Source organism: Salmo salar, chromosome 09, assembly GCF_965601325.2.
Source record: "Salmo salar chromosome 09, fSalSal1, whole genome shotgun sequence".
NCBI classification, from domain to species: Eukaryota; Metazoa; Chordata; class Actinopteri; order Salmoniformes; family Salmonidae; genus Salmo; species Salmo salar.
In genome coordinates, this window is record NC_138299.1 from 3,418,365 (window position 1) to 3,490,453 (window position 72,089).

Genomic DNA, 72,089 nt, shown 5'->3' on the forward strand with positions numbered 1-72,089 from the left:
TTCCAATTCATCCCAAAAGGTGTTCGTTGGGGTTGAGATCAGGGCTCTGTGTAGGCCAGTCAAGTTGTTCCAAACCGATCTCGACAAACCATTTATTTTTTCTTCTTTTTTCTTTTAATAATGTTTTTTACCCCTTTTTCTCCCCAATTTTGTGGTATCCCATTGGTAGTTACAGTCTTGTCTCATCGCTGCAACTCCCATACGAACTCAGGAGAGGCAAATATTGAGAGCCGTGCATCCCCCGAAACACAACCCAACCAAGCCGCACTGCTCTTGACACAATGCCCACTTAACCCGGAAGCCAGCCGCACCTATGTGTCGGAGAAAACACCGTACACCTGATGACCGTGTCAGGTTGCACAGCGCGCGGCCCGCCATGGAGTCGCTAGTGCGAGATGGGACAAGGACATCCCTGGTGGCCAAACGCTCTTTTGCATCAGACATTTGTAGTTCTGACTTGGAAACGGAAGGCAGTTTTCAATGGTTTTAGCAGAGCTGAGGGTCTCCCTACCCCCCAGCAGCCAAATTGAACGCTCAGCATCTTATTGTGAAGTTTTATTGATAACAACCTATAGGTGCAACCAATGGATAGGTGCAGCCAGTGGGTTCTGAATAACAGTAACAAAAATGTATTCAAAAACCTAAATATTTGTGGAAATTATACCATCACCCAAAAGTGCACTTTGTAGACTGGAAGGGCAAATGTGCATGTGCTCTGCACAGGTAGAATCTTATCTGTGCATGTGCCTGACGTCATAGCCATACTTCAACCAATTATATTACACGTTAAGCCTTTTACTTAATCTAATTTAATCCCCTTTATTGGCAATTGAATAGCTTATACTCAACAAATATCTTATCTAAATAAATGGTAAAATGCATTGAATTAGACCTGGTTTTCCTGTCTTAATGACTATAAAATATAATCTGATGACTAATCTATGTAATGAACATGAGGGGAGACAGAGAGCTGGTTTCAAGCACAGGGCACAGCAGGTGTTTATTGTAAAGGAGCACAGGAGGAGGCAGGTAGCAGGGTCCAGGGGCAGGCAGAAGGTCATATACAGGGGTCCAAAAGGACGACAGTAGAGGCAGGGAAAAGGGTAGTAACGTAGTCCGGGAGATCAGGCAATAGGTTGATAACAGGAAATCCGATAGGCTAGAGTATAGGCAGGGAATAGGCAAAAGGCGTCGTTAGTGAGGCAGGCAAAAACTATCATTCACGGGAACACCAGCATTCCAAAAGATATGTGTCACAAATCAAACAATACCTCACAGTGATGGGGTGCAAAGAACTGAACTAAATAGTGTGTGATAGTGACATACAGGTGTGCGAACAGGTGATTAGAATTCAGGTGATTGGGATCTGGAGAGTGAGCTGAGTACAGGGGATCTAGGTGTTTGGGAGTGTGAGCTGGAAAGTGGTCTAGAAAGTGAGCTGCGTTCAGGGGAGCTACGTGTTTGAGGGTGTGAGTTGGAAGCAGATGTTAAAATCTACATTACCATGACATTCATCTCAATCAAGACCGGCTGTCTTGCTCACTGTCTAGTTCTCAGAAGTCCAGAGAGAACATAATAATAAATAAAACAATTCCTCGTTATGTCTAGACCACAGCTTATTTGTGTCATGATCACTACACAACAAAAGTTGATTTGTTGAGCTCACAAGATAATCAAAATACCATGCATCACCTATTAATTTGTTCAGATGCACGATAACCACCTCATCAAGGAGCCCGTGGACTGTGTTGATTGCAATGCACTCGATGGGGGCATTTAAGCCCTGACAGCCTATAAACCAGCATCCTAATTTATCACTCTCTGGGGCTGCTATTGAATCTGATCAGCCTTCCAGGAATAGAGTGCACCCACTCTTGATCATATATATATATAATGCACTGACTGCTGGTCCAATTCAAGGTGTCATGGGAAAAGAAATTCACCACCCTCATAGAATTTATTCAAAATTATGTTTACGACCACAACTGTAATGGCGCCAGAGGGGATGGTCTCCTTTTACGGGCTCGTGACCAATTGTGCAATTTTTATGACGATCTTGTCTCATTGCTGCAACTCCCCAACGGGCTCGGGAGAGGCGAAGGTCGAGTCATGCGTCCTCCGAAACATGAACCGCCAAACCGCGCTCCTTAACACCCGCTCGCTTAAACCGGAAGCCAACCTCACCAGTAAAGCCCCCCCCAATTGTGCGGCGCCCTATGGGTGTCCTGGCAATTGTGCTATTTTGTGTGTGTTTTTTTGTTTGTTTTTGCACTGTTTTCAACATTTTTGGCACAAAATGTTTCCACCATTTTCTATGACTGAAAAGAGCTTCTGGACATCAGAACAGCGATTACTCACCTCAAACTGGACAAGGATTTTTTCTTTAATGAGTCGGACGTGAAGGATATACTGCTCTTCCCAGACCAGGCCCAAATCCCTGTCATTTGTATTAAGAGGAGACTCCATTACATAGGTCGAAGAAACTGCATTGGCGAGTGGATAATCCACCTTTACCCTCCATTCTACTGGCGAACGTGCAATCAACTGGATGAGCTCTGTTCGAGATGGGACATTGAAAACTGTAATATCTTTTATTTCACCAAGTCGTGGTTGAACAAGGACATGGATAATATACATTTTGCTAGGGTTTTCCGTGCATCGGCAAGACAGAACAGCAGCCTCTGGTAAGATCAGGTGGGGTGGTGTATGCCCCTTTGTCAACAGCTGGTGCGCAATATCTAATATGAAGGAAGTCTCGAGTTAGAGTAAATCTTGATAACTAGTGTGGTCTACAGCTTTTCATCTATATTCTTTGTAGCTGTCTATTTACCACCACAAACCAATGCTGGCACTAAATCCGCACTCAATAAGGCCATAAGCAAACAAGAAAATGGTCATCCGGAAGCGGAACTCCTAGTTTCCGGGGACTTAAATGCAGGAAAACTGAAATCAGTTTTACCTCATTTCTACCAGCATGTCACATGTGCAACTAGAGGGGAAAAAAACTCTACATAACCTTTACTCCACACACAGAAATGCGTACAAAGCTCTCCCTCGCCGTCCATTTGGCAAATCTGACCATAATCCTCCTGATTCCTGCTTACAGGCAAAAACTCAAACAGGAAGTACCAGTGATGTGCTCAATACGGAAGTGGTCCGATGATGCGGATGCTAAGCTACAGGACTGTTTCCCTAGCATAGATGGGAGTATGTTACGGGATTCATTCGATGGCAATGAGGAGTATACCACGTCAGTCTCCTGCTTCATTAATAAGTGCATCAACGACTTTGTCCCAACAGTGACCGTACGTACATATCATTCAATCAATCAATCAAATGTATTTATAAAGCCCTTCTTACATCAGCTGATGTCACAAAGTGATGTACAGAAACCCAGCCTAAAACCCCAAACAGCAAGCAATGCAGGTGTAGAAGCACAGTGGCTAGGAAAAACTCCCTAGAAAGGCCAGAACCTAGGAGCACCTTAATGGTGGCGGGTTAGCGCTGCTTATCGTTTGAAAAAACACGTTTCATTCACTGCATGGCAGGAGTCCCAATGGACTCTTGGAGTGGGCAGACGACATGAGACCAAAGATTGTCATGCCGGAATGTGCCTTCACCGTGTGAACCAGTAAGTTGTCTAGGTAGTCCAAAACCTATATTACCTGACGAGTCAACGGTTTTATTTCTGCCTCCAAGCATTAGCTTGGAAGGCGAAACGCAGGAGCTTCCTGTGATGCGGACGCACCGGCACTTGGAAGTATGCATCCTTTAGGTTTATGCTTATACAGCTTTGTTGCAGACACAGTCCAGCAGACACTTTGTCGTAAGCATTCGAAAGGGCCGTTTGGCTATGCTCTCGTTGAGAGTGTGGAAATCCAATATTGGCTTCATTCCCCCCATCTTTTTTGGCACTAGGAAGTAGGGTGAATATAGCCCGGTGTTCCGTTGCTCTTGGGGAACTACTGTGACCGCCTCCTTCGCCAAAAGTTCCGTAATCTTTTTCACAAGAGCGGCTACTTTCTCTGGCGTCTTCATCAACGTCTCCACCACGCCCGAAAACGGGGGAGGAGTTGGATGGCGTAACCCTTCTCCAGCGTCCGGCTTAGCCAGGTGGAGAGGGTGCAGCTTTGCTGCCACTCCCAATAATGCTCTGAGAGCGGGAGAGTGCGAAGCTGTGGTGCAGACAGTAGGAAGGACCTGTATTCCTCTATGGCCAAAGCCGCTGTCCCCCAACATTGAAGTGGTGCGACAGCCCAAGGTGGGCCCCCCTCAAAAGAGGGAGGAAAAATTGGCGCGTTCTGTGAGAAACGGGGGCGACGACACGTTGGTTATACTCATAACCTTGTAGTTCCAGCCCTCCTTGAATGCAGCACGGGTTTGAGCCGCACTAACTGAGGAGCTTGCCTGAGTTAGTGCGCCATCTCCCAACAGCGATTGTGTCATCAAACCAACATGGGGCTGTGTAGGCTGGCTGTTCTCAGAACCCTGAGCCACATTACTCCTAGGAGTTTGTGGTGTAGGGTTCTTATGAAGTGTAGCATAGCGGCTCAAAAGAGTGTCCACTTTGCTGCCCTCTTATTCTTCCCACTCAAACCGCCCTCATGTGTGTGCTCAGCAACGCACCCATAGTGGGCTGTGCTACACTCAGAGTGGTGAGAAGAAGAAAGAGAGTGCATGAATTCGTTCTGAGAAACGAGAGCGATGACACGTTGGTTATACTCGTGACCTCGTGGTTCCAGCCCTCCGTGAATGTAGCACTGGTCTGAGCTGCACTGACTGAGGTGCCAGCCTGAGTCAGAGTGCCGTCTCCAAACAGCGATTGCGTTATCAGCTCCGAAGCGGGCTGTGCATACAGTCTGCTATGTACAACCTGAACCACATTACTCCTAGGATACTGTGGTGTGAGGTTTTTATAAGGTGTAGCTCGGGGGCTCATGTTCACCCTGCCACCTTATTTTTAACCTTACTCAAACCGGTCTATGTGTGTGCTCAGCTACGCACTCAAGGTGGGCTGTGCTACACTCAGAGTGGTGAGAGGGAGAGAGAGAGAAAGGGAACCTGAACGGTCTCTGGTTTGTCATGGAAAAGAGGTTGTCTTGAGACAAAGTCAATTGGAATCCATTCTTTATTAGACAAACAACATGTTGGCTCAACCATGGGGGGGGAACGGGACAGTGGGCACACGTGAACGAAGCACTGTGCTCTCTGCCGATCTGTCCCCCACATTTCGTCAGAGGCAGCCCTTCGGGTGATGCCAGGTGGACGGCTTGACGACCTCTTGCCGGCGGAACGGTTGGTCTCTCCGGCGCTGCAGGAGAGGCGGGGCCCGTTCCCGTGCTGCTGGAGGGTGCCATCTGGCGCCAGGCACAACGCTTAGCGGTTTAGACCAGGTCAATTGTGTAACCCATGGGGTGCTACATACTTACCTTGGCTGAGAATAAGGGCCGCCCTCCATCATATCCAGCTCCGGTTGGAGGGAATGAGGGGCAGCTTGATCTCCAGCCGGCTCGCAGCCTGCTCAATGAGCCCTGGAAATCAGAGCGCAGAGAGGCCGTTGCGTAGGAGGGGGCTGCTGAAAACTCAGAGCTCGTCTCTTCCTCGCCCAAGGATGTGAAATTCCCCTCGCTCTCCCTAGCCACGGTCAGTGGGGTGGGTTTTTCCAGAGAAAAACCCAGACACTTCCCAACGTCCTCGTCTTCTCCGGAGGTGCCGTTGTCATATGACGCCTCAGAACATGAGGATAACACAGACATGGCGTCCTCTAGAGGGAGATCTACCCTAAAAAAAAATGCCCACTGCTGCTTCCTCTCCTTTAAAAAAAGGAGGGCGCAGCTAGGGCATTCCGGGGGATCTGTGAACCTAAGCACACGAAACATACAGTTGAAGTTGGAAGTTTACATACACTTAGGTTGGAGTCATTAAAACTTAAAATACTCCACAAATGTCTTGTTAAGAAACTATAGTTTTGGCAAGTCGGTTAGGACATCTACTTTGTGCATGACACAAGTCATTTTTCCAACAATTGTTTACAGACAGATTATTTCACTTATAATTCACTGTATCACAATTCCAGTGGATCAGAAGTTGACATACACTAAGTTGACTGTGCCTGTAAACAGCTTGGAAAATTCCAGAAAATGATGTCATGGCTTTAGAAGTTTCTGATAGGCTAATTGACATCATGTTCATCTGTACAAACAATACCACGCACGTATAAACACATGGGACCACACAGCCGTCATATTGCTCAGGAAGGAGACGCGTTCTGTCTCCTAGAGATGAATGTACTTTGGTGTGAAAAGTGCAAATCAATCCCTGAACAACAGCAAAGGACCTTTACATACCCTAAGTTGACTGTGCCTTTAAACAGCTTGGAAAATTCCAGAAAATGATGTTATGGCTTTAGAAGCTTCTGATAGGCTAATTAACATCATTTGAGTCAATTGGAGTTGTACCTGTGGATGTATTTTAAGGCATACCTTCAAACTCAGTGCCTCTTTGCTTGACATCATAGGAAATTCAAAAGAAATCAGCCAAGACCTCAGAAATGTTTTTTGTAGACGTCTACAAAGTCTACAAGTCTGGTTCATCCTTGGGAGAAATTTCCAAATGCCTGAAGATACCACGTTCATCTGTACAAACAATAGTACGCAAGTATAAACACCATGGGACCACGCAGCCGTCACTCCGCTCAGGAAGGAGACGCATTCTGTCTCCTAGAGATGAACGTACTTTGGTGCGAAAAGTGCAAATCATTCCGAGAATAACAGCAAAGTACCTTGTGAAGATGCTGGAGGAAACAGGTACAAAAGTATCTATATCCACAGTAAAATGAGTCCTATATCGACATAACCGGAAAGGCCGCTCAGCAAGGAAGAAGCCACTGCTCCAAAACCGCCATAAAAAAGCCAGACTACCGTTTGCAACTGCACATGGGGACAAAGATCATACTTTTTGGAGAAATGTCCTCTGGTCTGATGAAACAAAAATAGAACTGTTTGGCCATGATGACCATCGTTATGTTTGGAGGAAAAAGGGGGAAGCTTGCAAGCCGAAGAACACCATCCCAACCGTGAAGCACGGGGGTGGCAGCATCATGTTGTGAGGGTACTTTGCTGCAGGAGGGACTGGTGCACTTCACAAAATAGATGGCATCATGAGGGAGAAAAATTATGTGGATATATTGAAGCAACATCTCAAGACATTAGTCAGGAAGTTAAAGTCACAAATGGGTCTTCCAAATGGACAATGACCCCAAGCATACTTCCAAAGTTGTGGCAAAATGGCTTAAGGACAACAAAGTCAAGGTATTGGAGTGGCCATCACAAAGCCCTGCCCTCAATCCTATAGAAAATTTGTGGGCAGAACTGAAAAACATGTGCGAGCAAGGAGGCCTACAAACCTGATTCAGTTACACCAGCTCTGTCAGGAGGAATGGGCCAAAATTCACGCAACTTATTGTGGGAAGCTTGTAGAAGGCTACCCACAACGTTTGACCCAAATTAAACAATTTAAAGGCAATGCTAACAAGTACTTATTGAGTGTATGTAAACTTCTGACCCACTGGGAATGTGATGGAAGAAATAAAAGCTGAAATAAATCATTCTCTCTACTATTATTCTGACATTTCACATTCTTAAAATAAAGTTGTGATCCTAACTGACCTGAGACAGGGAATTTTTACTATGATTAAATGTCAGGAATTGTGAAAAACTGAGTTTAAATGTAGTTGGCTAAGGTGTATGTAAACTTCCAACTTCAACTGTAAGTCGTGCAGGTCCGTAGCCGCCATAGTGGAGCATCGACACTGAGCTCTTAAAAGAGCTTTTGGGTGTGGAAAATGCGTGCTCATTGAAGTAGGAAGTCGAGACCAGGAGAGTCCTGAGACTTCTCTCTTCTCTGCTTCTTCAGTCCAGTCCTGTAGCTGAAGATAATGGGAGGCTGATTGAGGGGAAGCATCCCCTTATATAGGGACACCTGTACTACTATTGGCTGCAGATGTGTGCATAATTTTTTCTCTGTCTATTTACTGCCTAGGCAGCTGGGTAAACCACTAGGAGAGCTCCCATATGGGGCGGAGCTCCACGACATAGAAACCTTAGCTCACTATACTTCACTGATGAGTTGTAATTCGTGTAAAGAAAAGGTGGAGAAAAGACGCTTGTGGCGCCATCACAATAGGTGCCCTCCTCTCTCAACCTGTCTCATCACAAGCTCCCAGACACCGCAACCTTTTAAAGTGCTGAAACTAAAGCACTTAAGTTTAATTCTGCGGAACAGCAACTCGTTTTGGAATATCACCCAGATAGAGCAGGACTGAAGTATTTAACGGAGGCAAAGCTCTTCCTATGGCAAATGACACAGAGAATGACCCATGCCACAGCAATCTGCACATTGACAAGGGGAACCCGCGCATCAGCGCGATCATGTTCTCCGCCGGAGTGATAGGGAACTTGGCCGCTTTGATCCTTTTGGAGATCCGCCGCAGGAAGTACCAGAGCCGGCAGCGACTGTCGCTCTTTCACGTTCTGGTCACCACGCTGGTCGTCACGGACTTGATGGGCACCTGTCTGGTCAGCCCTTTCGTCCTGGCTGCCTATTCCTTAAACACCACCATTATTGCTATGATTAAGACTGAACCTCCTGCAATGTGTGAGTATTTTGGATTCTGTATGACTTTTTTCAGCTTGGCCACATTATTTCTCCTCTTCGCCATGGCGCTCGAGCGATGCCTCTCAATTGGCTACCCCTACTTCTACGGGCGGCACATCACTAAACGTTGTGGATATATCACCATTCCGTTCATCTATTTAGTTTGCGCGGTGTTTTGCATCATGCCCTTTTTGGGTTTCGGGGACTACGTGCAGTATTGCCCGGGGACGTGGTGCTTCATTGACATGAATCCGTTAATGTCTGAAGACCGTGTTTACCCAGTCCTGTACGCAACTGTTATGCTCATTTTAGTCCTTTCTGTAGCGGCTTGTAACGCCTTTGTCGTTTATCACCTGGTTTTGATGTACCGGAGGCGCAAACTAAACGGGGGACCCGTGACAACTCGGAGTAAGAAGGACCGGAGAGTCCTCTCCATGTCCGAAGAGGTCGAGCATCTCATCGTACTGGTGTTCATGACGGTGATATTCATGATTTGCTCCCTTCCTCTGGTGGTAAGTTTTTTAACTTTTCTAAATGTTGTACTGTTTGCCTCCCAAGTGTCCCTTTGATAGTCTGACACGTATATTTTGCGCAATCGAGTCAAGCTATATTTGATTTCTCACTTGATAGGTAATAACAATTTACTTGGTCTGCAGACAGCTCTAATGCCATATTACTTGTTATAACAGTGGTAGGATACATTTTAGGTTTATATGGTAGGCTATGTCTCTCTATGAAATCTTTAACGTACTCAAAATGACTGTTATTTAATCATGATCATTATTATGATAATAGTTAGACATAAGCTAATAACCCGTCTCGCAATGCCTTATAACTGCATCACAATGCATTATACCTTGTCATATAGTCTACTGAAAGTAAAAGGCAAAGCCAACATCCAAACAGTTGCACATCCAAAAATATTAGGATGCCTGTCTAATACAGTCAGCATAAAAATGTACATGTATCAACAAAGAGTGTTTCTCAGAAAAGAAAGACAAACATGAGTAACACATGTTCTTATTCAGTACAGTTATGCAATAAAGAGGGCATTGCATTTCAATAAAGACATTCACATATGTCTTTTATATCTCAAAGCATTTTGCAACCTAAGATAAAGCATAAAAGGTTAACCACAACTAGCATGTCAAATTGTGCCCATATGTTGGAGCTATATTTCTCCTGCTCCTAAAAATCTGCTTGTCATTGACTGAGGTATTGCCTCAATACCCTGTTCATGGCATATTCTGAGGATCAATGTACATTAACCTAAGGCTTTAGATGGGATTTTGTGAATCCATGTGGAATGGTATGTCAGGGGTGGACACTTGTCTCTGTCAGCTGTGATTTGTTGTGATTAGCAGATTCAGTCCTGTAAAGACACGGCAATCCCAGTGTCCCATATATCACCATTCATGGAGTTACATGGTCATTAGTCCTAATTGCCTCTGGTTCAATAAAGTGGTGATTGAATCCTCCTGGCTCTTGATTTATGTCAGATTAGACTAGCGTTCCCTGAGGATTGTGTGCCAGTTATGCTATGATATAAACACATTATGTACTTTAACACTTACTACATGGAGTTTGTGTTATTATTAGTATATCTTATGAAAGACACTCAGAAACGGAAGGAAGTAGACAACAATAGGAAACAGAGTGGTACCTACTTATAGATCACTGTATGCGTCATGTAGGCAGGAAACCAAATGCCAACCAACCAGTGACATTTCACACAGAACAATTCCCCCACAAAACCAAAACAGGTTATTAGAAAAGTCAACTTTGGTAATTTAACTCTGACAGGTATAATCATTTAGAGTGCATTGACATTTATGATGTCTCGTTATAAGGCTATAAGGGGGGTCATACATTACGAAAAGTCAATGCATTATACCTGTATCATAAGGCATTACCTGTCAGTCAGCTTTCTCACAATTGGAGCTTCATCAGGGTCGCACAGTGGCGGTCCAGGGCCCCAACAGTGGGGCCAATGCAGTTTCCCTCTCAACCACCCCCGCTCCATATGATGGATGAGATCCATTGATAGATTTAAGGTCACCAATAGGTAGATGGCATGAAAAATGTGCTTGTTACAGAATAATGATCTCCTGCTAAATTGACAAGGTGTCTGCCCCTATGGAGAAAAGCAACATCGGCCATACGCGCAAACGCATGGATGTCCCATGACGCCATCTGTAAACCAATCGTGAAAGCGGAACATCGGCCTTGCTTATCATGCCAAACACAGGACCCCGCATACTGTAAAAGTATGGTTGTTAACCACATAACTTGTATAGGTTATCAATAACAACATCATTCGTTCAATTTCAAACATTCCATTGTGTTCGAAAACTCGGGACTCTTAAAAGGTGATAAATGAGGATCCTATACTTTTAAACGTATTTCCCACGTCTTGGTTAATCGTTCTTATCGCTCAGAGGTAGTGTTATAGGCAGTATAGCGCACTAGACTCTATCTAAGGTAATGCCGACACAGTCAGAGCCCCCTGTGGGATTTAAGCCTATACTCTAGGTCGGTCTGCTGTTAATGAAACCGCATCCTGCTTCTGTACGCTCAGTCACAGATGATATGATGAATAATTAAACATAGTTTCACTGTTGCAATTGAACACCTACTGAGAATACAGCTATCTGCTTGTCTCATCAACATCCACCCAGAGTGCTCTCTAACTAAACAACAAGCAACCGCATGAAACAATCCAGCCAGAGTTTTCTCAAGTTCCAGGGTACGTAGGGTTCAGACAGAGCAGAATTAGTGGAGAATTTGAAGAAGCTCTCTGAAGTATTTTTATTTAGTAGATTAAACCCTGGGGGATAAGGTGCTGTTCCCTAACCCCCTGACTCTTGGGAAACAAAATTGCACCTCGGCTGGAGGGAATACCAAAATTACATGTAGGCTATTTCTTCATTCGTCTTTTGCTCGATTCCTCAAGTCCTATCTCATCGCTTCCTTCTCCAAAAACGCATTGGAGGAGAAAGTCAGAAATACGTTCTGAGGAGCCATAGAGAAAGGACACAAGGAAAGAATAGTAGAGAATCACAATCTGGAGGTACTTATAAAGCCATTACTATATTTGCCTAATGCTTACTGGAATATGAATGTATTGAGAACACTAATCAACCCTCACACTTAGCAGGGTCAATAATTCATATGGATGAGCTTGGCCCCATTGCACTTTGTGAGTACCTAAGGTCCTGTACACCGTGCAGACACAAAAGTAAGGCATGGCTGTGGTGTGTTTTTCACTCTCCTCGAGGTTGTTCACACTGCTAGTTCCACCCACAGGATATTGGAGTAATTATGGTTGTTTCAGGAAATTGGCCCACTTTTACTGGAGTCAGCATTTGTGTGTCACACTGGGAAAGCCAAACAGTGCACATAGCTTAGCTACATAGAGCAGGGGCTGTGTGTGCCCGGTCGAGGAATGTGTCTCACTAATACTGAGAGTAATAACCTGTGAGATGGTCACATTTTCCTATCATTATTGTGGAATTACTTGATAGGGATATTGATGGCATTTGTACTTTATTTGACTTTATTTCAGAAAATAGCATCTGTTCTAAGGTATCTAGCGACAGACAGACTGGTGGAAATTTGTACCAGACCAAATCTTGTTTCGCTCCTGCAAATACATCTTCGACTCTGTGACATTTAGCATGTGGAATAGAAATGTAGATAGTGTCATTGTTGCTCTGGCCTCAGCCTACCCTCTCTTGTTTGATTAGCTTACATACAAACTCTGTATGTTTTAAAGTTGCACTATGCAGAAATTGCTCCACCATTTCCTGGTTGCTAAAACTCTAATAGTTTGCCTAATTTCATTTTATGTGGCAAAATAAGCGAGTATAGTGTGGATAATCTTTGTACCATCTAAACTGCTGTGAAATGTAGTGTATTTTCCATAACCAAAAATATTGTTATTTCAGCTGTTTGAAGCTGGTGTACAAAACCGAAAGTAAAAGACACAAAAACAAAACTTAAGGGAAGCATAGAAATAGTGCACATAGAACATATCTACCGCTTGTTATACTTTACATTTTTATTTGTTATTATTATTTTGTAGATCAGCTTTAATATTGCAGATAGATTGTGGCTTCCATCAATGTAATTGTCTGCATTATTTCCAATCCCCCATATATTTATTTTGTAAATATATATTTTTAAATACATTTTCCTTTATTATTTTCCCCTAACCCTACCACACCTCTGCTAATTGGAGTAAAATAATGGACAATAGCACTTAGGCTTCTACTTCCAGCTTATATATACTGTCATATTTGTGTGTGTAGGTGGCAGGGAAGTCAGGTGCAGGAGAAACCAACTTGGGGTAAATGGAGTAGTTTAATAAATATAAAACAAACTCCAAAAAAAACTACGTACATAAATAAATAAACATGGGTAAAATAACCCGTCGCGCACCAATACAAAACACGAGCACATAACACAAACAATCTCTGACAAGGACATGAGGGGAAACGGAGGGTTAAATACACAACATGTAATGAATTGGATTGGAACCAGGTGTGTAGGAAGACAAAACCAATGCAAAATGAAAAATGGATCAATGATGGCTAGAAGACCGGTGACGTCGACCGCCGAGCACCACCCGAACAAGGAGAGGCATCGACTTAGGCAGAAGTCGTGACATATACATTTTACGGACACAGTATATTTTACAATAGTTACCTTTTGTTTGTTTTTAATCCCATCCTTCAGCTCCACTCAACCCCTTTCACATATCTCTGAAGACCGTCCAGTTTTGATTTCTATTTGCCATATATTTTTCAACTGTGCTGTGATGCTTCACAAAAGTATTGAACCTTTCTATTCTCATAGTTTCTACAGATTGTAAATTAAATAATTATTTTGCGAAAAATATTATTATATTATTGATCGATTGACTATGACTTTTTAAATCACCCAGCAGTGCTATTTAGCTCCAGGTAAATGTTGCAATTCTTCAGCCATTCCTGAACCTGCGACCAAAAACAAGCTACATATGGACAGTACCAAAACAAATGATCTAATGATTCTGTCACTTCGCAGCAAAATCTACAGAGCTGGGATGGTTGTATCCCGCTTATATATAATATTCTATTGGTTGCAAGAATTCTGTATAATCATTTAAATTGAAAAACTCTTAAGTTTTGAATCCAGCATTGTTTTGTGTATCGGTTGATAAACCATCTGCCATGGTATTAGTACATCAAATCTCTGTGGTACAGCTGTTCATTTTTTTGTCCTTAAATTAAATTTGTATACTTAAAAAAAAAAATGTATCACAATTTTCTTTAACCAATACTGGTCTTTAAAGCAAGGCCAACAGACAAGTTCCTTACTTTCTCCCCCTTCCACTTGGCTCTTCCATTTTTGCGGTAGTGCTGCAATTAGTTGGTTGTAATTTTGAGTAGAGCAGACATTTCCATATATTTTTGTGAGCTGCATGTGTGACTACTTCACCAGTCCTATTTATGATAACATTTACAAAGGTTATACTTAAAAAAAAAATTATGACATCGTTTTTTTAATCAATTAGTATATTTGAGTTTAACCATAATATTTATTGTAATAGTTGTTCTGTCTTTTCTGGTGGATTAAACTGAAATTGCAACCAACTTTTAATGGCATGTTTTAATAGCGATATTTTGGATTTTAATTTTCAAATAACAAAGTGAGAGATTGTAATCTGATTAAAGGGAAAAGGGCCATTGTTGAATATGGGGTGAGACATTTTTACTAATCTGCTAGATAACCAGTTTGGGTTTAAGTATAACTTTTGTATGACTGAAGACTTCAGTGAGAGGTCTAATGCTTTAATATTTAATCATTTCTGCCCTCCGAATTCATATTTGTTATATAAATAGGCCTGTTTAATTTTGTCTGAAATGCCGTTCCAAATCAAATGGAATATTTTTTGCTCATATAATTAAAAAAACAAGTCACTAGGTGTAGGCAAGACCATAAGCAAATAGGTATACTGGGAAATTACTAAAGAGTTAATCAGGGTGGTTATTTTCATTTCCATGGTAGCAAGATCTTGATGGAAGCTTGGGAGGTGTGAGCATGGCCACTAAAGTGCTATGGATAGTTAAATCCAAGACTAAGTTATGGGCTAGAAAGTCTAAGCTGCTTGATAAGGACCATGAGAGGGCTAGCTACTGCCCTCATTCAATGCCATTTTTACTACGCTGGTACTTCCTGGTTTGGGGGCTTATTTAAGCTTCTGAAGGGGAAGCTCAAGATAGCCCAGCATAAACTGATCAGGGTAGTATTGAAGGTGAGTCCACATACTCACATAGGCAGGAGCTGCTTTCAGGAATTCAACTGGCTGCCTGTTGAGGCTATGGTGTCCCAGATTAGACTGAGTTTGGTTTACAGTAGTATTAAATAGGTGTACAAGCACCACCTGGACTGGACACAGCTAGACAAACTTATGTTTTTGAGAAGATCAGGGAGTTTTGCGACAAAGAGGCTACGGACATCACATGCCCTGCACCAAAAGCAGGACAGAGGCAGGACAGAAACAGGCTCTCCGAATATAGATTCCCTTTTTCATGCATGGTTCAGATGGACCAGTCATCAGCACTATCTGCAGTGCCACTATTCAAGTGACTCTCCTAACACACACGCCATACGAACTGCTACTAAAAAATGTTTTATCCTGCTGCTCAGCAATTTTACCACTGATTGTATGCCTATAAATACCTCATCTATCACTGATATTGTTATTGATATTGTTCTTGTACATACTGGATATTATTTAATTTATATTTACACTATCTATTTATGATATTGCTACTATGCAAGTAACCATGTGGCTGTACTGTTTACACCTTCTGTAGATACCCATCCACTTGGCAAGATGTGGCTGGGGGTTATAGCATTTCTATCAAATCAAAGTTTATTTGTCACGTGCGCCGAATACAACAGGTGTAGACCTTACAGTGAAATGCTTACTTACAGGCTCTAACCAATAGTGCAAAAAAGGTATTAGGTGAACAATAGGTAAGTATAGAAAACAAACAACAGTAAAAAGACAGTGAAAAATATAAGTAGCGAGGCTACATACAGACACAGGTTAGTCGGGCTGATTGAGGTAGTATGTACATGTACAGTCGTGGCCAAAAGTTTTGAGAATGACACAAATATTCATTTTCACAAAGTCTGCTGCCTCAGTTTGTATGATGGCAATTTGCATATACTCCAGAAGGTTATGAAGTCCCTCTTTGCCATGCAAATTAACTGAATCCCCCAAAAACATTTCCACTGCATTTCAGCCCTGCCACAAATGGACCAGCTGACATCATGTCAGTGATTCTCTCGTTAACACAGGTGTGAGTGTTGACGAGGACGAGGCTGGAAATCGCTCTGTCCTGCTGATTGAGTTCGAATAACAGACTGGAAGCTTCAAAAGGAGGGTGGTGCTTGGAATCATTGTTCTTCCTCTGTCAACCATGGTTACCTGCAAGGAAACACGTGCCGTCATCATTGCTTTGCACAAAAAGGGCTTCACAGGCAAGGATATTGCTGCCAGTAAGATTGCACCTAAATCAACCATTTATCGGATCATCAAGAACTTCAAGGAGAGCGGTTCAATTGTTGTGAAGAAGGCTTCAGGGTGGTCAAGAAAGTCCAGCAAGCGCCAGGACCGTCTCCTAAAGTTGATTCAGCTGCGGGATCAGGGCACCACCAGTACAGAGCTTGCTCAGGAATGGCCTGGTGTCAAGAAGGGCAGCAAAGAAGCCACTTCTCTCCAGGAAAAACATCAGGGACAGGCTGATATTCTGCAAAAGGTACAGGGATTGGACTGGGGTAAAGTCATTTTCTCTGATGAATCCCCTTTCTGATTGTTTGGGGCATAATAAAAAAAGCTTGTTCGGAGAAGACAAGGTGAGCGCTACCATCAGTCCTGTGTCATGCCAACAGTAAAGCATCCTGAGACCATTCATGTGTGGGGTTGCTTCTCAGCCAAGGTAGTGGGCTCACTCACAATTTTGCCTAAGAACACAGCCATGAATAAAGAGTGATACCAACACATCCTCCGAGAGCAACTTCTCCCAAGCATCCAGGAACAGTTTGGTGACGAACAATGCCTTTTCCAGCATGATGGAGAACCTTGCCATAAGGCAAAAGTGATAACTAAGTAGCTCGGAGAACAAAACATCAATATTTTAGGTCCATGGCCAGGAAACTCCCCAGACCTTAATCCTATTGAGAATTTGTGGTCAATCCTCAAGTGGCAGGTGGACAAACAAAAACCCACACATTCTGACAAACTACAAGCATTGATTATTGCCCCGACCAACCAGAATGGGATGCCATCAGTCAGGATGTGGCCCGGAAGATAATTGACAGCATGCCAGGGTGGATTGCAGAGGTCTTGAAAAAGAAGGGTCAACACTGCAAATATTGTCTCTTTGCATCAACTTCATGTAATTGTCAATAAAGGCCTTTGACACTTATGAAATGCTTGTAATTATACTTTAGTATTCCATAGTAACATCTGACAAAAATATCTAAAGACCCTGAAGCAGCAGACTTTGTGAAAATGTATATTTGTGTCATTCTCAAAACTTTTGGCCACAACTGTAGATATGGTTAAAGTGACTATGCATATATGATGAACAGAGAGTAGCAGTAGCGTAAAAGAGGGGTTGGCGGGTGGTGGGTGGCGGGACACAATTCAGATAGCCCGGTTAGCCAATATGCGAGAGCACTGGTTGGTCGGGGCAATTGAAGTAGTATGTACATGAATGTATAGTAAAGTGACAATGCATACATATATGATAAACAGAGAGTAGCAGCAGCGTAAAAGAGGGGTTGGGGGACACACACAGTGCAAATAGTCTGGGTAGCCATTTGATTACCTGTTCAGGAGTCTTATGGCTTGGGGGTAAAAACTGTTGACCCATCAATTTAGACAAGTGTGTCTGGGTTAGTGTCATCTAATATTTATAAAATATTTATATCTGGACACTTTCTGTGTACCTGGAATTTTTCCTTATTGTAGGCTACTACTTTTACCACATTTAGTCTTAATCTACTACACCACTCACTGTTTAGCACCTCATGTGAATCCTTAAAGAGATGGGTGGGGCTGGCTTAAGAGGGCGTGAACAATGCTGAATGGGTGTAGACAAAGGAGAGCTCTCCAGTAGCCACCAAATATTCACAGACTATTTTCTGAAAAGTTGGTGTTTACAAGTTTATCAACTTTCAAAGCAGAATTACTTTCCCATTGTTCCTCAAGTGCAGTGTGTGATATACCATTTTGTAGCTCTGAGTCTCTACTTTTATCCAATGTAAAAAACACAATTTCAAATGTTCCTACATAAGACCGATTTGAGCCGGTCCCTCACATGTATGGTTCTGCACCCAGATATCTAACTGTTTATTTTCCACATGTTAGGGATGCACACAACCACGGCACCAGATCAAATCAAATGTTATTGGTCACATACACATGTTTAGCAGATGTTATTGCGTGTAGCAGAATGCTTGTCTTTGTAGCTCCAACAGTACAGTAATATATAGCAATTCACAACAATACACACAATACACACAAACTTAAAAGTAAAATAATGGAATTAAGTAATATATAAATATTAGGATGAGCAATGTCGGAGTGGCATAGACTACAGTAGAATAGAATACAGTATGTACATATGAGATGAGAAAAGCAGTATGTAAACATTATTAAAGTGACTAGTGTACCATTATTAAAGTGGCCAGTGATTTCAAGTTTATGTATATAGGTCAGCAGCCTCTCAGGTGCAGGGTTACGTAACCGGGTGGAAGCCACCTAATGATGGCTAACAGTCTGATGGCCTTGAAATAGAAGCTGTTTTTCAGTCTCTCGGTCCCCTTTGATGCACATGTACTGACCTCTCCTTCTGGATGATAGTGCGGTGAACAGGCAGTGGCTCGGGTGGTTGTTGTCCTTGATGATCTTTTTGGCCTTCCTGTGACATTGGGTGGTGTAGGTGTCCTGGATGGCAGGTAGTTTGCCCCCGGTGATGCGTTGTGCAGACCGCACCACCCTCTGGAGAGCCCTGCGGTTGCGGGCGGTGCAGTTGCCATACCAGGCGGTGATACAGCCTGACAGGATGCTCTCAATTGTGCATCTGTAAAAGTTTGTGAAGGTTTTAGGTGCCAAGCCAAATTTCTTCAGCCTCCTGAGGTTGAAGAGGCGCTGTTGCGCCTTCTTCACCACACTGTCTGTGTGGGTGTACCATTTCAGATCGTCAGTGATGTGTATGCCGAGGAACTTGAAGCTTTCCACCTGCCCCCTATGGTCTCGTCGATGTGGATAGGGGTTTCCTGCTGTTTCCTGAAGTCCACGATCAGCTCCTTTGTTTTGTCGACATTAACCTCTCTGGGGGCACACTATTCAACAGCCAGTGAAATAGCAGGGCAGCAAATTTAAAACAACAAAAATCTCATAATTCAAATTTCTCAAAAATACAACTATTATATCCCATTTTAAAGAAACACTTCTCGTTAATCCAACCACATTGTCCGATTTCAAAAAGGCGTTACGGCGAAAGCATAACATTAGATTATGTTAGGACAGAGCCTAAACAAGAAAAACCACACAGCCATTTTCCAAGCAAGAAGAGGCATCACAAAAACCAGAAATACAGCTAAAATTAATCACTAACCTTTGATGATCTTCATCAGATGACACTCCCAGGACTCAATGTAACACAATACATGTATGTTTTGTTCAATAAAGTTCATATTTATATCCATAAACCCCATTTTACATTGGCGCGTGATGTTCAGAAAATGTATTGTCTCCAATCTTCCGGTGAATGAGCACATCAATTTACAATAATACTCATCATAAACGTTGATAAAATTTACAACATTTTTTAAAAGAATTATAGATACACTTCTCCTTAATGCAACCGCTGTGTCAGATTTCAAAATAGCTTTACGGCGAAAGCACATTGTTCAATATGCTGAGTACAGAGCTCAGCCATCAAAGCAAGCTATACAGTTAACTGCCAAGTTCTGGAGTCAACAAAACTCAGAATTAGTATTATAAATCTTCACTTCCCTTTGCTGATCTTCGTCGGAATGCACTCCCACTTCCACAAGAAATGTTTGTTTTGTTCGATAAACTCCATATTTATGTCCAAATACCTCCTTTTGTTCGCGCGTTCAGATCACTAATCCAAAGACATAATGCGTGAGTGCAAAACCCGAGACGAAAAGTCAAATAGTTCCATTACCGTTCGTAGAAACATGTCAAACGATGTTTACAATCAATCCTTAGGGTCTTTTTAACATAAATCTTCGATAATATTCCAACCGGACAATAGCGTATTCATTACAGAGGAAAAAGAAGGAACAGCACGCCTGCGTGCCCGCGCAGTAAACAACTCGTTGGTCCCAGGCTTGAGACAGCTCTTATTCTCTCCCCAGTAACAATAGAAGCACGAAACAAGGTTCTAAAGACTGTTGACATTTAGTGGAAGCCTTAGGGAGTGCAAAATGACCCCACAGACACTGTAGTTTGGAAAGGCAATCATTTGTAAAACTACAAACCACTTTTGGGTTGGATTTTTTCTCAGGTTTTTGCCTGCCATATGAGTTATGTTATACTCACAGACATCATTCAAACAGTTTTAGAAACTTCAGAGTGTTTTCTATCCAAATCTACTAATAATATGCATATCCTACCTTCTGGGCCCGAGTAGCAGGCAGTTTAATTTGGGTACGTTATTCATCTGAATTTCTGAATACTGCCCCCTGTCACCAAGAAGTTAAGTGAGAGATTTTTTTCCTGGCACCACACTCCCAGGGCCCTCACCTCCTGTAAGCTGTCTTGTCATTGTTGGTAATCTGACCTACTACCGTTGTGTCATCTGCAAACTTGATGATTGAGTTGGAGACGTGCGTGACCACGCAGTCATGGGTGAACAGGGAGTACAGGAGGGTGCTGAATATGCACTCTTGTGGGGCCCCTGTGTAGAGGATCAGCGAAGTGGAGGTGTTGTTTCCTACCTTCACCACCTGGGTGCGGCCTGTCAGGAAGTCCAGGACCCAGTTGCACAGGGCCCCAAGCTTAATGGTGAGCTTGGAGGGTACTATGGAGTTGAATGTTGAGCCAAAGTCAATGAACAGCATTCTTACATTGGTATTCCTCTTGTCCAGATGGGATAGGGCAGTGTGCAGTGCGATGGCGATTGCATTGTCTGTGGATCTATTGGGGCGGTAAGCAAATTGAAGTGGGTCTAGGGTGTCAGGCAAGGTAGAGGTGATGTGATCCTTAACTAGCCTCTCAAAGCACTTCATGATGACAGAAGTGAGTGCTACGGGGCGATAGTCATTTAGTGATGGACATCTTGAAGCAAGTGGGGACAGCAGACTGGGATAGGGAGATCAAATCAAATCAAATGTATTTGTCACATACACATGGTTAGCTGTTAATGCAAGTGTAGCGAAATGCTTGTGCTTCTAGTTCCGACCATGCAGTAATATCTAACAAGTAATATAACCTAACAATTTCACAACAACTACCTTTCAGTCTCTCGGTCCCCTTTGATGCACCTGTACTGACCTTGCCTTCTGGATTATAGCGGGGTGAACAGGCAGTGGCTCGGGTGGTTGTTGTCCTTGATGATCTTTTTGGCCTTCCTGTGACATCGGGTGGTGTAGGTGTCCTGGAGGACAGGTAGTTTGCACCCGGTGATGCGTTGTGCAGACCTCACTACCCTCTGGAGAGCCTTCCGGTTATGGGCGGAGCAGCTGCCGCACCAGGCGGTGATACAGCCTGACAGGATGCTCTCGATTGTGCATCTGTAAAAGTTTGTGAGTGCTTTTGGTGACAAGCCGAATTTCTTCAGCCTCCTGAGGTTGAAGAGGCGCTGCTGTGCCTTCACCACGCTGTCTGTGTGGGTGGACCATTTCAGTTTGTCCGTGATGTGTACGTCGAGGAACTTAAAACTCTCCACCCTCTCCACTACTGTCTCGTCAATGTAGATAGGGGGCTGCTCCCTTTGCTGTTTCCTGAAATCCACGATCATCTCCTTTGTTTTGTTGACATTGAGTGTGAGGTTATTTTCCTGACACCACACTCCGAGGGCCTTCACCTCCTCCCTATAGTCCGTCTCGTCGTTGTTGGTAATCAAGCCTACCACTGTAGTGTCGTCTGCAAACTTGATGATTGAGTTGGAACGTGCATGGCCACGCAGTCGTGGGTGAACAGGGAGTACAGGAGAGGGCTGAGAACGCACCCTTGTGGGGACCCAGTGTTGAGGATCAGCGGGGTGGAGATGTTGTTACCTATCCTCACCACCTGGGGGTGGCCCGTCAGGAAGTCCAGGACCCAGTTGCACAGGGCGGGGTCGAGACCCAGGGTCTCAAGCTTAATGACGAGTTTGGAGGGTACTATGGTGTTAAATGCTGAGCTGTAATCGATGAACAGCATTCTTACATAGGTATTCCTCCTCTCCAGATGGGTTAGGGCAGTGTGCAGTGTGATGGCGATTGCGTCGTCTGTGGACCTATTGGGGCGGTAAGCAAATTGGAGTGGGTCTAGTGTGTCAGGTAGGGTGGAGGTGATATGGTCCTTGACAGAGAGAATAAAGTAGACGGCATCGGTCAAAATCGTGATTTATGACCCTATGTCCAGCTGGGGCGTACATGCCCAAATAAGGGCATCCGGTCAGGACATCCTGGCGGGAAGGTGTCACGTGGTTAGGGTCATATAGTTGCATCCTGTTCGAGTGTTAGAGTGTGTGTTATTTTATATCTATATTGCATCACTTTGAGGTTGTCATGATGATTGATGTGTAGGGACCTCGTTGAGCTGGGGGGGTTGTGTTTGAACATTTCAAAGAGGATGGCCCCCACACCCCCCTATTTTATTGCTCTTATGGTTGTTGTCTATGAATTAGGAATGTCCGGGGGGCTATGTGTTGGAGACAGACGTCTTATAAATACGCCCCAGACACACATGCGGCCCCAGAACACTAAACAAGATTTAAAAAATAAACATGGATTTTGGTAAAGCAGTGATGACCGTAACAACGGAAGCAGGACCGCGGTTGAAACATAGAGAAAAGTCCCAGTATAAAGCAACAATATACGATGTGCCAAAAAAGCGGTTTCTATGTGTGTGTAGAACCCAAATACCGCCCATAACTGCACTGAAAGATCAAGTGATGACGTCTAATGGACAGCACTGGGGGTCTCAGTTTGATTACCCGGCCCGTAGAGTGAAACTCTATACCGTAGCCGAAGGTGGAGAATATACAGACCAGACTTTAGGAGTGGGCTATGGGGCTGAAGACTGGTCGGGTTTTCGCAAGGTTTTGTGTCCCGAACTGAGAGTTATCACCAAGGGGTATAGCTTGTTTACGGTCTACGAGACCCGTTGGGAAGGTACCCCAGACTCCTCAGGAAGAGTATTTCACAGGGTGATAAATACAGAGAAAGAATGGACTTCCATGTGGATGCGTGGAGTTCTATATCAGCAATGAGGAAACCTGCAACCAAAACATTCGTGATGGTGGCCTGACTGGGGATTTTAGGTTGCGAATGCTTATTCCTTTTAAAAGTTGGGATCTAATGGAATTGAGCATGTTGAGTTGTTGGATGTTCTTTTTGTACAGAGCCAACAGTGGCAGAGCATTGTTCGGCTAAGGAAGTGCATAATATATACGAATCCTGAGGATTATGATTCAAAGGAATCCCAAGAAGGGTCATCCTCAGAAGGGTCAGCCCCCGAAGAACTAAGTACGCGGCTGCGTTAACCACGCCCTGACCCCCCAAAGGCCTGGTTCTACAATAAAAGGAGGTCCCTTAAAGCCTCCACTTCTTCATTTCAGCATATACCATGGATATTCCTACAACATACCTGGACTCTGATACGTCATGGGGGCCAGACCCTAAGGACTGTATGCCTCGCAGCCAACCATTCTACTCCCCCCAGCCAAGATCCCCGACACTCCCTACATGTCCACAGCCCGCATCCGTGTTTATACGAGCCCCAAAAATACTACTTTTCAACCATTTTGAGGAGCTGGTGAAAAGACTGTGGTCCTGCAGGTTTATACCTGCGCTGGTCAGAGCCCTGGAGTCTATGGGTCTTGTGCCGTCTATTCCCAGAGTTTACGGGGTAACCGAGGCTTTCCTACATGAACTGAAGGAGGCGATCTACATCCACGAGAAACTCAAAGAAATCCGACACACCCTGGTGGACGACAACAAATACCGGGAAGCTGTGGTGGAGGACGTGATGACTTTCTGGCTCAACAAAACCCCAGAGACCGAGTGACAATACCTATTTGTTATTTAGATGTAAAGCAATGGGGAACTATATACATACGTTGTTAGAGAGAATAAATACGTTTTTTTCTTTTGAGAGCACTTACAAATGTGATGCATCAAATTATTGAAAATAAAGTGAACAATGTATTGTTCTACACAATCCATAATACATGGGCTAATGTAGAGCGTGTGCTAAAAATGGAGCAAATCATGAATCATGTACGACATACGGGCGAGAGTATGCAATGGACACAACTGGTCTCCCGTCTTGTGGCTGATTCTGAAGAACTAGAAGCAAACTTGTCTAAGATTTTACTTTATTTGTTTGAAACACCGTTTAATTGTAACATGTATCACATTTGTTGTTTATATACTTATATAGCTGATGTGTGGGTTTTAAAAATTCAGCGACACAAGCCTGTAAATCTAAACCAAATATACAGGGTGTTGCATGCTGGGATCGTTGAGAAAACGGGGACAAGTATCCTGCAACGAATCCTAAATTGCCTGTATATGTAATACATGATGTTTGCAAAAATAAAAATACAAAAATGAAACTGAAATGTTGTCGTTATTTGAAAGTGGCTCATTAACATTATTGTACCTCAGAGAGGCAGGAAGGATGGTGGAGCAGATGTTGAAAAACGTGTATTACACCCCCTCTAACCCTGGGTCTTATGGGGGTAAGGAGCATTTACAGAGAGCTATAGCCGAAGGAACAGGTAGCCGGTTAGGCGTTGCTCAAGTGGATGATTGGTTAGCCGCGCAGGATGCTTATACTATGCATAAACCTGTATGAAACAATTTCCAAGAAATATAGTTTTTTCTACTCATCCCTTGTCCCAGTTTCAGGCGAATCTATGTGACATGCAGGCCCATACAGATAAAAATGATGGAAATCGATACATGCTAACGGTTATAGATATTTTCTCTAAAATGGCCTTTGTAAGAGTCTTAAGAAATAAGAGTGGGGCAGAGGTGACCAGGGCCTTTGGCGCTATCTTGAAGGAAGGAGGAGTCCCCAAGAAAGTGCAGACTGATGGCGGAAAATAATTTTTTTATTATACTTTTCAGAAACTCATGGAGAAGCACAATATAGTACATTTTGCCACAGGCTCGGATTTGAAAGCTTCAGTTGTCGAACGCTTTAACAGAACTCTGAAGGAGCGGATGTGGCGATATTTTACAGATCACAACACGCATAGATATATCGAAATAGTTCAAGATTTAGTAAAGGGTTACAACTACAGCTACCATAAGAGTATAAGGATGAAGCCCGCAGAGGTCTCTTCTGAAAACTCTTTTCAAGTCTTTAAAAATCTGTATAGTTTGTTCCCCCTTCGCTGTAAGATTTTTTTTTATTTTAAATTCATAGTGGGGGACATGGTACGTATATCAATGTTGAGGGGTGTTTTCGACAAGAAATATGAGCAAGGTTACAGTGACGAAGACACCGTTACCGAATGTCTACCTCGCATACCCCTGTCTACAAATTAAAAGATTATGACGGGGAGCTTATAGAGGGATCGTTTTATGAGAAGGAACTACAGAAGGTACAGATGGTTAAAGACATATATATATATATATATATATATATATATATATTATATATATATAACAGATATAATGGCTTCAAACCTTGTCCGTGTCGGGCCGTTTCTTGAAGCAGTAACTTTTCGGGCCAGTGGGATTCTGCGCAATGCACTTGCGCAGATGTTGTGCCATGTTTGGGGCGGAAATATGGAGCTTGGTTCCTGGGGGGAGTTAGGGTAAACCCATTCGAACAGAAAGGCAGAATAGCATCGACGTCCTCGTTCAGAGTACATGAAGCACCCGTGATCCATCTTTTGGGTCTGTCCGCTGTAAACACAAAAAATAGCTTTTAATATAGGGTTCACACTTTTTGTTTTTAATGTATACATTTTCTTAGGGATTTTTATTATTGAACTTACGTCAACAATAGTGTGATGGAGATTGGCTACTTAAAGGGCTGCACGCAGTTTGATTCTGAGAATCACCCACTGACGAATGCTGTTCCAAATCATCTATCCCCCGGAGAAGCTGTGTAAAGGATTGAGACCCTACAGACGTTAGATACTATTAACATATATTTATACGAAATATACACATTTTTTAAATATGAGAATACGTGCATTTGACATATTACCTAAAAATCATTGTCCATCCGTTTTAGAATAGCGATATCAAATTTTTAATATCCATACAATTCCCTGAAAATACCTCTCCAAATCTAATATATTATTTTTATGGTGGTTTTGGAGCAGTGGCTTCTTCCTTGCTGAGCGGCCTTTCAGGTTATGTCGATATAGGACTCGTTTTACTGTGGATATAGATACTTTTGTACCTGTTTCCTCCAGCATCTTCACAAGGTCCTTTGCTTTTGTTCTGGGATTGATTTGCACTTTTCGCACCAACAGAACACGTCTCCTTCCTGAGCAGTATGATGGCTGCGTGGTCCCATTGTGTTTATACTTGTGTACTATTGTTTGTACAGATGAACGTGGTACCTTCAGGCGTTTGGCTCCCAAGGATGAACCAGACTTGTGGAGGTCTACAATTTATTTTCTGAGGTCTTGGCTGATTTCTTTTGATTTTCCCGTGATGTCAAGCAAAGAGGCACTGAGTTTGAAGATAGGCCTTGAAATACATCCACAGGTACACCTCCAATTGACTCAAATGATGTCAATTAGCCTATCAGAAGCTTCTAAAGCCATGACATAATTTTCTGGAATTTTCCAAGCTGTTTAAAGGCACAGTCAACTTAGTGTATGTAAACTTCTGACCCTCTGGAATTGTGATACAGTGAATTGTAAGTGAAATAATCTGTCTGTAAACAATTGTTGGAAAAATTACTTGTGTCATGCACAAAGTAGATGTCCTAACCAACTTGCCAAAACTATAGTTAGTTAACATCAAATTTGTGGAGTGGTTGAAAAATGAGTTTTAATGACTTCAACCTAAGTGTATTTAAACTTCTTACTTCAACTGTACATGGCGGAGGCTGAATCAAGCCAGTCATCTTGACTACTTTCTTATGTCATTCTCGCTGGCAACAAAAAAGGTGTTGATAAGGGACAGAATGCAGTCTGACCATCAAATATTTTGCATATACAGTGCATTCGGAAAGCAATCAGATGAAATATATTTTCTCCTCATCAATCAACACCAAAAAATGATGTGGGTATATTGAAGCAACATCTCAAGACATCAGTCAGGAAGTTATAGCTTGGTCGCAAATGGGTCCAAATGCACAATCACCCCAAGCATACTTCCAAATTTGTGGCAAAATGGCTTAAGGACAACAAAGTCAAGGTATTGGAGTGACCATCACAAAGCATTGACCTCAATCCCATAGAAAATGTGTGGGCAGAACTGAAAATGCATGTGCGAGCAAGGAGGCCTACAAACCTGACTCAGTTACACCAGCTCTGTCAGGAGGAATGGGCCAAAATTCACCCAACTTATTGTGGGAAGCTTGTGGAAGACTACCCGAAACGTTTGACCCAAGTTAAACAATTTAAAGGTAATGCTACAAAATACCAATTGAGTGTATGTAAACTTCTGAACCACTGGAAATATGATGAAGGAAATAAAAGCTAAAAATAAATAATTCTCTCTACTATTATTCTGACATTTCACGTTCTTAAAATAAAGTGGTGATCCTAACTGACCTAAGACAGGGAATTTTTACAATGATTAAATATCAGAAGTTTTGAAAAACTGATTATAAATGTATTTGGCTAAGGTGTATGTAAACTTCTGACTTCAACTGTCTATCTCACTAGGTCATGATATATAAGCCTCCATATATCCACTAGTTCCAATATATCCATGATATTCGTGATTTCCTTAAGTGCATAAGGGTGATATTTTGTAGTGTGATTTCCTTTACGGTCCATTGAGGTATTTAAAACCGTATTATAATCTCCCACCATAATAATAGAGTCTTGTATTGCTTGTAGGCTTGATAAATTATTATATACTGAACAAAAATGTAAAAACAACATGTAAAGTTTTGGTCCCATGTTTCATGAGCTGAAATAAAACATCACAGAAATGTTCCATATGCACAAAACGCGTATTTCTCTAAAATGTTGTGCAGAAATGTGTTTAAATCCCTGTAAGTGAGCATTTCTCCTTTGCCAAGATAATCCATCCACCTGACAGGTGTGGCAAATAAAGAAGCTGATTATCATAAACAGCATTATCATTACACAGGTGTGCCTTGCATTGGGGACAATAAAAGGCCACTCTAAAATGTGCAGGTTTGTCACACAACACACAACACACAATGCGACAGATGTCCCAAGTTTTGAGGGAGGGTGCAATTGGTATGCTGACTGTAGGAATGGCCACCAGAGCTGCTGCCAGAGAATTTAATGTGCATTTCTCTAACATAAGCCGCCTGTTTTAGAGAATTGGTAGTATGTCTAACCAGCCTCACAACCGCAGACCACATGTAACCACGCCAGCCCAGGACCTCAACATCTAGCTTCTTCACCTATGGGATCATCTGAGACCAGCCACCCAGACAGCTGATGAAACTGAGGAGTATTTCTGTCTGTAATAAAGCCCTTTTGTGGGGAAAAACTCATTCTGATTGGCTGGGCCTGGCTCCCCAGTGGGTGGGCCTGGCTTCCAAGTGGATGGGCCCACCTATGACTGCACCCCTGCCCAGTCATATGAAATCCATAGATTAGGGCCTAATGATTTTATTTAAATTCACTGCTTTCCTTATATGAACTGTAACTCAGTAAAATCACAGACATTTTTGCATGTTGCATTTATATTGTTATTCAGTATTTACAGTATGTTTTCAAAGAAGCATGGATCATCATTATTCTTATACTTGCTTTGAAGTAGAATGATCAGTAAAGATCCATATTACTATATTATTTTAATATTCTCCATAAGTAGGATTGCATATTTCCATCTTCTTGGTCCAATTAATATATAAAAATGTGAGGCTATTTTAGATAATAAACAATTTCTCAAGTGTAAGGCAGTCTTAAATAATCTAAATACAGTACTCTCGAGTATAGGGTTACATACCATCAGTGCATGGTTGCGTTGGTACGTTTTCTCACTCACAGTCAACCATTGTTGTGATCTTTGCAACGCCATGGGCCCAGTAGTGTGTTGTATTGGATCACTTTTTATGAGCTTGTTAAGGGTGATGTTCGAGAGGACACAACCAAGGTTCCCATGCTGCTATCCTCTGAGGTCCTGCCAAAATGTGTTTCTATATTTATTTATTACTTAACAGCCTTCCTTTTTGTTTATTTGAGAGAGTTACTCCATAATTAGCTTCCTCTTCTGAAGCTTTTGTTTCACTAAAGACGATCTGTTTCCGATAATCTGACATTGACGCTGATCTCCTAAAATGCATTTCATCTACTGGCCCTTGCCAACTTCACCCATTGCCGATCCTGTGTTTGAGGGTTTCAAAACAAACATAGGAATGTGGTTTGGCTGGTTAGGTACTAGCAAAGAGTACATTCTGGTCTGCTTTACTTTTGGGAGAATGAGATAAACAGGATGTTTGCGAGAGCTTAAAAAATATACTCTTTTAAGCCTTGCCAGTTATTGATGGTGACAGCGGTGGGATCCCGTGCTTAGACAGTTGGTGGCAGAGGTGGGATCCCACACTTTTTAAAAATATTATTTTGGGGGTATTTTCATTTTATTCAGAGAGGGATAGGATGAAATGAGTGGGGAGCCACAGAGAGGGGGGAATGAAGAATAGTAGTGGGGCTGGGATTCGTACCCATGCTGGGGGGGGGGGGGATGAATACAGTATGTGCTGCAGGTGTTGGCGTTACCCGTTAAACAAGCCTCAGGCACAGATACCGCACTTAGACATCCTGCGGTAAGACATTAGGACTTGCTATTCAGTGTCTTCTCTTCCTCTCTTGTCTCTTAGATCCGTGTGTACATAAACTCCGTGGGCCAGCGGAAAGAGAGCCACAAGACAGACCTCATCGCCCTCCTCTTTCTCTCCACCAACTCCATCGTGGACCCCTGGGTGTTCATCTTCCTCAGCCCGTCAGTGCTGCGCTTCTTCTGGGGAGCGTTGTGCAAGGTGCCCCTCCTGCGCTCCAGGTAGTCTTTCTTCAAGTCTTCCCTGGGGAAGGACACGCACGCCCAGCTGGAACTGTGCCATCCCAGTGCTTCCTCTGAGTTCACCCACCCCACATGTCCACGCAGATGGTTTGACCCGCTGATGTATTGGACCTGATTGGGGCCTTGTAATAGCCTCCGAAGGGAGTAGCCACTCAGAATAGAGCTGCTGCCCACATGTCCCGGCCTGCCTAGTGGTCTGGTTCTATGGCGGGGGGAGAGGTGTTGAGCTACTTAGGGGCAACAGCTGGACAAGCGGAACAGCAACCTACACATTCCTGCAAACGTAGGCTGCTGCTGCTGCATTCTTGTTTTAGAACAAGCTCTGAGAGGCTCAAATTGGAAGCCTCCGGAGGCCAGCAGCAGACGGACAGTTGGACTCGAACTCCAAGGAGAGTGGGGTTGCAGTACGGGTCACGTTCTTTAAAGCACTACACATTATATGTTCTTACAGCATGGACTCCCAAACCAGAGGCCACTACAAGGACAGCAACATAGGATTCACAACACTGAAGGGACTAAATCAGATAAGGACTGTTTATTCTATATGAGTTGATCATGTTCCAGAGGCATGTGTTGTTGGCGCCATGCCCTTTTAGCATGCCCCGGGACTCCCAGGGAAGTTTCTTTGTATTGAGATGTTCCTTCCGCTATCATATGCCATCCTTGTGGTTTTGGGAATTGCGTATCATGATCAGAACCTTCAGAGACTTCATCCATGTGATGCAAGCTGGATTCACACACACACTATCCCTGCTCCCTGCAGCTATGATCTGTTCACCTTTCCTCCCACTGGGTGCTCACCTCGAAAAGCCAAAGGGCAAGAGCTCGAGCATGACATTTATTTTTGACACACATTATTTTTTTTATCTTTCTTTTGTCAGATGGGTAAGCGGCACTACGAACTTCGAACCAGATGTTGGTTATTTGAAGTTGGGTAGCATGCAAAATGTATGTGGGGATGTTATGCTGGAATCGTGAGAAGATAAAGGTGTCCTCTGTATTCTTGAGGTTTCTTTGTGATGAAATGACAGCCTGAGTATTTATTATGATGTGTGTTCAGACCTCATTGATGTATTAGTGCACCTGAAGGTGACAAGGAGCTTATGATGTTCAGTGTGCAGTTCTAAATCTGTTCGTTCCTGTGTGTACGTGTGTGTGTCAGTGTCAAAGAGATGGCACCGAAAATAATTGATATTTACAGGGAACCCTACCATGTACCTATTATACCTATTGTTCATGTATTCACGTTAATCAGTACTGCGGAAGATCCTGATTGAGACTGACAGACGTGTATTAATGTACATGTGCCAGCGCGTGTGTGTGCGCCAGTGTGTGTGTGTACGTTTGTGCATTTGTGTGTATGCATGTGTTAACACTTCTCTAAATATGCGCCTGACTCATCCATCCGTCAGCCTTTATCCGTCAAACCCTTTCTGGAACCCCACCTCCTGTCATAGGCCCACGTCGGGGATGGCATCCAGATGTGTGTGTTAACAAAGTTAGACTCTTAACCACCCCTTTAAAAAGTTATTACTCTTCCATAATCAAAACAAACAGGGATCTGACCTGCTCCACCAATAGAACTTACACAAGCAAATCAGATGCTCATGTGGCCTTTGGGAGACCACATTGAATTAACAACATGCAGAGCCTTGAATTGGATCACTAGTCACGAATACTAACGAAATAAACAGAATAATGACATCATAATTATATAGCGTTAATTACATAACAGCTGGCTCCCCGGGAACAGGCATGCGAATTCGATTACAAATGTGATTAATTCTGTTTATTCTCTGGATTGATTAATAAAGCCGATTAGTCATGTCATCTGTAAGTCCTGGGTCGTGTTTATTAGGCACAGAACAAAAGATAAATGGACCGAAACGGAGGAACTAGCTGAAGTTTTCCAATAATAAAAGCTCAATTTCGGTTTTAGCTGCAAAACATTTACTCATAGAGCCTTTGAGGTTGGAGATGCCATAGCTAAGGTCTGTTATGGCAAGGCGGCCTAAGGCCCCCTGCCTCGTGGTGGGAGAGAATGTTGATTGGATTTATATAATCAAGCTCCTGCAAAGGGGATTGGGAGACCAGAGGCACGAACCACCTCTTCCAGATTGCCTTCAGAAAGTACTCACACCCCTTAACTTTTTCCACATTTTGTTGTGTTACAAAGTGAGAATAATTTGTTTTCAATTGTCCTTTTTGGTCAACGATCTACACAAAATACTCTGTAATGTCAAAGTGGAAGAATAATTCTAACATTTATTACAAATGAATGAAAAATAAAACACTTGAGCTTGAGCTCCAGGTGAGCTTTGCACACCTGGATTATACAATATTTGCCCATTATTATTTTAAAATTCTTCGTTGATCATTGCTAGAAAGCCATTTTCAAGTCTTGTCATAGATTTCCAGGCTGATTTATGTCAAAACTGTAACTAGGCCACTCAGGAACATTCAATGTCATCTTGGTAAGCAACTCCAGTATATATTTGGTCTTGTGTTTTAGGTTATTGTGCTGCTGAAAGGTGAATTCGTCTCTCAGTGTCTGTTGAAAAGAAGACCGAATCAGGTTTTCCTCTAGGATTTAGCCTGTGCTTAGCTGTATTCCGTTTATTTGCATCCTAAGAAACTCCCTAGACCTTTCTCTGTTGACAAGCATACCCATAACATGGTACTCAGTAATGTGTTGTGTTGGATTTGCCCCAAACATAACGCCTTGTATTCAGGATAAAAAGTGAATTTCTTTGCCACATTTTTTGCATTATTACCTAAGTGCCTTGTTGCAAACATGATACATGTTTGGAATATTTGTATTCTGTACAGGCTTAATTCTTTTCACTCTGTCATTTAGGTTAGTATTGTGGAGTAACTACAATGTTGTTGATCCATCCACATTTTTCTCATATCACAACCATTAAACTCTGTAATTGTTTTTAAAATACCCATTGGCCTTATGGTGAAATCCCTGAGCATTTCCTCTCCGGCAACTGAGTTAGGAAGGACGCTTTGTAGGGACTGGGTGTATTGGTACACCATTCAAAGCCTAATTAATAACTTCACCATGCTCAAAGGAATATTCATCTTTTTTTTCTATAAACATTGACCAATTGGTACCCTTCTTTGAAGGCACTAAAATAACCTACCTGGTCTTTGTGGTTGAATCTGCGCTTGAAATTCAGTACTCGATTGAGGGACCTTACAGATAATTGATTGTGTGGGATACAGAGATGGGGTAGTCATTCAAAAATCATGTTAACCACTATTATTGAACACAGAATAAGTCCATGCAACTTATTATGTGATTTGTTAAGCACATTTTTACTCCTGAACTTAGGCTTGCCATAACAAAGGAGTTGAATACTTATTGACTCAAGACATTTCAGCTTTACATTTTTTATTAATTTCCAAAATGTTCTACAAACAAAATTTCACTTAACATTATGGGGTATTGTGTGTAGATCAGTGACACAAAATCCTAATTTAATCACAAAAAAAGTGGTGTGAATACTTTCTGAAGGCACTGTATGAAATCAATGGCTGAAGCCATGGCAACCCACCACTAGCTCTCCAACAGATACACAATTCAGAAGTGCTTTACAAATGTGTGTCTTTGGGCTTCCTTTATCAGATAAAATTATTCACCTTGTCCGTTTTAAGAAAATGTGTTATTGATACAGTTGCTATTCAAAGTCATTCAAAAGGAACCTGTAATATCTGCTGAACATATCCCTCTTTGCCTGCATCCCAAATAGCACCCTATTCTCTACATACTGCACTTACTTTTATATATATACGGTAGGGAATAGGGTGCCATTTGGGACATAACACACTGGGCACAAACTGGTTAAATCAACATTGTTTCAATGTAATTTGTCAACGTATTTTAATGTGGAATCTACATAGAAAATACATTGGATTTGAAAAAAATCATCAAACTTGTTTTGAGTGTGAAATTTCAACCACAGGATTATGTTATCATGGTAAACAAATTTGAACATAGACAAACATTTGTATCTTTTTAAAACAATTCAGTCACTCATCGGAGAGAGAAAGAAACGTGTTTATCACCAACAGTAATGTGGTGTCTGTCAATGTGGCACACGTTGCCAAGAGCTGCCATCCTCCCAGACTTGATCGTTTGATTCCCCTCGTTCAACCTGTCTGGTGTCATTTGGGTTCGGCTGACTCATACGTTTTGTACATTTAGAATGTACACGTGGTTGCCTTGACGGAAACCCAACGTGACATATTCCAGGCCTTGTACCTACGTATCATTGCAGGCTATGATAATTTCAAGAAAGGCAGCTCGAAAACAAAGTCAAAGTATGTCATTTCTTGCCTTGTCGCTTACAGCTAGTACTGTTTGTGTCTCAATGGACGATTTTTTTTTTTTTAAATGTGTCGATAAAATGATCGATGTTTTGGTTTTGTAACATGACATAATAAAGCTGGTACCACTACAGATGATTTCTGTGCCATGTTCTTTTTTCCCGCTTTTGTCAGCAGCTCTACCATTTCCTGTGAGATAGTTATCACCTAAACCAAGGGCCTCATCACGAGATCCAAAATGTCAGCACTGTTTCGTCCTTCATCAAAAATCCAATTCAATCTCATATTATTAAAGATGTCCTTGTTAATATAATTATCTCTTGGCAGCCCTGGGTTTAATGGGCGCAGAGGGAGGAAGCATTCGCAATGTTGATGTGTGTTTATTGCGTTCCTCGGGACAGGCAAAGCCAGGGCACTGGAAGATCTACAGAAGAGAGTCAGAGAAAGGGGCAGACAGGAAACAACTGCTATGTGGCATGTTGAGCGATATGAGTGTGGCGGGTTACACACACACACACACACACACACACACACACACACACCACACACACACACACACACACACACACACACACACACACACACACACACACACACACACACACACACACAGAGTTCAAGTGAGATAAGGGAGACCTCATGGGTGGAGAGTTCTAAATGCCAATCGCAAAGGCCAAACATCTCAAAAATGACTCAAGCACTTGAAGAAAGATTAACAATGCATACGCAGAGATAGATGGTACATTAATAAATATACATACCCTTCCGTTCAAAAGTTTGGGGTCACTTAGAAATGTGCTTGTTTTTGAAAGAAAAGCTCATTTTTTGTCCATTAAAATAACATAAAATTGATCAGAAATACAGTGTAGACATTGTTAATATTTTAAAGGACTATTGTAGCTGGAAAAGTCTGATTTTTAATGGAATATCTACATAGGGGTATAGAGGCCCATTATCAGCAACCATCACTCCTGTGTTCCAATGGCACGTTGTGTTAGCTAATCTAAGTTTATGATTTTAAAAGGCTAATTGATCATTTGTCATGACTTCCGCCGAAGTCGGTTCCTCTCCTTGTTCGGGCGGCGCTCGGCGGTTGACATCGCCGGTCTTCTAGCCATCGCCGATCCACTTTTCATTTTCCATTGGTTTTGTCTTTGTTTCCCACACACCTGGTTTTCATTTCCCAATTACTGGTTATGTATTTAACCCTCTGTTTCCCCCATGTCTTTGTGTGTGATTGTATTGTTCAGGTCGGTACGTTTCCGGCAGTTTTTTTCCGGGTGCTGTGTTCACCCGTGTTTTGTGACAACCGTTATTGTTCGCACATTGGTATGTTTACTTTGGGCTATTTATTAAGTAAAGTGCTATCCTACGCCTGACTTAATGCACCAGCTAGACCCACCGCCTGACATCATTAGAAAACCCTTTTGCAATTGTTAGCACAGCTGACAACTGTTGTTCTGATTAAAGAAGCAATAAAACTATCCTTCTTTAGACTGGTTGAGTATCTGGAGCATCAGAATTTGTGGGTTCGATTACAGGCTCAAAACTGCTAGAAACAAAGAACATTCCTCTGAAACTCGTCAGTCTATTCTTGTTCTGGGAAATGAAGGCTATTCCATGCGAGAAATTGACAAGAAACTGAAGAGCTCGTACAACGCTGTGTACTACTCCCTTCAAAGAACAGCGCAAACTGGCCCTAACCAGAATAGAAAGAGGAGTGGGAGGTCCCGGTGCACAACTGAGCAAGAGGACAAGTACATTGGAGTGTCTAGTTTGAGAGACCGACGCCTCACAAGTCCTCAACTGGTGGCTTCATTAAATAGTACCCGCAAAACACCAGTCTCAACATCAACAGTGAAGAGGCGATGCCGAGATGCTGCCCTTCTAGACAGAGTTGCAAAGAAAAAGCCATATATCAGACTAGCCAATAAAAAGAAAAGATTAAGATTGGCAAAACAACACAGACACTGGACAGAGGAAGATTGGAAAAAAGTGTTATGGACAGACAAATCTAAGTTTGAGGTGTTTGGATCACAAAAAAATAACATTCATGAGATGCAGAAAAAATGAAAAGATGCTGGAGGAGTGCTTGACGCCATCTGTCAAGCATGGTGGAGGCAATGTGATGGTCTGGGGGTGCTTTGGTGGTGGTAAAGTGGAAGATTTGTACAGGGTAAAAGAGATCTTGAAGAAGGAAGGCTATCACTTCATTTTGCAACGCCATGGCATACGCTGTGGACGGCGCTTAATTGGAGCCAATTTCCTCCTACAACAGGACAATGACCCAAAGCACAGCTCCAAACTATGCAAGAACTATTTAGGGAAGAAGCAGTCAGCTGGTATTCTGTCTATAATGGTGTGGCCAGCAGTCACCGGATCTCAACCCTTTGAGCTGTTGTGGGAGCAGCTTGACCGTATGGTATGTAAGAAGTGCCCATCAAGACACTCCAACTTGTGGGAGGTGCTTCAGGAAGAATGGGGTGAAATCTCTTCAGATTACCTCAACAAACTGACAACAATGCCAAAGGTCTGCAAGGCTGTAATTGCTGCAAATGGAGGATTCTTTGACGAAAGCAAAGTTTGAAGGACACAATTATTATTTCTAACCTCGTCAACATCTTGACTATATTTCCTATTTATTTTGCAACTCATTTCATGTATGTTTTCATGGAAAACAAGGACATTTCTAAGTGACCCCAAACACACTGAAATATGGGTATTGGGTAAATAAAGTTATTCTATTGATTTTAATATTCACCACTGGTACATATGTCTACACACAAACACACAGATAAGCACTGATCTAGCTTTTGATGGTGTTTGTGTGTAGGCGTATGCACCTGTGGTGTGCATGCACACACCAATAAGCAACTGATCTGTCCATGATATTGTGTGTGCGGCAGTCATGGCTGCTTTAGTGATAAGCCTCTTGCTGAGCAGGACTTGAGTGTTCCCTGGCGCCAGCTCCCTGCCTCGGGCTACAAAGGGGATATTCGGCAGTTTGGCACTGTTCAAGCAGTGTGTGTGTGCACGCATGTGTGCAAGATGTGTATGTGTGTCAGCATCATGACTTCCCTGGAAATTGCAACAGATAGCTACCATTAAACCCATTAAACACATCTCACAGTCTCCCAGAGTCAAGGTACTGTATGCACCAGGAATTACTGGAAAGTCTGTACCACAATGCGTCACTATCTTACAGTATATTACTCATCTAAGAGTAGTTTTATTGAACCCAATGAGTCCCACCGTCGCAACGTTGCGATTTAGGACTTCTAACCCCTTTTAAACATTGTGTGTTTGAGCTACATCCTTCTGGGTTGTACCATTTAGATTTGTCTATTTCTTCTGTATCCGTTACCAACCGTTAGTCTCTGTGATTAACGGGGGCTGAGCTATAGTCGTGTTCGAGGATCCAGAAGGGGCCAGGGTCTTTTTTCCAAGAACATTTGTAGAGTCAGAATGCTTTGGTCTACAAACTATTAAACGCTATCTATGAAAAGCTGAGACAAGTTTTAATCTGATGCTCACAAGCTACACAAGTCATTAGAAGGTAAGGGGTTCTTCTACATAGACGATCATAGGAAATAGTGTATATAATGTAATAAGCTCACATAGTGGCTGTCAGAAACTCCAAACAGTTGTCACTCATATTTAAAATATCCAGTAATGCATATTGTTCTTTTTTTTCCAGTTTCAATTTTTTAAAGTTTCACACCAAATTCAATTTTCATATCATAAAAGTACAAACATATAGACCAGTATGTCCACAATATAAAAGAAAACACAAAAATACATCAAATCTGTCAATTAATATTCCTTTCACATACATTACATAGAAACTAGTAATTGCCTATTAGGCTGCTCTGTTACATATAACCATATAAGGTTATTGCCAAAAGATCTACACAGATAAACTGTTTCATTACAAATAAATCAAACAATGAAAACCCATGAGTGAGGACGCCTGTTCTCTGACCAAAAGGTAATGCTAACCCTGAACAGTGCTATTCCATAGCAATGAAATTTACGCTTTTTCTACAAATATTAACTTTTAAATCCCAAACACAGAGTAAACTTTAGGAAGTCAGTGCAACATATATACAGTGCCTTCAGAAAGTTATATCACACGCATTGACTTTTTCCACATTTTGCTCTGTTACAGCCTGAATTTAAAATGGATTAAATTGAGATTTTGTGTCATTGGCATACACACAAAGTGGAATTTTATACATTTTTACAAATTAATTAAAATTGAAAATGTCTTGAGTCAATGAGTATTCAACCCCTTTGTTGTGGCAAGCCTAAAAAAGTTTCAGAGTAAACATTTTCTTAACAAGTAACAATACTGTAAGTTGCATGGACTCACTCTGTGTGCAATAATAGTATTTAACATGATGAATTACCTAATTTCTGTACGCCCCACATACAATTATCTGTAAGCTCCCTCAGTCGAGCAGTGAATTTCAGACACAGATTCTACCACAAAGACCAGGGAGGTTTTCCAATGCCTCATAAAGAAGGGCACCTATTGGTAGATGAGTAAAAAAAAAGCAGACATTGAATATCCTTTTGTGCATGATCAAGTTATTAATTACACTTTGGATGGTGTATCAATACACCCAGCCACTACAAAGATACAGGCGTTCTTCCTAACTCAGTTGCTGGAGAGGAAGGAAACCACTCAGTGATTTCACCATGAGGCGAATGGTGACTTTAAAACAGTTTAATGGCTGTGGTAGGAGAAAACTGAGGATGGATCAAAAACATTGTAGTTACTCCACAATACTAACCTATATGACAGAATGAAAAGAAGGAAGCCTGTACAGAATAAAAATATTCCAAAACATGCATCCTGTTTGCAATAAGGCACTAAAGTAAAACTGCAAAACAATGTGGCAAAGAAATTAAATTCATGTCCTGAATACAAAGTGTTATGTTTGGGGCAAATCCAACACAACACATCACTGAGCACAACTCTTCATATTTTCAAGCATGGTGGCGGCTGCATCATGTTATGGGTATGCTTTTCATCGGCAAGGACTAAGGAGTTTTTTTGGGATAAAAAGAAACGGAATACAGCTAAGCACAGGAAAACCTGGTTCAGTCTGCTTTCAAACATACACTGGGAGACAAATGTACCTTTCAGCAGGACAATAACCTAAAACACAAGGCCAAATATACACTGGAGTTGCTTACCAAGATGACATTGAATGTTCCTGAGTGGCCTAGTTACAGTTTTGACTTAAATTGGCTTGAAAATCTATGTCAAGACTTGAAAATGGCTGTCTAAGAATAAGCATCCGCTACAAGACCATGGTGCTTGCCTACGGAGCTGTGAGGGGAACGGCACCTCCATACCTTCAGGCTCTGATCAGGCCCTACACCCAAACAAGGGCACTGCGTTCATCCACCTCTGGCCTGCTCGCCTCCCTACCTCTGTGGAAGCACAGTTCCCGCTCAGCCCAGTCAAAACTGTTCGCTGCTCTGGCACCCCAATGGTGGAACAAGCTCCCTCACGACGCCAGGACCACGGAGTCAATCACCACCTTCCGGAGACACCTGAAACCCCACCTCTTTAAGGAATACCTAGGATAGGATAAAGTAATCCTTCTAACCCCCCCCCCTTAAAAGATTTAGATGCACTATTGTAAAGTGGTTGTTCCACTGGATATCATAAGGTGAATGCACCAATTTGTAAGTCGCTCTGGATAAGAGCGTCTGCTAAATGACTTAAATGTAAATGTAAATGTAATGTGCAAATATTGTACAATCTAGGTGTGCAAAGCTCTTAGAGACTCACAGCTGGAATCACTGCCAAAGGTGATTCTAACATGTATTGACTCAGGGGTGTGAATATTTATGTAAATGAGATATTTCTGTATTTCATTTTCAATAAATTTGAGAAAAAAATTCTAAAAACATGTTTTGACTGTCATTATGGGGTATTGTGTGTAGATGCTGTAACACAACAAAATGTGGAATAATTTAAGGGGTATGAATACTTTTTGAAGACACTGTAGATTGAAAATATAACTTAAAAGGAGCAGTATGTTATTTAAATCAAAAGGAAAATTTACCGTAGCATATTTGACCATTCACATTCACTAGACATACAGTAGCTTAGCATAACACCAGACCATTAGTTTCCAATGGAGGAAATGCTAACATAGCTTAACTCGGTCAAAAATATATTTATACTCAAATTAGACACCAAAGTAAAGTTAGATGAACTTGTTATCTCAATAATTGAAGTCATATTTCATACTTGTGTACATTACTAACCATTTTACACAGGGAGAAAGAAGACACAGGAGATAAGTTTGTTTCTCAGTCTGGCAGTTTCATCCTCTTTTTCGCTATAGAGGAATTTTGTGTATTCTATACCCTCACGCTCCTGCAGCTCCCCCTAGTGGTACAGACTGAATAACATTGTTCCCATTGGAGGTTCATGAAAAACTGAAATAAAAAAATAACAAGTTTCTCAAAACAGCAAATTGTGACCAACATATTTGTGTGTGTCACATGCTCCTTGACAAAAATAAGATAGCTCCTGACATTACTACATATTTACAACTCGTTAACTTTCTTCCACACTTTAGGTCCTTTACTACACATAAGGTGAGTAGTTGAAAGGTAAGTAGGTTGGGTTGGGTGGGAATTGGTAAGGAGGTGGGAAGTGGCAAGTTGTTCCCCATACTAGCAAATAAGGTGCACTATAAGCCCCTATTGAGTTGACTGTAAGATGTGTAGTGAAGGCTGACCTAGTGTATGGTATGTGAACATCTGTCCCTACTGGATCGTCTGACTTGTTCAGTGTGCGAGGCATTTACTGGGGAATTTATAGATCTCTCCTCAGTAACTGGTTCTTCACACTGTTCGTGTGAAAAGTGTGTGTTTACTGTGAACACTGAAGCTGTACCCGCTTTAAGTTACAGTTTCAGACAGTGGTCAAATAGGCTACTTCGTCTATTTGATCATAAGGTAGGCCTATCAGATTGGCCTACCATCAAAAAATGCATCCCATAACATTTTAACATGGAAATAGCTGTTCTATCATACAGCCTTCAGTAGCAGCCAATGTGTGGTGTTCAGTGTAGGCCTACATTCCATGAGACTTTAGAAGAAAAACATGCAGGGCTTGAAATTAACATGTTTATACACTTGTCTTTCAGACAATGAGGTGACTGAAAATGTTGTTTTTTGTTGCAAGAAACCACTTTACAAAATAAAATGCATTATTATTCCCATACCATTATTACAGAGAATCAGACAAATTATGCTACCCTCTGCCTATTGACTATTTAGCTTCGGCAAGCCTGTTTTAAAATACAACACTGCCCCCTTTAAGACAAAAAAAGGAGCTCTTTACCCGAAATGTACACGTTTTCTGCTCTTGTAGGAAGCAATCAGTCCCTCATTGGAGACTATAAATTATCAATAACTGAGCCAATAACTCACTAACTAGCAAAGGATATGAACAAATGTGCACACGTGGCTACATGCAGCTCTCGCTTTGATCTCAAAACAAGCTCATCTATTCACGACCGATCAAGCTGTAAACACAGTCCATTTCAAAGTGAATGGCACAGATCCATATACAGTTGAAGTCTGAAGTTTACATACACTTAGGTTGGAGTCATTAAAACTCGTTTTTCAACCACTCCACAAATTTCTTCTTAACAAACTATAGTTTTGGCAAATCTACTTTGTGCATGACACAAGTAATTTTTCCAACAATTGTTTACAGACAGATTATTTAACTTATAATTCATTGTATCACATTTCCAGTGGGTCAGAAGTTTACATACACTAAGTTAACTGTGCCTTTAAACAGCTTGGAAAATTCCATAAAATTATGTCATGGCTTTAGAAGCTTCTGATAAGCTAATTGACATCATTGGAGTCAATTGGAGGTGTACCTGTGGATGTATTTCACGGCCTACCTTCAAACTCAGTGCCTCTTTGCTAGGCATCATGGGAAAATCAAAAGAAATCAGCCAAGACTTCAGAAATATTTTTTTTGACCTCCAATAGTCTGGTTCATACTTGGGAGCAATTTCCAAACGCCTGAAGGTACCACGTTCATCTGTACAAACAATAGTACGCAAGTATAAACACCATGGGACCACGCAGCCATCATACTGCTCAGGAAGGAGACGCGTTCTGTCTCCTAGAGATGAACGTACTTTGGTGCGAAAAGTGCAAATCAATCCCAGAACAACAGCAAAGGACCTTGTGAAGATGCTGGAGAAAACAGGTACAAAAGTATCTATATCCACAGTAAAATGAGTCCTATATCAACATAACATGAAAGGCCGCTCAGTAAAGAAGAAGCCACTGCTCCAAAACCGCCATGAAAAAGCCTGACTACGGTTTGCAACTGCACATGGGGACAAAGATTGTACTTTTTGGAGAAATGTCCTCTGGTCTGATGAAACAAAAATAGAACTGTTTGGCCATAATGACCATCGTTATGTTTGGAGGAAAAAGGGGGAGGCTTGCAAGCCGAAGAACACCATCCCAAACGTGAAGCACGGGGGTGGCAGCGTCATGTTGTGGGGGTGCTTTGCTGCAGGAGGGACTGGTGCACTTCACAAAATAGATGGCAACATGAGGATGGAAAATGATGTGGATATATTGAAGCAACATCTCAAGACATCAGTCAGGAAGTTAAAGCTTGGACGCAAATGGTCTTCCAAATGGACAATGACCCTAAGCATACTTCCAAAGTTGTGGCAAAATGGCTTAAGGACAACAAAGTCAAGGTATTGGAGAGGCCATCACAAAGCCCTGACCTCAATCCCATAGAAAATTAGTGGGCGGAACTGAAAAAGCGTGTGCGAGCAAGGAGGCCTACAAACCTGACTCGGTTACACCAGCTCTGTCAGGAGGAATGGGCCAAAATTCACCCAACTTATTGTGGGAAGCTTGTGGAAGACTACCCGAAACATTTGACCCAAGTTAAACAATTTAAAGGCATTGCTACCAAATACTAATTGAGTGTATATGAACTTTTGACCCACTGGGAATATGATGAAAGAAATAAAATCTGAAATAAATCATTCTCTCCACTATTATTCTGACATTTCACATTCTTAAAATAAAGTGGTGATCCTAACTGACCTAAGACAGGGAATTTTTACTTGGATTAAATGTTAGGAATTGTGAAAAACCGAGTTTAAATGTATTTGGCTAAGGTGTACGAAAACTTCCAACTTCAACTGTATGTTACCCGATTCAGGAAACTAGGCATATGTCGCAAGTCACAACTTCACAGGAGAGCCGTTTGAACGTAACAAATATTTGATTGGTCACATACACATAGTTAGCAGATGTTTTTGCTAGTATAGCGAAATGCTTCTAGATCCGACAGTGCGGCAGTATCTAACAGGTAATATCTAACAATTTCACAGCAAAACCTAATATCTAACAAATTCTACAACAAAACCTAATACACACAATCTAGTAAAGGAATGGGATAAGAATATATAAGTATAAAATATATGGATGAGCAATGACAAAGCGGTTATGATGCAATAGATAGTAAAGCATAGATAGTGAAGGATACAGTCTACATTATATACATATGAGATGACTAATTCGAGATATGTAAACATTCTTAAAGTGACATTATTAAAGTGACTAGTGTTCCATTCATTAAAGTGGCCAATGATATCAAGTCTGTAGGTAGGCAGCCACCTCTCTGTGCTAGTGGTGGCTATTTAACAATCTGATGGCCTTGAGATTGAAAAACAGCTTCAATCTCTCTGTCCCAGCTGTACTGACCTCGCCTTCTGGATGGAAGCGGGGTGAACAGGCAGTGGCTCGGGTGGTTATTGTCCTTGATGATCTTTTTTGCCTTCCTGTGACATCAGGTGTTGTAGGTGACCAGGAGGGCAGGTAGTTTGCCCCCGGTGATGCGCTGTGCAGATCCCACCACCCTCTGGAGAGCCATGTGGTTGTGGGCGGTGCAGTTGCCGTACCATACGGTGATGGAGCCGGAGGGGAAGGCTGCAGTCTTATTGGCTCTGAACCAACCATGCTATTTTGTTTGTTTTTTCATGTGGTTCGTAATTTGTTTTGTACATAATGTTGCTGCTACCGTCTCTTATGACCGAAAGAGCTTCTGGATATCAAAACTGCGATTGCTTACCTCAAAATGGACGAAGAGTTATTTTTCAATGAGTCGGACTGGAGGGATATAATACAGACATCTGACCAGGCCCAGATCCACGTTATTGGAGATTATAACATCACATGGCCTAGATGTTCAAATGTTCATAAATGACCAGCATTGTCAAATAATAATAATCATAGTAGTGGTCGAGGGTGCAACAAGTCAGCAACACAGGAGTAAGTGTCAGTTGGCTTTTTCATAGCCGATCTTTGTGAGTATCTCTACCGCTCCTGCTGTCTCTAGAGAGTTGAAAACAGCAGGTCTGGGACAGGTAGCACGTCCGGTGAATAGGTCAGGGTTCCAGCAGGTCTGGGACAACAGGTCTGGGACAGGTAGCACGTCCGGTGAACAGGTCAGGGTTCCAAGGGGACATTAAAAACTGTAATATCTTATGTTTCCCCAGAGTCGTGGCTGAATGACAACATTAATGCAGCTGGCGGATTATACACTCTATTGGCAGGACAGAACAGCAGCCTCTGGTAAGACTCGGGGCGGGGGCCTATGCATTTATGTAAACAACAGCTGGTGCACGACATCTAAGGAAGTCTTGAGGTTTTGCTCGCATGAGGTAGAGTATCTCATGATAAGCTGTAGACCACACCATCTACCTAGAGAGTTTTCATCTGTATTTTTCGTAGCAGTCTACATACCACCACAGACCGATGCTGGCACTAAAACCGCACTCAATGAGCTGTATACCGCCATAAGCAAACAAGAAAACGCTCATCCAGAGGCGGCGCTCCTGTGGCCGGGGACTTTAATGCACGGAAACTTAAATCAGTTTTACCTCATTTCTATCAGTGTGTTAAATGTGCAACCGGAGGGAAAAAAATTAGAAACCACCTTTCCTCCACACACAGAGACTCGTACAAAGCTCTCTCTTGCCCACCATTTGACAGACCTGACCATAATTCTATCCTCCTGATTCCTGCTTACAAGCAAAATTAAAGCAGGAAGCACCATTGACTCGATCTTTAAAAAAGTGGTCAGATGAAGCAGATGCTAAACTACAGGACTGTTTTGCTAGCACAGACTGGAATATGTTCCAGGATTATTCCGATGGCATTGAGGAGTACACCACATCAGTCACTGGCTTTATCAATAAGTGCATTGAGGATGTCGTCCCCACAGTGACTGTACGTACATACTCCAACCAGAAGCCATGGATTACAGGCAACATTCTCACTGAGCTAAAGGGTAGAGCTGCCGCTTTCAAGGAGCGGGACTCTAATCTGGAAGCTAATAAGAAATTCCGCTATGCCCTCTGACGAACCATCAAACAGGCAAAGCATCAATACAGGACTAAGATCAAATCGTACTGCACCGGCTCCGACGTTCGTCGGATGTGGCAGGGCCTGCAAACTATTACAGACTACAAAGGGAAGCACAGCCGAGAGCTGCTCAGTGACACAAACCTACCAGGCGAGCTAAATAACTTATATGCTCGCCTCGAGGCACGTAACACTGAAACATGCATATGAGAGCATCAGCTGTTCCGGACGACTGTGTGATCACGCTCTCCACAGCCAATGTGAGTACGACCTTTAAACAACTCAACATTCACAAAACCGCAGTGCCAGATGGATTACCAGGACGTGTACTCCGAGCATGCGCTGACCAACTGGCAAGTGTCTTCACTGACATGTTCAACCTCTCCCTGTCTGAGTCTGTAATACCAACATGTTTCAACCAGACCACCATAGTCCCTGTGCCCAAGAACACTAAGGTAACCTGCCTAAATGACTACCGACCCGTAGCACTCACGTCCGTAGCCATGAAATGCTTTGAAAGGCTGGTCATGGCTGACATCAACAACATTATCCCAGAAACCCTAGACCCACTCAAATTTGTGTACCGAACCAACAGATGATGCAATCTCTATTGCACTCCACACTGCCCTTTTCACACCTGGACAAAAGGAACACCTGTGTGAGAATGCTATTCATTGACTACAGCTCAGCGTTCAACACCATAGTGCCCTCAAAGCTCATCACTAAGCTAAGGACCCTGGGACTAAACACCTCCTTCTGCAACTGAATCCTGGACTTCCTGACGGGCCACCCCCAGGTGCTAAGGGTAGGTAACAACACGTCCGCCACGCTGATCCTCAACACGGGGGCCCCTCAGGGGTGCGTGCTCAGTCCCCTCCTGTACTCCTTGTTCACTCATGACTGCACGGCCTGGCATGACTCCAACACCATCATTAAGTTTGCTGATGCCACAACAGTGGTAGGCCTGATCACCGACAACGATGAGACAGCCTATAGGGAGGAGGTCAGAGACCTGACCGGGTGGTGCAAGAACAACAACCTCTCCCTCAACGTGATCAATACAAAGGAGATGATTGTGGACTACAGGAAAAGGAGGACCGAGCAAGCCCCCATTCTCGTTGACGGGGCTGTAGTGGAGCAGGTTGAGAGCTTCAAGTTCCTTTGTGTCCACATCACCAACAATCTAACATGGTCCAAGCACACCAAGACAGTCGTGAAGAGGGCACGACAAAACCTATTCCCCTCAGGAGACTGAAAGGATTTGGCATGGGTCCTCAGATCCTCAAAAGGTTTTACAGCTGCACCATCGAGAGCATCCTGACGGGTTGCATCACTGCCTGGTATGGAAACTGCTCGGCCTCCGACCGCAAGGCAGTACAGAGGGTAGTGGATCACTGGGGCCAAGCTTCCTGCCATCCAGGACCGCTGTACCAGGCGGTGTCAGAGGAAGGCCCTAAAAATTGTCAAAGACTTCAGCCACCCTAGTCATAGACGGTTCTCTCTACTACCGCACGGCAAGTGGCACCGGAGCGCCAAGTCTATGTCCAAGAGGCTGCTAAACAGCTTCTACCCCCAAGCCATAAGACTCCTGAATAGCTAATCAAATGGCTGCCCAGACTATTTGCATTGCCCCCTGCCCCCCCCCCCCCCCCCCCCCGGAACGCTGCTGCTACTCTGTTATTGTCTATCCATAGTCACTTTAATAACTCTACCTACATGTACATATTACCTCAATTACCTCGACACCGGTGCCCCCGCACATTGACTCTGTACCGGTACCACTGTATATATTATTTAGTGATGCTCTTTAATCATTTGTTATTAGGGTTAGGGTTAGGGTTATTTTTAGGTATTTTCTTAAAACTGCATTTTTGGTTAAGGGCTTGTAGGTACGTAAGCATTTCACTGTATTCGGCACATGTCACAAATACAATTTGATTTGATTTGATACATCCAGACAGGATGCTCTCAATTGTGCACCTGTAAAAGTTAGTGAGGGTTTCCGGTGACAAGACACATTTTTTCAGCCTCCTGAGGTTGAAGAGCCGCTGTTGCGCCTTCTTCACCACACTGTCTGTGCGCGTGGACCATTTCAGTTTATTGGTGATATGTACATAGAGGAACTTAACTTTCCACCTCCACTGCTGTCCCGTCGATGTGGATAGGGGGGTGCTCCCTTTGCTGTTTCCTAAAGTCCACGATCATCTCTTTTATTTTTCTGACATTTGAGTGAGAGGTCATTTTCCTGACACCACAATTTTCATGTGCCTTAATAACAAACTTGTATGCCATCTGTAAATACGAATAAAATTGTTAAATTACGAGCCTTGTTGGTTAAGCCACAGAAAAAGTGGCAACCTTCCCACTAGCCATGATTGGCTGAGATAATGAGTGGGCTGGACATGCCAAGAGAGGAGTTCGGATTGGTCTGCCATCATCAGTCTGTGTTGGTAATCCTGTCGAACGCGTCTTTTAAAAAAAAATGTATTGTGTGTGAAGCTGCATAAGTGTTGCTCTCCACTTTCTGGAGGATCAAGTTTTGAAATCAGTGGAATTAGAGTATGATAGCTAAAGAGACGGAGAAAACACCAGTCTCCGGATTACATCTTCAAACTAAGGGCAACCGTGGCATGGCATGGCATTCCTGACAGGGAGACGCGTCCAGCATGCATGATTATGTACACAGGTAAGATAGTCTAGCGTTAGCTAGCTACATTTTCAGATATTACACGTTTTCTAATTTTGTCAGAAAGTGGTTTCATTTCAAGCTAAAATGTACTGTTAGCTGGCTGGCTCCCTAGCTGACGTTATTATTTGTTTTCCAGAGTGGTTTGCTGTTCAAGTTAGAGCCTAATGTTAGCTTGCTAACATTGAACATGGTTGGTTAGCTCCCAGCACTGTGGCAAAGTTGGCACTGTTCATTGTTGTTTAACTAGCTAAAGTTAGCTGGCTGGCTCGTTAGCTAACATTACGTGACATGTGTGATCTTACACTTTGTTTACCTAGCTAGGTATATTGTTTTCCTAGCTAGCTAGCTATATGTCTTAAGCTAAAGTGTACTGTTAGCTAGCATTGGCTGGCTGGCTCCCTAGCTGACGTTATTATTCGTTTCCCAGAGCCGTTTGCTGTTCTAGTTAGAGCCTAATGTTAGCTAGCTAATATTGAACGTGGTTGGTTAGCTCCCAGCACTGTGACATTGTTGGCATTGTTCATTGTAGTTTAACTAGCTAACATTACGTGTACAACACCCGTTGAATATGGCCGGTGTCAGTAAACGTCTGCAAAAAAGCGTAATGATATTGTTGCCAGCATAGCTGGTTAGGCTGTTTTCATGTTATCCAGAGGTAAACAAATCATCGACCAGAGCGTCAGGTGTGCGCTCTGAGAGCGAAACGAGATGGGTGGGGCTAAATCTTAAGAGGGTGTGAACGATGCTGAATGGGTGTAGACAAAGAGAAGCTCTTCACTAGATAGCAAAACATTCAAAGGCAATTTTCTCAACAGCTAATTTACAAGTTGATCAACTTCCAAAGCAGAATTACTTTCCCATTATTCCTCAAATGCAGTGTATGATATACCATTTTGAATCGCTACTTTTATCTAATGTAAAAAACACAATTTCAAATTTTGCTACATAAGACCGAATCCAGGTGGTGAGTAACATGTGGCAATGGTCTATTTGCATATAGGCCTACTGCAGCTGATTGGTTATGCCACATCAGTCTGTGTAGAGTTGGGCCTAAGTAGTGCCTACTAGAATCCTACTCCAATGCGTTTATCTTTGCTTATTTGAGCTGTTCTTGCCATAATATGTACTTTTGAACTATAATATGAACTGTTTTACCAAATAGGGCTACCTTCTGTGTACCAGTTGTGTGTCACAACTGATTGACTCAAACACATTAAAGGAATTCCACAAATTTACTTTTAACAAGGCAAACCTGTTAATTGAAATGCATTCCAGGTAACTGGTTGAGAGAATGCCAAGTGTGTGCAAAACATCATCAAGGCAAAGGGTGGCTACTTTGAAGAATCTCAAATATAAAATATATGTTGATTTGTTTAACACTTTTTTGGTTACTACATGATTCCATATGTGTTATTTCATAGTTTTGATGTCTTCACTATTATTGTACAATGTAGAGAATAGTAAAAATAAAGAAAAACCTTTGAAAGAGTAGTTTTCTCCAAACTTTTGACTGGTACTGTATATACTAGGCGGTGTCAGAGGTAGGCCCAAAAATTGTCAAAGACTCCAGTCACCAGCCTCGTTATTGTTATTTTATTTTGTTACTTTTCATTAAATGTTTTACTTTAGTTTATTTAGTAAATATTTTCTTAACTATTTTCTTAAAACTGCATTGTTGGTTAAGGGCTTGTAAGTAAGCATTTCACACCTATTGTATTCTGAGCATGTGACAAATAACATTTGATTTGATCGTTTTTTATGCAGATTTGAGAATATGCACATTAATATGTCGCAAATTGGATGGAAACCTACCTTATGTCTTGGAGTGTGTAGTTATGTGTAACAGATTTTAGAATGCAGTACCTTTCATTCAAGGTTTGCAAAATGCCATCATCTAATTTCCCCATCACTCTCCCTATGCCTATCCACTATTTAAACTTATAGGCCGCAAGTCAAGGAAGGACGTTCTGGTCTCATTGAAGCTGGGTCGGAATGTCTTCCTGCCTATCTTGTAGACTGGTGTTGGGAGGACCACTGGTAGAAGTCTTAAAGCGATGTCACCTTGTGTGTCTGGAGAGAAGAATGTTTAGTGAATAACTTGATTGTTTCAGGTTAAAAATAAATTAGCATCTGAGACACCACCAGCAGGGTCATTTCAAACTATACCTGCACTTCAAAGAGAAGATATTGGGCCTGCTTTTCTCTGGGCTAACGAAGCGAAGTTGTTTGTCCTTGAAGACCACGATCCAGTTATCAGTGAGTTTCCCCAAGCAGTTTGGGTTTAAAATGAGAAGTCTTGAGTAATCAGTAGTAAAGCAGACAATAACTTTGTAAAAAAAAAAAAACGTAAAAAATAATCTTTTTAAGAAACAACAACATGCATTGACAAAAACAATAGACAACTTAATTTGCATACATATCAACAAACATCAATGACATCCCACTTGCTCAAATCCACATGTTCCCACCGTATCCACATGCAATGCTGTTTCTAATGCTTGTGAGACTCAAAATTGTGTTATGTTGTAACCAGACAAACAATTACTTTTCCATCACTAGTCTGGCTAACACATAACTATTGAAGTCCACCTGATTTATTTGATGTTGTCGTCACAATGTGTCGATAATGAAGAGGCCTGTGCTTTTACTGGTTTACTCTCCTCTGTGTCTTTCTCACTCAAACACACACAGCCTCACACAGGCCCTAAGCGCCACCCCCTTCTATTACAATGGTTGGATTTTCAAATCCAAACAATGAGAGTTCTCAAAAAAACATTTGAGAGAACCAATCAAACCCTGTCGTACAATTTATTAGCAAATATTGCATTAACAAACAGCCTCCTTTCCAGCCCAGTGTGGTCACAACTCTCCCTGCGATGTGAGTCATGTGGGTCGCTCCAGCAAACATAATCAAATTCAAGTCTAATGTTTTTGTAAAATATTTAACCCACCATGTCTGGAGTATCCAGTAGACGCAGATACTCTCAGACTATCTTGGCCCCATTCTGTCTGGTCTACTGAGCCCTCTGGATCATGGTCTCCTTCATGTACTCTGCAAACTGGTTTGCCAGCCAGACCTTGTTCAGCCACTTGGTCATCTGGGCTGCCCTCTCACATTTGACTCTGTTGTGAGCACAAAGTATTCAATTAATTATAAATTCCTTTTAACAATCAGTTTTCAAAATACACAACAAATCTTTCAACATGTACCTGGCAAGACCCGGCTACTGCGCAAGCTTGTGTGTCTCTTGGTGTGTCCACAGTCCTATGTATTCATGTGTGTGTCCCGAGGACGTCCTCTTGTTTATAAAAAAGGTTGCGTTTACAGAATACTCACTGCATGTAAGGCTATTATGTTCTTCTTTAACTTCAGGCTATAGTCGAGTCCTCCAACAGCAAGAGTGTTTCATGTTCCAACTCTTCCACTGCAAAAGAGAGGGTAAAAGGGGTACCTAATCAAAGCATTAAACCGAAAAATGAATGAATGTCTTCCACATTTAACTAAACCCTCTGAATCAGAGAGGTGCGGGGGACTGCCTTAATTGAATCCACGGGAGCAGTTGTTGTTGGAGGATTATTGCCAAAGCTCAAGGGCAGAACGGCAGACTTTTCAACTTGCTGGCCTGGGGATTCGAATCAATGATCTTAACCGCTAGGCTTAACCGCTAGGGGGGAGATCTTAAGGGATAGTTTCACTCACATTTCTAAATGAAATACTTTGAGGGAAGGGTTGATAAGCTAGGTCAAATGGTTGCACAAAGGGGGTGGCAGTAGCTTTGAGATCAGAAAGGTAGGCCGATATTTGAATATCAGAACTGCCTGCGGGGAAATCTGCAGGGAGTGATCTGTCAGCCAGTTTACCAGCTACGATATCTCTGTATACTACCTTCTGCTGTTGTGCCCTTGAGTAAGGCACTTTACCCCTATAAGCCCATGAGCTGCTCCCAGCCTGTGATGTGTGTGTTGTGTGTCAGGTTGGTCACTGTGACAGAACATCTGTGCAAATTACCAATAAAGCAAGTATGGTAAAATGAAGGCCAGACTATCTATGGTAGCTGTGCATGTAATGTATCTAGTCCCAAAGTGGTTGCATGGTTCTAAGAGTCTATGGTGAAGTTAAGCCTTTCAAGTATCCATTAAGCTTGTACTATTGGTTATCAATGACAATTTAGAAGGATGTTTTACACAGGGTCAATGAAAATCTGTGTTTTTTCACCCCCAAAGCTCTGTCCCAACTCTCAAAATGGAATTTCTAAATTTTACTTCATCATTTACCATCAAACTTTGTAATCAAAGAGGCCAGGTTCCACTCATTCAGGGTATCTTTACAAAGCTGTCCATTCACTGGCCTTGACTTTGCATTTAACCCCTTTGGGCTAGGGGGCACTATTTTCACGTCCGGATGAAAAGCGTGCCCAAAGTAAACTGCCTGCTACTCAGGCCCAGAAGCTAGGATATGCATATAATTGGTAGATTTGGATAGACACTCTAAAGTTTCTAAAACTGTTAAAATTATGTCTGTGAGTATAACAGAATGTATTTGGCAGGCGAAACCCCGAGGACAAACCATCCAGGAAAAAACAAATTGTGGTCACTGTGTTTTCAATGAGTATTTCTATGGGAAACCATATTTATGAGGCAGCTGGTTGCAGTTCCTATGGCTTCCACCAGATGTGAACAGTCTTTAGAAATTGGTTGATGTTTTTCTTTTGAGAAATGAAGAAGTAGGGCTGTTCATTGTAAGTGTCAAGCCAAGTGGACTCTATTGTTTGTTGCGCGCGACCTGGAGCTCACTCCACATTGTTTTTATCCGCTATTGAACACAGTATATTCCGTCTTAAATTTTATCGATTATTTACGTTTTAGGATACCAAAGGTTGGATTAGGAAAGTTGTTTGGACCAAGTTTACAGGTAACTTATTAGATCATTTGTAGTCATGTTGGGCGAGTTGGAACCGGTGTATTTCTGAATCAAACGCACCAAATAAATGGACATTTTGGGGATATAAAGAAGGAATTTATCGAACAAAAGGACCATTTGTGATGTTTCTGGGACATTTTGGAGTGCCAACAGAAGAAGATCTTCAAAGGTAATGCTTGAATTATATCGTTATTTCTGACTTTCGTGTCGCACCTCCCTGGTTGAAATATGTTTGTCATGCATTTGTATGATGGGGCGCTGTCCTCAGATAATCGCATGGTTTACATTCGCCGTAAAGCCTTTTTGAAATCTGACACGGCGGCTGGATTTACAAGAAGTTAAGCTTTATTTTGATGCATTGCACTTGTGATTTTATGAAAGTTAATATTTCTAATAATTTAATTTGAATTTCGAGCTCTGCAATTTCACTGGATGTTGTCGAGATGTTCCGCTAGCGGAACGTCTGGCCGTGACAGGTTTTAAGCCATTTTGCCACAACTTTGGAAGTATGCTTGGGGTCATTGTTCATTTGGAAGACCCATTTGCGACCAAGTTTTAACTTCCTGACTGATGTCTTGAGATGTTGCTTCAATTTATTCACGTAATTTTCCTCCTTCATGATGCCATCTATTTTGTGAAGTGCACGAGTCCCTTCTGCAGCAAAGCACCCCCACAACATGATGCTGCCACCCCCGTGCTTCATGGTTGGGATGGTGTTTTTCGGCTTGCAAGCCTCCCCCTTTTTCCTCCAAACATAACGATGGTCATTATGGCCATACAGCTCCAAGAAGTACGATCTTTGTCCCCATGTGCAGTTGCAAACCGTAGTCTGGCTTTTTCATGGTGGTTTTGGAGCAGTGGCTTCTTCCTTGCTGAGCAGCCTTTCAGGTTATGTTGATATAGGACTCGTTTTACTGTGGATATGGATACTTTTGTACCTGTTTCCTCCAGCATCTTCACAAGGTCCTTTGCTGTTGTTCTGGGATTGATTTGCACTTTTCGCACCAAAGTACGTTCATCTCTAGGAGACAGAACGCATCTCCTTTCTGAGCAGTATGACAGCTGCGTGGCCCATGGTGTTTATACTTGCTTACTATTGTTTGTACAGATGAATGTGGTACCTTCAGGCGTTTGGAAATTGCTGATGAACCAGACTTGTGGAGGTCTAAAAAAAAATTCGGAGGTCTTGGCTGATTTCTTTTGATTTTCCCATGATGTCAAGCAATGAGGCACTGAGTTTGAAGGTAGGCCTTGAAATACATCCACAGGTACACCCCCAATTTACTCAAATTATGTCAATTAGCTTATCAGAAGCTTCTAAAGCCATGGCATCATTTTCTGGAATTTTCCAAGCTGTTTAAAGGCACAGTCAACTTAGTGTATGTAAACTTCTGACCAACTGGAATTGTGATACAGTGAATTATAAGTGAAATAATATGTCTGTAAACAATTGTTGGACAAATTGCTTGTGTCATGCACAAAGTAGATGTCCTAACCGACTTGCCAAAACTATAGTTTGTTAATAACAAGAAATTTGTGGAGTGGTTGAAAAACGAGTTTTAATGACTCCAACCAAAGTGTATGTAAACTTCAGATTTCAACTGTATACACTCCAGTCGTACTTTATCAAAAGTCAGCTATGAAAACCAGGCCTGGTTTCCCAGATATTTCATAGTGTTCTATTGTTTCCAGTACTTGTGTTATATTATCTCCAATGTTTCGTCCATGTAAAAAACCTGTCTGATTAGGATGAATAATAACAAAACCTTTTTAATTCTATGCACTAAGCATTTAGCTATAATTTTTGCATCACAACACTGAAGTGTAAGAGGCCTCCCATTTTTTATATGGACTGGATCTTTATGTATATACACCACTTGGATCCTGTTTCAGTAATAATGAAATCAGACATTCTTGTTGAGTGTCCGATAATCTACCATTTAAATAGGAATGGTTAAAACATGCTAATAATGGTACACTGAGTATCTCAGGACATGTTCGGTATACCTCCATTGGTATGTCATCCAGCCCTGGAGTTTTCCCAGACTTAAAGGCTTTAATTATATCAAGAAGTTCCTCCTCTGTAATTTGGCCTTCACATGAGTCTTTCTGTACACATGTTCATTTTACATTATTAATAGGAAAGAAATCCGTACAATTAGCTTCGGTTAGTGGAGATGGAGGAGACTGAAACGAAAACGTATGTTTTAAGTACTTTACTTCCTCTTTCAAAATATCGTTCAGTGAATCATGAGTAACTCCATCATTTGTAACAAGTTTCAGTAAAACAATTTTGGTAGCATTTTTATGTTGAAGATTGAAAAATAATTTGCATACATGCATTTACTTATCTTACCTTATAAATTGAAGAAGATACAGTCATTCATCACTCAAAAAAAGTGTTATGAGTGAGTGCACCACAAACATATTTCCAGGGTGTTGATGGATCCTCCTCCCAATACATCCTCTTCCAACACCACTGGTGGAGGAAGGGTATCCATCTGCAAAAGTTACGTTTTGCTTTGATGTCAAATCAACTTATATTGTTGCTACCTACCTTAGCTGTTGTGCTAGCTAACATGCTACTGAACTGTGATGCTAGCATATTAACAAGCATATTGGTATTATAATACAGCAACGAATTCACCTAAAAATATAAGTGTTAAGACAAATCATTAGTTAGCTAGCTATCACTTGAATTGTGAAAAAATATGATAGCTAACATTAGCTAGCTATGCGCTCGCCAGTAAGTCAGTGGCGCTGACAGATTGAAACTAGAATCAACAAAATGTGTTTCTATCTATCCCATAAAACATGACATTGCTAACGAGGCATAATTTAGCTAATACCATTTTAAAGTTTATTAGGAAGTTTAATTAATACTTTAACAACTTTGGTAGGTACTGTAGCTAGCTAGATAGCTAGGTTTCCATTTTCCAGCAGATGTTAATCCACTTGATTGGTTACTGGTCTTGGAACTCGTGCGTTCACCAGAAACGGCTTCTGGCAAACTGTTTGTCACATTCGTCATAAGGATGGGACCAAGACGCAGCGGGAATGTGTATGCTCATCTTCTTTATTAAGAAGAAAACCAAAATAAACACAAACAAAAACAACGACGAGAAAACAGTCCTGTGAGGCACACAGCTACACATGGAACAACTACCCACAAAATCCCATGGACAAAATCAAATCAAATTTTCAAATCAAATTTATTTTTATATAGCCCTTCGTACATCAGCTGATATTCTCAAAGTGCTGTACAGAAACCCAGCCTAAAACCCCAAACAGCAAGCAAAGCATGTGAAAGAAGCACGGTGGCTAGGAAAAACTCCCTAGGAAAAACTCCCTAGAAAGGCCAAAAACCTAGGAAGAAACCTAGAGAGGAACCAGGCTATGAGGGGTGGCCAGTCCTCTTCTGGCTGTGCAGGGTGGATATTATAACAGAACATGGTCAAAATGTTAAAATGTTAAAATGTTCATAAATGACCAGCATGGTCAAATAATAATAATCATAGTAGTTGTCGAGGGTGCAACAAGCACGTCCGGTGAACAGGTCAGGGTTCCATAGCCGCAGGCAGAACAGTTGAAACTGGAGCAGCAGCACGGCCTGGTGGACTGGGGACAGCAAGGAGTCATCATACCAGGTAGTCCTGAGGCATGGTCCTAGGGCTCAGGTCCTCCGAGAGAAAGACAGAAAGAGAGAAAGAGAGAATTAGAGAGAGCATATTTAAATACACACAGGACACCGGATAAGACAAGAGAAATACTCCAGATGTAACAGACTGACCCTAGCCCCCCGACACATAAACTACTGCAGCATAAATACTGGAGGCTGAGACAGGAGGGATCAGAAGACACTGTGGCCCCATCCGATGATACCCCCGGACAGGGCCAAACAGGCAGGATATAACCCCACCCACTTTGCCAAAGCACAGCCCCCACACCACTAGAGGGATGTCTCCAACCACCAACTTACCGTCCTAAGACAAGGCCGAGTATAGCCCACAACGATCTCCGCCATGGCACAACCCAAGGGGGGGGGCGCCAACCCAGACAGGAAGACCACGTCAGTGACTCAACCCACTCAAGTGACGCACCCCTCCCATGGACGGCATGGAAGAACACCAGTAGGCCAGTGACTCAGCCTCTGTAAAAGGGTTAGAGGCAGAGAATCCCAGTGGAAAGAGGGGAACCGGCAAGGCAGAGACAGCAAGGGCGGTTCGTTGCTCCAGCCTTTCCGTTCACCTTCACACTCCTGGGCCAGACTATACTTAATCATAGGACCTACTGAAGAGATAAGTCTTCAGTAAAGACTTAAAGGTTGAGACTGAGTCTGCGTCTCTCACATTGGTAGGCAGACCATTCCATAAAAATGGAGCTCTATAGGAGAAAGCCCTACCTCCAGCCGTTTGCTTAGAAATTCTAGGGACAATTAGGAGGCCTGCGTCTTGTGACCGTAGCGTACGTGTAGGTATGTACGGCAGGACCAAATCGGAAAGATAGGTAGGAGCAAGCCCATGTAATGCTTTGTAGGTTAGCAGTAAAACCTTGAAATCAGCCCTTGCCTTAACAGGAAGCCAGTGTAGGGAGGCTAACACTGGAGTAATATGATCAAATTTTTTGGTTCTAGTCAGGATTCTAGCAGCCGTATTTAGCACTAACTGAAGTTTATTTAGTGCTTTATCCGGGTAGCCGGAAAGTAGAGCATTGCAGTAGTCCAGCCTAGAAGTAACAAAAGCATGGATAAATTTTTCTGCGTCATTTTTGGACAGAAAATTTCTGATTTTTGCAATGTTACGTAGATGGAAAAAAGCTGTCCTTGAAACAGTCTTGATATGTTCTTCAAAAGAGAGATCAGGGTCCAGAGTAACGCCGAGGTCCTTCACAGTTTTATTTGAGACGACTGTACAAAACACCCCTATTAAATAGGACCTTCAATTAGAGGCAACAAGAAACAGCTGCCTCCAATTGAAGGTCAAACCAATAAACTAAGCATAGAAATAGACTAACTAGACACAGACATAGAAATAGATTAACATAGAACATTAACCAAAAAAACCCAAAACACATAAAACAAACACCCCTTGCCACGTCCTGACCACACTACAATAACAAATAACCCCTTTTACTGGTCAGGACTTGACACTGTTTGCCACTAGTGGCAATAAATGTTGCTGCCATAGGTTTGCCACAGATTCAAATAGAATCTTGAGAGAATTCTCAACCAGAAAAAAACCTCTGGCGAACTGTTTGCTACTAGTGGCAATAAATATTATTGTTGCCAAAGGTTTACCGCAGATTCACCAATAGTGGCAAACTTTTGAAAACTTCTTGCAACATTTTGTGTCACACTATTTAGTTTGCAGCAAATTTGCCACACACTTGCGGGAAGTTTGCAGCAACAAATTCATTTTTGTAAGAGCCCATTTGAGGTATATGAAAAAATAAAATAAAAACAAATATATTTATGTATCTCTTTCTCAAAACACCAAATTGTGACTAACATATTTGTGTATGTCACGCTCGTCATAAAGATGGGATCAAGGCGCAGCGGGAATGTGTATGCTCATCTTCTTGTTTAAAGAAACAAAACAAAACACTTAATCAAAACAACAATGACGAAAAAACAGTCCTGTGAGACACACAGCTACACATGGAACAACTACCCACAAAAACCCATGAAAAAACACCCCTACTAAATAGGACCTTCAATTAGAGGCAACGAGGAACAGCTGCCTCCAATTGAAGGTCAACCCAATAAACTAAACATAGAAATAGAAAGACTAGAACGAATATAGAAATATACCAACATAGAACATTAACCAAAAAACCCCGAAACACATGAAACAAACACCCCCTGCCACGTCCTGACCAAACTACAATAACAAAAAAAAACTTTACTGGTCAGGACGTGACAGTACCCCCCCCCCCCCCCCAAAGGTGCAGACCCTGGATGCACCTCAAACAAAAAACACAAAAATTAACCCCAAAACAAAAATAATCACAAACTAAAGGGAGGGAAGGGAGGGTGGCCACCGTCACCGATGGTTCTTGTGCTACACCCCCCCCCTCCCCAATCCTCCTACTATGGAGGTGGCTCAGGCTCTGGCCTTAGTCCCCAACCTAACCTGTCCACCCCCGCTGAAGGCTCAGGGCTAAAGTGCGTCGCTGGAGACCTCGGGCTGAGGCGCATCGCTGGAGATCTCGGGCTGAGGCGCGTCGCTGGAGACCTCGGGCTGATGGGCGACTCTGGCTGTGCCGGTTCCGGACTGTAGGGTGACTCTGGCTGCGCCGGTTCCGGACTGTAGGGCGACTCTGGCTGCGCCGGTTCCCGGACTGTAGGGCGACTCTGGCTGCGCCGGTTCCGGACTGTAGGGCGACTCTGGCTGCGCCGGTTCCGGACTGTAGGGCGACTCTGGCTGCGCCGGTTCCGGACTGTAGGGCGACTCTGGCTGCGCCGGTTCCGGACTGTAGGGCCGTCTCTGCAGGCTCCGGACTGTAGGGCCGTCTCTGCAGGCTCCGGACTGTAGGGCCGTCTCTGCAGGCTCCGGACTGTAGGGCCGTCTCTGAAGGCTCCGGACTGTAGGGCCGTCTCTGCAGGCTCCGGACTGTAGGGCCGTCTCTGCAGGCTCCGGACTGTAGGGCCGTCTCTGCAGGCTCCGGACTGTAGGGCCGTCTCTGCAGGCTCCGGACTGTAGGGCCGTCTCTGCAGGCTCCGGACTGTAGGGCCGTCTCTGCAGGCTCCGGACTGTAGGGCCGTCTCTGCAGGCTCCGGACTGTAGGGCCGTCTCTGCAGGCTCCGGACTGTGGGCCGTCTCTGCAGGCTCCGGACTGTGGGCCGTCTCTGCAGGCTCCGGACTGTGGGCCGTCTCTGCAGGCTCCGGACTGTGGGCCGTCTCTGCAGGCTCCGGACTGTGGGCCGTCTTTGCAGGCTCCGGACTGTGGGCCATCTCTGCAGGCTCCGGACTGTGGGCCGTCTCTGCAGGCTCCGGACTGTGGGCCGTCTTTGCAGGCTCCGGACTGTGGGCCATCGCCGGAAGCACTGGACGGGGAACTGTCGCCGGAAGCTCTGGACGGGGAACTGGCGCCGGAAGCTCTGGACGGGGAACTGGCGCCGGAAGCTCTGGACGGGGAACTGTCGCCGGAAGCTCTGGACGGGGGACTGTCTCCGGAAGCTCTGGACTGGACAGGCGCACTACAGGCCTGGTGCGTGGGGCTGGCTTTGGAGATGCCAAACTGGTAACACGCACCTCAAGGCCAGTGCGAGGAGCAGGAGCAGGACGAACTGGACTGGGCTGATGCACTGGAGGCCTAGTGCGTGGGGCTGGTACTGGAGGTACCAGACTGGAGACACGCACCTCAAGGCTAGTGCGAGGAGCAGGAACAGGACGTACTGGACTAGGCTGACGCACATGAGGCCTGGTGCGTGGTGCTGGCTTTGGAGGCACCAGACTAGAGACACGCACCTCAGGGCCAGTGCGAGGAGCAGGAGCTGGATACACCGGGCCATGAACAAGCCCTGGAGGTCTGGAGCGCACAGCCTGCCCAACCCATCTTGGCTGGGTGGTAACAGTAGCCCAGCACGGGCGGCGTGCTGGCACAGGGCGAACTGGGCTGTGCAGAGGCCTGATGGCTGCCGTGCGTAGAGCAGGCGCAGGGTAGCCTGGGCCTAGGAAACGTACTGGTGGCCAGATGTACTGCGCAGGCATACTCCTACCTGGCTGGATGCCCACTCTAGCACGGCACTTGCGAGGGGCTGGAATCGCTCGCACCGGACTGTGCGTGCGCATGGGCGAGATCGTGCGCACTTCCTCATAGACCGGCGCACTCATGATCCGCTGCTCCCCATAATAAGCACGGGGAGTTGGCTTAGGTCTATCGCCTGACCTAGTCAATCTACCCGTGTGCCCCCCAAAAAATTTCTTGGGGGTGCCTCTCGTGCTTCCGTCGTTGGGCACGCTCTTCGTACTGTCGCCGTTCTTCCCTCGCTGTCTCCACCTGTTTCCATGGCAGGGTCTTGTCCCCTGCCATTACCTCCTCCCATGTCCATGATGTCCTCCACTCCCTTCTTTCCCTGGCCCAGGATCCTTGCTCCTCCTGGGCCCGCTGCTTGGTCCATTGGTGGTGGGTAGTTCTGTCACGCTCGTCGTAAAGATGGGACCAAGGCGCAGTGGGAATGTGTATGCTCATCTTCTTGTTTATTAAAGAAACGAAACAAAACACTTAATCAAAACAACAACGACGAAAAAACTGTCCTGTGAGACACACAGCATGGAACAACTACCCACAAAAACCCATGAAAAAACACCCCTACTAAATAGGACCTTCAATTAGAGGCAACGAGGAACAGCTGCCTCCAATTAAAGGTCAACCCAATAAACTAAACATAGAAATAGAAAGACTAGAACGAACATAGAAATATACCAACATAGAACATTAACCAACAAAAAGGCGAAACACATAAAACAAACACCCCCTGCCAGGTCCTGACCAAACTACAATAACAAATAACCCCTTTACTGGTCAGGACGTGACAGTATGTCACACAAACAATTTCTCAGGTTTTTTCTTTGGTGGACCTTGTTTTTTTTATTTGTCAATAAAACGCATGAAGACAACTGTTTATGTCAAATTGCTTTGTATTCTTCTTGTAGCACTGGTTGTCCTGAAAAGAAAATGGTAAAACACTTCATTGTGAGGCTAAATATAAGGGCTGGACATGCAGAGAAATTAAAGTCAGATAAATGAAAAGCCGATTTTTGCTGTGGTCTCATGATAGTTAATTAGGTATGAAGTGTGCTCTGCCAGATAAGATAGTGATGTTTTTATACTTGATCTTTTATGTTCTTATGTGAGAATTCTGATAAATAATGTGATATGTTTGCTTTCAAGTGTGTTTCAGGTGCCTTTGAAGATTTTTCTTCGTCAAGTACCAGTTGTTTTCTCTATCTCAGTGCATAGTTCTACCAAAACAGCTCAAGGTTTGAGAAATGCATTAGCACTCCTCTCGTGATGGCTCTAAGTATGTTCTACAAAATAAATGAATACACATACGTTTAACTGTGTTACAAGAATTCTTCATGTTGAAAAGATTTAAGCATATGAGTAATCAAGTAACATGCACTAGTAACATGCTCATTTCATTTAGAGAAAGTGTCCCATCTCTCACTTGCTTTGTTGCTTGTGAAAGAATGCAATCAATGTAGGCACAAAAATTCTGAAACAAATGCTGTGTTGGCACAAGCCAAGATACTGTACTTCCACAATGAAAAATCATCCCAACAAAGTTTATTTTTGATTACAATTTAGTTTAGTTTTTTTTTAAACAATGACCAAGTAACTGGTGAAATATTCTCAGAACATGATTAAATGGTACTGAGGCCATATCTACTGTATGAGAATAAGCTTAGCTGGGGGGCTATGTCACTTATTTACTACCATGGGAAACAACAAACCATGAAATCCAAATGATTTGGACGAGGCTCAATATTGTTTTAGCTCACGAGATGACCACAACTTCTGAGAGGTCCTTGCATATCTGCTCTCCTCGCACGCACAACCCCTCACATCCAAACATTCTCCCTTTTACTCCAACAGTTTGAGATCATGCCAGAGAAAACATGGGAAAGATAGATGGTTGACTGGCTTTTGTCAAGATTGAGGAATATCCTTTCTTGAGACAGCTGCAAATGGTGAAACCACAACAAGTTTCAACCACTTCGGGGCTGGTATTCATAAAGCGTCTCAGAGTAGGAGTGAAGATCCAGGATCAGTTTGGACTTTGAGATCATAATGAATAATATTACATGGACACGGGAGGCCTGATCCTAGATCAGCACTCCTACTCGGAGACTTGATACTCATGTGAACAGAGGGATGAATTAAATACCATATGTGTATGGCTTTTGGAGAAAAAAAAATTGACCAGATACAATGCCATTTCATAGTAAACAAATTAACAACAGATGTGAAAGCACATTTTGCAATATTCTAAGTACATAGCCCAGGCATCACGGGCTCGCTATTTAGACACCCGGCAAGTTTAGCACTCACCATAATCATATTTACTATTATAAAAGTTTGATTACCTTTTGTTGTCTTCGTCAGAATGCACTCCCCGGACTGCTACTTCAATAACAAATGTTGGTTTGGTCCAAGATAATCCATCGTTATATCCGAATAGCGGCGTTTTGTTCGTGCGTTCCAGACACTATCCGAAATAGTAAAGAAGTGTCACGCGCATGGCGCAATTCGTGACAATAAAATTCTAAATATTCCATTACCGTACTTCGAAGCATGTCAACCGCTGTTTAAAATCAATTTTTACGACATTTTTCTCGTAGAAAAGCGATAATATTCCGACAGGGAATCTCCTTTTCGGCAAACAGAGGAAAAAATCCCAAAGGCGGGGGCGGTCGGGGTCACGCGCATAAGCCCGTGTCCCTTGATCGGCCACTTGAGAAAGGCGATAATGTGTTTCAGCCTGGGGCTGGAATGACGACATTCTGTTTTTTCCCGGGCTCTGAGCGCCTATGGACGACGTGGGAAGTGTCACGTTAGAGCAGAGATCCTTAGTAAATGATAGAGATGGAAAAGAAGTTCAAGAAATGGTCAGACAGGCCACTTCCTGTAAAGGAATCTCTCAGGTTTTGACCTGCCATTTGAGTTCTGTTATACTCACAGACACCATTCAAACAGTTTTAGAAAATTTAGGGTGTTTTCTATCCATATGTAATAAGTATATGCATATTCTAGTTACTGGGTAGGAGTGGTAACCAGATTAAATCGGGTATGTTTTTTATCCAGCCGTGTCAATACTGCCCCCTATCCTAAACAGGTTAACTGACTTGCCTAGTTAAATAAAGGGAAAAAACACTGATGATTGGCTGAAGAAATTGATAATAAGATTGTGGGAGCAGTTTTGTTAGACTTCAGTGCAGCTTTTGACATTATCAATTATAATCTGCTGCTGAATTTTTTTTTAATGTGTTATGGCTTTACATCCCCTGCCATATCGTGGACTGAGACCTACCTATCTAAAAGCTCAAACACACAGGTAGGATTGTCGAATGTTTTCCTGACAACAGTACTTACGCCTCGATCACACCTACAGCATCATTGCGCAAAATGGTACGCAGCATCATCTGGATATGTGTGCCACAAAAGTTTAACATTCACCTTCTGCTACCATTTCTGTCAAGCCATCTACGCATACAGTTTGACGCATACTTTCGATAAATCCAACGTATGCACCACACAGAATGCACTGCATCTGCCTCTGCAACACAGACGCAGCGTTCCAATGGAAATGAATGTACTTCTGTTGTACCAAAATGCAATGACGCTGTTGGTGTGATCGAGGTGTTAGCACCTATGTCAATCTCTTTTGTGTTCACACAGCAAAGTCCTTGGAAGTCGTCAGCCACTCAGCCTTGTTAAGTAAAGACTCTGTGTCTATGTACGCTGATGACTTAACATTATACACGTCAGCTACCACAGCAAGTGAAATCACTGCAATGCTTAACAAAGAGCTGCAGTCAGTTTTAGAATGGGTGGCTAGTAATAAGCTAGTCCTAAATATATAAAAAACTAAAAGCAATGTATTTGGGACAAATCACTCGCTAAACCCTTAACCGCAACTAAATCTTATAATGAATGGGATTTTTGAGCAAGTTGAGGAGACTAAACTTCTTGGTGTAACCCTAGATTGTAAACTGACATGGTCAAAACATATTGATGCAACGGTTGCTAAGATGGGGAGAGATCTGTCTATGGTAAAGCACTGCTCTACATTCTTGACATCACAATCAAACAAACAAGTCCTACATGGCCTAGTTTTATCACACCTGGACTACTGCCTACCTGGACAACTGCCCAGTTATATGGTCAAGTGCTGCTAGGTAAATTACAGTTGGCCCAGAACAGAGCAGCAAGGCTGGCCCTTAAATGTAAATGGAGGGCTAATATCTCTCAAAGTAGAGGAGAGATTGACTGCATCACTACTTGTCTTTGTGAGAGACATGTTGAAAACACCACATGTTCTGTTCAAACAGCTACACACTGCTCAGACACCCATACATACCCCACAAGACATGCCACCAGCGGTCTCTTTACAGTCCCAAGTCCAGAACAGAGGCTGGGAAATGCACAGTACTAGATAGAGCCAAGACTACATGGACCTCTCTTCCACATATGATAACTCAAACTAGCAGTAAAATCAGATTAAAATAAAACAGATAAAACAACATCTCACGACACACACTAACACACATACACTATACACACACCCACACATTGTAATATTCTAATATTGTATTGTCGTAATATTGTACATTTAAATGTGTAATGGTGGAGCAGTGTACATGTTACAGTGCTCAATGTCTTGTGTGATGTATTGTTTTATTTATGATGTAGACTATTGTTTTGTTTTGTTGTGTTGTTTTGTTCCTGTTTGGACCCCAGGAAGAGTAATGGCTGCCTTGGCAGCAGCTAATCGGGATCCTAAATATGGCAACTGTTTTCAGTTAGCTAGATCTGAGTAATACTAACCGAAGCTATAACAACATTCTTCCAACAAAAAAGCTGATGGCGATTTACGGAAAGAGAAAACCTCAGGCCTCAATTGGATTCAGATGAGGCAGAGAAAAGAGTGTTCGGATTCATGGTTGCCACAGTGCCGTAAGGCAGCCTAAACAGAGAGCTCTGTAAATGTTGTACATATATTTTATGTTTTTGTCACGCCCTGGCCTTAGATTGCCGTTTATTTTCTCTTTTTTGGGTTAGGTCAGGGTGTGATGTGGGGTGGGCATTCTATGCCATTCTATGTGTTGTATTTCTTTGTTTTGGCTGAGCATGGTTTCCAATCAGAGGCAGCTGTCTATCGTTGTCTCTGATTGGGAATCATACTTAGGCAGCCCTTTTGCCCTCCTTCTGTGTGGGATCTTGTCTTTGTGTTGCATGTGTTTGCATGCCTAGCTTTTCGTTCGGTCATTGTATTGTTTATTGTTTTTGCTGGTTCACATTGAGAATAAAGTATGATGAACCCAACTCACGCTGCACCTTGGTCTCCTCCTAATGACGAACGTCACAGTTTTTCCATGTTTTTTGATCGCTTTTTAATCAGCTTTTTAGTTTCTGATAAGTCATTGAGTTGTGGATGGGATATATCTGGATATTTTTACCCACAGAGTTGCAGGACTGATGGCGGGTTGACTTGTCTAGTTTGGCTAGCTAGCTAGACTGCTTCTTGATCAATGAGACCTGACTGCATTATGGAAATGGCAGAGAGCTCATGGTGAGGATGTCTACTGCTCTGGACTGATGTGTGGTGGGATTTTTTGCGCTGTAACAGCAGCAAAAGCATCACCCAAGTGGGTGCTACACGTTTGTTGTAAGGGAGTACAAAGTCCAGGCCACAGAGAGGATGAGCTGATGACAACATCAGGACCAGCAAGCCAACTCCACCATCACCTGGCATCACAGGCTACAGAGAAGCCCAGGATAACATCAGAGCCGGCAAGCCAACTGCATCAACATCGTCTGGCATTACCTGGCATCATCATCATTAAACAATCATCTAACTCAGTTTAGATCTACTGCTCTATGGCTATGACAATGTCGTCTTGTCCTTTGTTTCATTATGTGTACTCCAAGTATGCCTTGTAGCCTTGGTCTACTGTGTAGCCTAGGCCTACAATGTTTACAGCAGTAGTGGAAAAAGTACCCAATTTTCATACTTGAGTAAAAGTAAAGATACTTTAAAAGAAAATGACTCAAGTAAAAGTGAAAGTTACCCATTAAAATAACACTTGAGTAAAAGTCTAAAAGTATTTGGTTTTAATGTACTTAAGTATCAAAAGTAAATGTTATCACTAAAATATACTTTAAAAAAGTAAAAGTATAAATAATTTCAAAGTCCTTTAAGCAAACCAGACGGCATTATTTTCTAGATTTTTTACATTTACTTATTTACAATAACGGCCTACCGGGGAACAGTGGGTTAACTGCCTTGTTCAGGGGCAGAACAACAGATTTTTTACCTTGTCATCTCGGGGATTCCATCCACAACCTTTCGGTTACTGGCCCAACGCTCTAACCACTAGGCTACCTGCCACCCCAAAACAGTAAAATAAAGCACAGATACCCCAAAAAACGCTTAAGTAGTACTTTATAGTATTTTTACTTAAGTACTTTACACCACTGGTTTACAGTATGTTTGTTAATTTTTTTAACATTTATTTAAGAGGACCACAATGGAAATACGTTTTAAAAATGTTTTGTGTCATCCTCAATGATTTTAAATTCATATCCACATGTTGTATTTTAAATGATCAAATAAATCTATCTATCCATTTATCTATATATCTATGGTACAAATATTAAACTTTAATATGGCCATTTATTAGACTGTGTCTAAAGCAGCTTACAGTTTCTGTTAAGTGGCGCATGAGGGATTTGAACTTTCAACTACCATAATCGCATTCTCGCAACCACCTGTTCTACAACTTTCTGAGGATGCTTGAACCAACCCACTCCTTTCACCATATTCTTCACCAAACCACTTCCTTTGACAAAACCACTCCAGATTTTGTTCGGTGAGAAAGGGAGGTCGCCTCTGGTTAAAAAAAGAACAGACGTTGCCCAATTCACAAATGCCCAACATTACAGCACTGTCTGACCTCATGAGGCTGAGATTAGCTTTGTGCTCGTCTCCATGGGACCGTCCGAGCAGGGAGATCCCCATCCCACTTCTGACAGAAATGTAACAAATTGGCCAATTCTAACAAATAGTGGACAATGTGGCCACTCCCTCTTATGAACTAGGAGATGGAGACACACACAAATAAATATAATGAGGTGCAGATAAAGAAAGTCACTCTCTGTATTACTCCTAGTCATGTATTATTACATGACTGAACCAACACTTTGTTTAGTCAGTGCCCGGGGTCGTAAATTCCTCTATTTTTTCTAAGCTCCTTCAGATCAACCACAAAATTGGTCTGAGAAAAATCCCTCTTCAAAGACCACTGGGACCATTACAGACCATTACAACCCAGTGAGTCAGCTGATAGTCTGCAGTGTTATACAATGCAGGACATTTCTGATGACGAAAAAACAAGGTAACACTTTATTTGGATAGTCCATTTGTAGATGCTCTACAGATTATCAGTAACATTTCAACTAACTACTAACCCTAACCCTAACCTTAACCCTTACCCTAACCTCAGCCCTAGCAGTAACCTTAACCCTTACCCTAACCCTTATTCTAAGTATGACTATCTGGACTATCCGGACTATCCGAATAAAGTGTAACCACCAACAAGAACAGAAATGGAAGGAATGTTCCAAAAATATGAGATTTGGTATCGTTTCTATATCATATCTTTCTGTTTCTGCGTCTCATGAGGAATGAATAAGACTGATTAGGTGAATAACACATTTTGACCACATTGTGCAGCACATGTACAGTATTATTAGAAAGATATATTAATGCCATGAGTAACGTTGAATTCATAGATGTGTTGGCAGTGCCAGTCTAATCATGATCCTTTTGGGTTTTTTGGGGAAACTACAAGTCAGCTCAGTGGCAGAGCAGTTCAAATTCTTTGAGCAGATGTGATTCCTTACTCACCTAGTCTTTTTATAGGAGTATCATTAGAGACTTGTCTCAACGCATTCTGAGTAACACTCTATTCACAGTTTCTCTCACTCAGATTATTGGATCCTTGCATAGGCCTACCTCTCCCTCCCTTCTGCTACACAAATGTTTGTCATAACGAAGTAACGGTACTTGAGTGTGAATCAACCGCAACCACTCAATCCATTTCAAGTAAGATCTTTATTTTTTTATTTGTGGTATTTCTTATCAAACAGGAAGTGCAAGTCAGTGGAGCGTATCGACAGTTATGGACAAGGAATTGGGGTCTCTCGGGACCAAAAAGTATCAGAGGACCGATATTGTTTATTGAGAAGCTGGTGGGGCATCAAACGTTTAAACGACCACCCATGCTACTGGAAATGTCCTACGGCATATTTACCTCAGCAAATTGCTTGTTCCAATGGAGTTTATGTTCAATTGTTGGGAGTAATTACCATAAAATGGCACACAACTAAAATATAAAGAAGCACTTCCACACACTTTTTATGCATTTTATGTGAACTCCCCAAATGTTTTTAATTTAGCCTAGTAAGTAAAATATTTATGCTATCAAAAATGCCAAATTGCTTTCTTGTAAAAGAGGATAAAGGCTCAAAATGGGAATGGTTCCCGGATTCCCACGCTCCATGGTTAAGGATTTCGTAGGAGGGTCTTCTTGGCACCAAGATAGCAAGCACTTGGTGCCTGGGTAACACATTATAATAAAGTTCAGTAATAAACCATTTATAAAGGCATATACAAATGGTTTTCTCATAATTTATTAATAATCAACTCCCACATTCACACATATAAACAACTTTTAGATTATGTATTAATGATTCATAAGATGCTTAATAAATCCTTAGTAAAGTATTTTTGCAGTCCCTAATCTAAAGTGAGGGCTATTTATACTGACATCACATGCCATTGGTAGATGTTCCAGCAGTAGCCTGATTCTCCTTACGGTCTCAAAATAATCTAGAACATATCAATGGTAAAATAATATGCACAGAACACATGATGTTTAAGAATATGCACACAATACAGGATGTTACCAGTGCCTGAATTGATGTGTTGTATTCCGTGCTTGAGGTGGACTAAATAGGTGGCGGTATTCATTTTGGGTTCCAATACTCTTTATCTTTAGGTGCCTGCTGTACTCATACTTTTTTAAAGCCAATATTCTAGAAGAGGTGCCAGTACTCAGGAAGTATAACATTTGAGGTGTGTTCTTGTCCAATTCTAGCACTGGTTGTACCTAACAAGATGGAGAAGAGTCAACCACCAGACAGCGTGAGGAATAAAGAAGTATTGCAAACTGGCATCCGAATTCCATCTATCACTGTCCTTGTCTGTCTTTTTCTCTCTTATTTTCTCTCTCAAAGGATAAGGAAATAATCTCTCTCGCTCTCTCTCTCTTCTGCTCCCTCTCCCTCTCATCCCTATCAATCTCACGCTTTCCCCCATATTTCTTGTGATTACAAATGACGGTTTAATGGCTCCCACATGCACTCATGCATATCACTGGAGTGGACAGTTAGAGGATCTGCCAAGGGTACCATATGTCCTGTGTGGGATAGCAGGCCTCATCAACAAAACCTCACAACACGCACACACTGTTGTAGATACACACATGCACAAGCACACCAAACCACCCACCCAAACAACCACCCACACACACACACACACACACACACACACACACACACACACACACACACACACCACACACACACACACACACACACACACACACACACACACACACACACACACACACACACACACACACACACACACACGTTCGTTTAACTATCCTTGTGGGGACCAAACAATGGATTCCCATTCAAAATCCAATTTTCCCTAACCCTAACCCGTTAAACTAACCCTAACATTAACCCTAACCTTAACCCCAAACCCCTAACCCTAATTGTAATCATAACCGTAAACCTTACCCCTAAGCCTAAAACAGCCTTTTTCCTTGTGGCGACTGGCGAAATGTCGCCACTTGTCTGAATGTTCCTTGTTTTACTATCCTTGTGAGGATAGTAAAAACCAAAAATACACACACACACGTGCGCACACACACACACACACACACACACACACACACACACACACACACACACACACACAGTTGTTGATGTAGACAAAGACTTTTTACAGGGACTTTTACCTCTGGCCTGCTAATGATGGCTGTGATCGCTGACACTCTCTGAGCTTACCATCTGCTCAATCGACAACAACTATTCCGGTCAAGGACTTTAGCGGAACCTTTGGTGAAATTTCAACGAAATGACGGCTAGACTGTCTTTGACGGGAACAACAAGGCAGCATTAAGCAGCCACATGTCTGGTTTTGATATCAGTCCCCTGGTGTTATTTCTCACAGATTTTGACCTTTCTACAGTGGGAGGCGAAACTGGACAGAGGGTTAGGAAACTGCTATGAAAGAGCTGGCACATGGCTACAGTTAGGGTTCCGTTCAGCCATGTCTGTTAGCCACTGGCTAAAGATTGGGTCTGTGTCCCAAATGGCACCCCATTCCCTATGTAGTGCACTACTTTTGACCAGGGCCTATAGGATGTAAATTGATCCGTTTAATTGATGCTTACTTGCTAAAGAAGTATTGATAGTTAACCTTGTGATCATTGTTTGAAATTGGTGCTTGAGGGAGTCGACCATATGTTCCCTCAGCCCTATGGGCCCTTACCCATCGACACACAATACCCATCATGACAAAGTTAAAACATGTTTTTAGAAATTTTTGCAAAAGTATTGAAAATTAAATACAGAAATATCTAATTCACATAAGTATTCACACCTCTAAAGCAATACTTTGTAGAAGCACCTTTGGTAGCAATTACAGCTATGAGTCTTTCTGGGTAAGTCTCTAAGAGCTTTCCACACCTGAATGAACTGTGCAACATTTGCCCATTATTCTTTAAA

At 42.5% G+C, this 72,089-nt stretch overlaps 1 protein-coding gene across 1 annotated transcript; it reads left to right on the plus strand.

The window, feature by feature from the left end:
• The first annotated feature begins 8,087 nt into the window (after positions 1-8,087).
• On the plus strand, positions 8,088-34,575 carry ptger2a (prostaglandin E receptor 2a (subtype EP2)). Its single transcript, XM_014210027.3, has 2 exons — positions 8,088-9,167; positions 29,903-34,575. The coding sequence occupies exons 1-2, from the start codon at positions 8,352-8,354 to the stop codon at positions 30,083-30,085; spliced, it is 999 nt and encodes a 332-aa protein (XP_014065502.1). The 5' UTR covers positions 8,088-8,351; the 3' UTR covers positions 30,086-34,575.
• Positions 34,576-72,089: the final 37,514 nt, after the last annotated feature.

Bases quoted from the DNA above. Each gene is read 5' to 3' on its own strand.
- ptger2a (XM_014210027.3), top strand. From the start codon at position 8,352: ATGGCAAATGACACAGAGAATGACCCATGCCACAGCAATCTGCACATT. The intron at 9,168-29,902 runs GTAAGTTTTTTA...CTTGTCTCTTAG, and splicing joins TTTGCTCCCTTCCTCTGGTG to ATCCGTGTGTACATAAACTC.